The 72,089-nt window shown below is 39.3% G+C and overlaps 1 protein-coding gene across 7 annotated transcripts; it reads left to right on the forward strand.

Annotated features, from left to right (window-relative positions):
- Positions 1–7,375: 7,375 nt before the first annotated feature.
- Positions 7,376–42,608, forward strand: CREM (cAMP responsive element modulator). Of its 7 annotated transcripts, none has more exons than XM_029961867.1 (9): positions 7,376–7,416; positions 12,299–12,411; positions 13,068–13,185; positions 20,828–20,974; positions 24,781–24,872; positions 25,014–25,159; positions 31,209–31,352; positions 39,659–39,815; positions 41,491–42,608. In XM_029961867.1, the coding sequence occupies exons 2-9, from the start codon at positions 12,371–12,373 to the stop codon at positions 41,633–41,635; spliced, it is 990 nt and encodes a 329-aa protein (XP_029817727.1). In that variant the 5' UTR covers positions 7,376–7,416; positions 12,299–12,370; the 3' UTR covers positions 41,636–42,608. The 7 variants fall into 7 exon arrangements, with proteins under 7 accessions (XP_029817727.1, XP_029817728.1, XP_029817729.1 ...); XM_029961868.1 differs by having other exon boundaries at positions 41,892–42,608; XM_029961869.1 differs by having other exon boundaries at positions 25,014–25,102.
- Positions 42,609–72,089: the final 29,481 nt, after the last annotated feature.

Raw genomic sequence — 72,089 nt, forward strand, 5'->3', positions numbered from 1 at the left:
ATTATTGCTTTTTATGTAAGGTATTTAAAAATTGTTCTTGGGTTCAAATGTATTTAGGAAATAACAATTTCTAAGTCCAAAAACTTCATAAAATCTGAATGTTCTTTGTTTCAAGTTTCTTTGTCAAGCTTGGCCAGAGAATTACCAAGGGAAAATACAGAACAGGATATTGCAGGAGTCTGAGATGAGCAAGCTGTGAGCATTACTGTGTGTGCTGCCTAGGTCAGCCTGTCACTCCCACAGTGCTGCCTGCATTTCCAAAAGAACAGAGAGGTTCTCCTACAGTCCATTAAGAAATAATTCTAATCTATCTGCCAAGAGCAAGACTAAAACTTGGGTGTGTTCACCAATGCTTTACATGAGTGCATACATGATTTAGCAGCAGTGAGTTTAGTTGTGTTTGTTAGCTCTGTGGTGGGGCTGCTCCTACTTGCTGAAGCCCAGCTGCTGATGAGGGGAATTAACCCGCTGTGCCCAAGAATGCCAGTGAAGAAAGTTGCCATTTGACAAAGCTTAACCAATCAATGGAGTGCTCAGCTACCTTAGCCATGTCTTGATGCATTTCTTGATGACGGCAAACGTGAACACCTACTTTAAATCCTGCTTGACCAGAGCCCAGTGTTGTCTTTCAGTAGCTGTAGCTAGCAGTCATAGATGGGTGACAGATGGAAATTCTGGAAGTTTTTGTAGGATGATCCTATGGACAAGTCCATTTCTTCTCAGTAACTTTCTATCAGTTCTTTATCAATTGTTGATTACAGTAGCGAATAATACAGGATTGTCTGTACTACATGAATATGCCACCTTAAAACTTTGCCACCACATACGCAAATTTTATGTTTCTATAATTACATCTGCTATCAAGTCTGTTCACCAGTATTGCAGTATTTCCTGAGTTACCCCTCTTGTTTATATGCATTTGTTTTCTCTTGTCTGATACTTCTGTTTGTTTGCATTAACTTGTTTTCTCTTAAGTAATAAGTTCTTTTGGAGGGAGCTATCTACTTTATGTTTATGCTACATCTAATACTGTATTATGCTGGTACAGAATTAAAAACAAGATAAATGAAATCAGGATTGAACCTTTATTTCATTGCAGCTATTTTTAATCTAGATTATTATTGTGGGTGTTTGTCTTTCATGCGGTTCCACCTGGAGGAGATTGAGGGGAGACCTCATTGCAGTTACAACTTCCTCGTGAGGGGAAGAGGAGGGGCAGACACCGATCTCTTCTCTGCGGTGACCAGTGACAGGAGCTGAGTGAATGGCCTGGAGTTGTGTCAGGGGAGGTGTAGGTTGGATATCAGGAAAAGGTTTTTCACCCGGAGGGTGGTTGGGTGCTGGAACAGGCTCCCCAGGAAAGTGCTCACAGCACCAAGCTTGTCTGAGTTCAAGAAGCATTTGAACGATACTCTCAGGCACATGGTGTGACTTTTGGGGATGGTCCTGTGAAGGGGGAGTAGTTGGACTCGATGACCCTTGTGTGTCCTTTCCAACTTGGCAGATTCTGTGATTCTGTGAAAATACGAGTATAAACTGAGCGTACCTTTTGTGACTATGAAAATACAGAGTAATAAAGTACTATTCTTGTAGCTTTCATTTTTTTAAGTTTATGAAGAATTTTAAATGTGTGGCTATTTTATCTGCTTAAAGCCCTTTAATTCTTGGTAGGAAGCGGATGCTCACTGCAGTCCTGGCCACGAGATGGCAGTGCTGGATATATAAAAAACAGCAGTTTAGGAGTTTAAACTTGCACTACTTACAGTGACAAAATCCACATCTTTTTGTTCATGAAATAGGAAAGTAAACAAAAGTTGAGCTCTCCCAAACAATATTTATTAGTTAGCCATCAAGTGCTTAGTTCATCTTCCAAATTTATTCCGTCCTTCCCCAGAATCTGAGATTGCTTGAAAAAAATTTGCAAATGTCATTTTCCCCCATCCATTATTAAAAAGGGACACCAATTTATTCTCATGTCATTGTAGCTAAGCAGTTAAACTGTCTGTATGAGCAAACCTAGGTAATCTTTCTTTGTTATATTTTTTGCCAAAAAAAATAGTGCTAAAAATATTCTCTAACATTAGTGACAAGTAAAATTGTGTATTTAAAGATCAATTATCTGTACAACTTTTATAATGCTTTGGAGAAAACAGTCATGTAAATCCTGAGTGGTTCCACCCCTATACTAAAAAAGTGAACCCCAGTATGCAGCATTTCAACATCTGTGTGTGTGGTATATATACACACAAAAGAAAAACATTTGAACTCAGTGACTACACAGCTCTAAGTGATGATGAATTTTAGGCAACACAACTTAGCTTTGAGACAAGACTGAATGATTGAATTTGCAAAGCTGTTGTTTCCAGAAAAAAAAAAGGGAGGGGGGGAAAGAGCAAGTAGCATCCATCTTCACTAAAATATGATAAATAGGAAATGTCTAGTGCCCATTTCTAAAACATCATTTTCCAAATTAAACTAGACATCATTCCGCTGACAGTTTCCTTGGGTTTTCTGAGAAATTACTTTAAAAAATACATATATTTGTCTCTCAAATAATTCAGTAAAACACATTTTTCAAACTTAATGGAGATGAAAACCTTCTGTAACTTGCAAAAGTGCTAGATAAATAGAATAAGAAAAAACAGTTCATAAATAAGCCAGCTGGCAAAATAGCATCATCAAGGAGATAGATTAGTTGAGCATTTGATGAAAGATACATCCTCTTCAGAAAAATGTGTTGCTTTAGCCATTCATCTGTATCACTGGTAGATTAAGAACTAACAATTCTTGACATGAAAGAAATACAGAAGCTCTGTCAAATAAACACACTTCAAATAGCTTAATAATCTTCTGTTATACTCAATACTATTCCATTTAGTCATTTTTCACTTGTATCTCTTCCTTCTCTTTATAGTTCCCAGACATCTTTACTTTGTGTCTAGCAACCTTCATTTATTCAGCAGTTTTGCTTTTCATTTTATATTCTGTATTCTTGCTTACAACCCTCTACCGCCAACAAGAAAATCTGCTTCCCCGTTGAAAGCAACCTACAGCTGGCTAGAAAATCTAGTCTACAGCCACACTGTTAACCAAATGCAAATAATTCTTGGTATTTTTTCATATTTTCATTGAATATTTTTTAATAAATGTGAGCTCTTTAGATGTGTTTGTCTTTTATAGCATTATCTGAATGGTTGCTGTCATCCACCTTTGTGTAAGGCAGTTTCTCAGGGTGTTATTAGTGCCAGCCACATTGCTGCATTGGCTCACCTTGTTTTACAGGATACATCTTTTGCAAAGAACAAGCATATGCAAACAGTTTGTGGTATCGCATTCCTGTGGTACAGTGTATTCACATTAGGTTACAAACTGTGTTTTGTGTAGAATTTTTTAAACACAGCCTATTCAGAAGACTTTTAATAATGAAGTTTTATGTATTTAGATTTTAAATAGAACTCAAGCGGTTGTAAAGAACATCAGTTACTCATGCTATAATATTCATGCTATAAGTACAAAATAATGTTTTATACAAACCTTGTGCTTTTCACCTGAAAAGTTCGAAGATCTCTACAAACAGTAACAGATTGTAAAGGGTTATGAATACTGTTAAGTACATGTGAGGTTCATGTTATGAGCAAAGTATTATATAAGGAAAGTTCATTATTCAGCAGAGGAAATGAGAAAATTTCATGTAGTAGATCTTAGTCACCATTCTTTTTTTCTGCTGCAACAGAAATACCATCATGCATATATATGGAACTCACCAGCCATTAAAACATTTCATGCACCTCACACTGTCACCTAGTCAGAATATTATTTTTCCACTATAATAATTTCTCTTATGAAATGAATAAGCAACAAATGAGTACACAGTAATTTCTAGAATGTCAAGTTATTTGTCAAACTATAAATTTCTCCACTGTTTTCTTTGTCCTGGCTCCACTGTGTAGGGAGACAACAGCTCTGGAGTCCTGATCTAGGACCAGTAGATGAGGAATCATCTACTGATTCCTGTCAATTCCCTTCTCATACAGCTTTACTTACAGACACCACACCAAGTATCTAACTATACATTCACAAATCATTTTAGGTTTTTGTGTTGTTGTTCAAGCAGTGACTAATAATGTGATTAAAGTTTAACTGCCAGTGCACTCTGGTTTGCTTTGTTATGTTTTGGTGCACCAGTAAGTACCCCTTCTTTCAAATTGCAGGACATATCGGATAGTAGCATATCACTTGTGATACCTGTTTAGTATTTATAGAATTCAATTTGTTATTACAAATCCTAAAAAAGTAAAAAAACCCAAATCAAACACAAACAAACCACATTGAAATGTATTTCATCCTTTGGGTGTAAAATATTGCAGCATTACTGCAAATTTTTATCCAAAATTAAATAATTAAAAACTGAGAAAATCAAAGTAAAAATATTTTAAAGAATGGACTTAGTATAGTACTTGACACTCCCTTCACCAATAAAAACCTTCAAGCCTTCCAAGCAAAGAAATCCTGTTATTTACATGACACCAAGCAGAGCAGAGGTAGCTGAGGGGGTGCAAAGCCTCACAGCTCTTAGGCCAGACTTCTCCCTAAGCCAGACCTGGAATTCCTCAAGGCTGTTCCTTCCTGCGCTTCTGGCTTCTGCAACCCACAAAAGTCAAAGCGCTGCCTTAGCAGAGCAGTAATTTAGTAATTACTGATGTAATACGCATTGGTGAAATATTTATACTCTCTGCAAAGAGCACCAGGTTTCTTTTGGTGCCAAATGAAGTTGCTCCAACTCCCTGCTCATCTAATACCCCACCTCAGTTGATGGAGTACTTCTCTCTTCGTGATGGTGCAGCGGATCAGACTTCAAAATTGACCTAGGTTGAAAGGATATTTCTGGCTTTGCCCACCAGAGCCCAGAAAACTCAATTAAAAAGTAATTGCTACTGAATCATTGATACTTCCTTGAATTTGCAGGACATAACATCAGGTTGGACATTTTAGATTAGAGAGAAAAGATGATTCAGGTAGTCATTCTGACAACAGCAAAGAGCCTGGCTTTCAAACTTATGTTCAGAACCATCTTATGTAAATTATGACAACATAAAAGAATCCTGACCTGTGCAGCCTTCTTACAGATTGCTTCTGGTCTTAGCATTCAAAATTAAATGGGTTCATATCAGGGATTGATACCAATTTAAAGAGAACTGTTTTAGTTCAAGTGAGCGCTTTTGTGGTAAAGGCCATTCTGGCCTCAGGTAACAAACACAGTACCCCAAACACAAAGGCACTTCATTCCCTTCCTCTTGCAGCCCACCAAGTTCAGCAAGCTGTATTAAGAGCCAAAGCTGGTTAGTCATCTTTGTATAACCAAGATCTAAATCCCTCTGGCAGCTCATTCACTCCTCTAATACACTCCATTAAATTATCAGAAAGAAGAGGTATAAATAGTAGTAAATTCTTAGTTAAACATTTCAAAGCTGCTTATGATTTGAAAACTACTAAAAAACAACTGCTCCAAATTCATGCTTTAAGAGTTCATGGAAATTCTCAGCTTGTTTATAAGTAACTCACTCCAGTGGTTTCCGTTATTTAACACACTCATTCGAAATTTCTTCCTGTTTGCAATAAGACTTCTACCTTCAAAAACATTTTTGAGGTGCTATAAGTATCCCAAGCTACTTTTGGCTTTTTGATTATACTAGGCAAAGCTGGAATTTCTTCCAAAGGTTTCAGCAGAGTAATTCTCAGTAGTTTTACACTTGACTGTTCATTTGATTATCTTATCATTCTAACAAATATTTGCTAATTGACCAGAGATTTTCTAGTAAAGCATATCTTTTAATAAATGAGCATAACAATACTGTGTCTCTAATGGGTAAGCTGTAAAATCAGAAGGTTATTAATCATGGGAAGAGAAACTCCTATTTAAAACCCTGAATAGACACATAAAATACATGCAACAAACAAAGGGAGGGAAACAGAACTCAAAACAGGAAGGGGGTGTTGTTCAATATTGCAACAAAGGAAATGTAGGATGAAAACTGAAAACTTGCACAAGCAATAGCAACACTGAAGATCCTGTATTATTTCCACTACATTGTGATTTTGATACCTGTGCTAAATAACTTCTGTGAAGCAAATTAATGAAATAAATGCTTAAAGGCAAAAACCTTTGCAAGTAAATATGATTCATCTTTTATGAAGTCAGATATAAGAGTTATTTGGCTTTTTTTAAACACAGGAAATCAATACCCAGGTTCTCTTCATACCATCAATAAGACTGAGTGTTTGACCTGCACGGACATATCACCAATCCTGACACACACATCCTCCAATTCTTCAATCACAATGAGTTATGTCAAATTAACTTAGGTTTTCATGTTTATTTAGCACACTGCTGAATAGTTTCTCACAGTAAAAAAAAAAAGAAAAAAAGAAAAAAAGGGTAAATGGTAAATACATTATGTAACTTCACAATATAAGTGCAGTGATGCGTAGATATGTAATTTAAAATATACTGCAGTGTAATCCCTTCTTACACTACTTTGTAAAACACTGAGCAACACTAAGACATACGATGTTAAAACACCACTATTAACAAAGTTTATGGCTCACGCACTTATGGCATTTTAATATTATTAAACTTGAGCACACAGGCCCTGTGCACACGCCGTGCTCACACCTACGGCACCAGCCCGACATGACTCATGACATTCGCACGTATCCCATGGCAGCGAGCGGGGAAACGCGCACGTCCCTCCTCGTCGGCAATTTCTGATTTATTTATCCGAATAAATATAAAACACCGTGTCATACTACGAACGACTGATGTAAAGGACCAAGCTCAATTACAAAACAAGCCGCGGGCATCAGCGCGGTGGGGCGGCCCCCGGGCAGGTCCCCGCGTCCCTCAGCGCTCCAGCACCGCCCAGGGACAGCCGGGGGTTGCGCTGCGCCCCTTCCCTGGGTCAGGAGCGGCCCAGCCAACCGCCCTTATCGGCAGGGCCCGGCGGGCGGGCGGCACGCCCCCGCTATCACCGCGCCACCGCGACCGCCGGTGTGAGGGGAGCGCGGCGGCCACCGCGCCTGCCCAGGCCGTTACCGGCCGCCCCCGCCCCCGGCGCCGCGGGGCCGCCCCCCGCCCGCCTCCGCGGGCGCGTCCCGCCCGGCCGCATGGGCGGCGGCCGGCGGCGGCCCCGCGGCGCGGTTGGTCAAGCGCGGCGGCCGTTGCGCCCCGCGGCCACCGCCCGCGCGCAGCCCCGCCCTCTCGCCGCGGCCGCTGCGCTGGAGGCCCCCCGCAGACGCCATTTCCTCGCGGCCCCCCGCGGCGGCGCGGCTGCATCACCTCTGACGTGAGGCCGACGCGCGCCCGCCCGGTCCCCGTCCCCCCACCCCCTGTGACGGGCAGCACGTACAGGGCGGCGGGTGAGTTGCGGGAGGGGGCGGGGAACACGTGTGCGCGCAGCCCGACCCCCCGCGGCCGGCAGCGGGGCAGCGCGGAGGGCAGCGGGCGCGCCGGGCGGCGCGGAGGGCAGGGCGGGCGGCAGGCACGGCAGGGAAGGGCAAGGCAAGGCAGGGCAGCGGGGCGCTGTGCGCGCTCGGCTCAGCCCCGCCGCCGGGGAGCGCGCAGTGAGGCGGCCGAGCGCGGCCGCGCCGGCAGCCGGGAGCGCGCCGCGCTCCGGGCCGGGCGCCCCGAGGCCGCTCCGCGTCCTGGGAGTTCCAGAGGAAGGCTCGCGGAGCGCCGGCTCCGTTACCGGCCGGAGCCGCGTGTCGCCGGGCTCTGGCAGGGGCGGCTCCGGCCCTTGCTCTGGGGAGCGGCTCGGCTCGCTTGGCTCGGCTCGGCTGGCGAGCGGGAGGAGCGGGGGGCAGTGCTGGCCCGCTGCGGGCGCGGAGCGCCCCGACGGCCGGTCCCGGAGCTTCCGCGGGGCTGACCCGGCCGAGGCGGAGTGGGGATACCCGGTATCGTTTCCCCGTAGCCCGCTACACCCCATTACATCCTGGCCCACAGGGTTTTCCGAGCTGGGTCAGCAGAACAGCTGGGGGAGGATCACGGTGGGCACCGTGAGTCCGAGGTCTTAAGTTTGAGGGTTTTGTCTGCATTCCCCACTGCCGCGGCAACATCATACGTGGTGCTGAGTGCTGAGTGATTCCAGAGGGACTGATGCTTGAATGGTCCTCTGGCCTATCCAGGGGCTGGTTGGACCCTTCTGAAGGGGGACCGTGTGTCCTCTTCCCAGCGGGCTCGGCGCTGCCTGGTCCGGGTGGTTGAGGTGGCAGATGCAGAGTGGACAGGTAGCATTGCTTGTGCGCACAAGAAAGGCAGGTTGGGCTTTTAAATTTTCTTTTTAGGGTTTTGCTAGGGTTTTCAAGGAAGAACAGGATGGGGAAGAAAATGAGGAAACACTGAGAGTTTAGGAGACACAAGAAACTTAGTGACGAAGCTTCTGATGATAAAAAAACCTGAAAGTTTACACTTGCTAAATCTAGTCTGTTTTACCTGGCTGAACGCCGTGACCACCTTGCCAGCTGGTGTGCTTCACACCATAGGGTAGTAAAACAGGTTATTAGAGTTCGTACTTGAAAACATAATGCCCTTCTGAAACGAGTGCATTATGAGAGTTTCCACACTCACTGGAGTCATCAATAAATGCAAAAAAGGTGCTTGTAAATTCACAACCTTGCTTTCTAGTAACTCCCTTGTGAATAAAAGCCTTCAAAGTGATTTGGAGCAAGGGCTGAAACATATTTCTCAGCCCCTTATGAATTTCTTTGTAATAAGCCTCCTTTGTAAGAAGTCTCTCATGTATAAAGTATGGTTGAAATAAAAAAGTTGTTTTTTAAAATGTCTCTGGGTATTTAATTAGACAGTCACACATTTTCAGATATGCAAAATATTGTACCCATTTGTTTTTGCAGTTTAATTTCATCAACAGATGTTAAGTATTTGTATGAATATTCAGTGATGGAAAACAAGCAGCAATACTGGGGGAAGTGAAGGGATTTTTTGTGCCCTTTATTACAGAATAGGGTATCTTGATGCAGATGCCATCCTTCATCTTTTACCTGTGGACAAAAATATAAAATGTTCACACTTTTAGTTGTAAATTACTCCCAATTTTCTAGGAAACCTGGCAGTGTTTTCCTCCAGCTGATTCTGCCTGCCAGATTTGTCCTGCCAGGGATGCTTCAACTAATGGCAGTTGAAGAAGCTTATGATGTGCACTGTGTGCATCATCTTAGTCAGTGTTTATCTGCTACTGACCTGCTGTACATTCATCTCAGTGACTGTAGTAAACATGTGCTTATATATTGAAATGTTACAAGTTTTGGTAGCGGTTAAACTTTGTGCCAGATCCTGAAGATTTCTTTGCTAAGTTGTAGGAAGAAGCAGGTGTCTTTGCTTACATTATGGAAAACCATTTTTGCCCTGTTTTTATAGGAGTACAGAGATATAACTTGCTTATTAATTTAAAAATCCAGATGAATATTTAAAATTACTGTTCAGTGACTGTAAGCAACTAAGGTAGAAAACGTAAGAAAATAATGCATTAATACTGAGTATAAGACTAAAACTTGTATATAATTAATCTCACAGTGAAGAAAAACACATAATTTTAAACAGGACGTAAGACCACATATGTAAAAACTGTTTGTTTAGTTTTACTTTAAAATAGAAAGAAGGTAACGTGAACTTTAAAGCGTGGTAGATACTACTACTGATAGACTTTTATAAAGGATTTTTAGTGCTTGGCAGAAAATTCTTTTTTTCGTTCTTTGAAACTTAAAGCAATGCATATGTTAGAATTTACTTGCAGTGTAGACTGAGTGTGATACATGTGGAAACTGTTTATGTCAGTAGTTTCTGGACTGGATTTAAAACTGTTTTGTGACATAGTCTGTATTACTTAAGTTTTAGAAAAAGCATAATTATGATATCGCTCAGTATTTTTCTGTGTATTTCTTAAAAACAGTTTGGAGTATTCATGTTAAAATTATATACAGGATGCAAACCCTCTGCAATTCAGGTTATAGGAATCTGACAGTTTATGGGAGTGCTCCAAAGACGGTGACAATCCAGACTGGACTGTGCACTTCAGGATTTCCTTAGCATGCCTGGCCTTGAGCTGTGCACAAGCCCACATGAGGTGACACAGCTCTGTGTGACTGACCCTGTGGGTTCAAATGACTGCAGCTGACTGACCTGCGACTTTTGTGATCCCCTGTGCTTGTGTCTGTCTAACATTCCTAATCTTGTAACATGTCTGAATTATGATACTAATGTTCTTCATTTTATCTTTAGTCATCTTTCTCATTGAAGGTTTATGCCAAGATAACTAGTGTATCTTTTAAAATTACTTGTGTACTTCATTATTTTTGTTTTGGTTTTTTTTAGGCTATAGTTGGATCTTTATATTTGAATGCTGTTTCTAGTCAAGTCTCTGTTTACAAGCAGAAGTTGTCAAAAAGAGATGGGTTTGAGCTTATCTAGGAAGAGTATTTTGCTGTGTTCCAGGATAACAGCTGAATTTTATGGCAGTCATATTTGCAGACTTTACTCCACCTTGCTAAAGTTTTAAATTAAGCAATCATTTGTATTAAGAGTCAGCATATACACAATTATAAATGGAAAATCTATATGAATTCCAGTTTTTCATATATATCAAAAATCTTAGGTATATTTGTCATTTCACTGATGTGTATAGTACTTGCTGTTCTTTTTCTAATTAAACATAAATAATCTAAAAAATACGCCCTTTTGTCTGTATTGTATTTTGCAGAGTACGAGGAATAGCTTTGTTAGATTTTCTGCTGCACTGATGCTCTTTTCGTAGCTATTTACCAAATCAGTTACTGGAGCACTGCAGATGAAAAGACTTTGGGATAAAAATCCTAATAAATATTAAAAATAAATAAATTTTTATAGTGTTCTACAATCAGTGAGGAATTAAGCTAAAATTAGGAACTAAATTCTTTTTTTTTTTCCAAGATGAAAAATGGCTCTTTCTAGGTAAAATTTCTATGAAATGCGTTCAGTGGGAATAATAAGTTCTTTTTTTTTTTTCCCCCTCCAACAGTAGGTTTTCTGTGACAGATGGCTCTGGATACAAAAATACTTCACGGCCTTCATAAAGTGAATTAATTCTGACTTTATTCCCATCTTTAGGAAGAGATTACAATGAATATGTTGCCAGTACCTATGCATTATTTAATCTTCCTTGGTGTGTGAGCTGTTACGAAGCTTATGGAGGCATTCTTACCATGAACCAGATAGAGCTTTCATGTTTAAGACTCTATGGATGGCCCTAGTTTACGAAGAAAGAATTTTTTTTCCTACTTTATTTTTGTTGTTACATTGCATGTATATATAAAACCAGAATGATGTAATAAGATAATATTTTCTTATGGAAAAATATGGTGGGAAGCTTGGTGAAAATATTCTCCCCAGAACTGTTTGACTTTGGTGAATTTCAGTAGATCCTTAATTTGATTGGATCTAGAGAAAAAGGTAATTAGTGGTAACTAACAAGACAAAAATGTAGAAAGATTTTAGGTGTAAAATAACTTCTTATGGTTCTAATCTGAGTTGATACTGGATAGGATATGAAACTTATGTGGGCAAAAATATTAATGTTAACTTATAAAATGTTGAATTGTGTACAGCTTGGCTACCCCTAGCTGCTGTACTGTAAGTCTGGTCAGTAGAATACCATTGGAGGCATATGAGCTCAAACTCTGCTCTGCATCATTTGACTGGATATCTTTTCATATTTTCATGCCTTTATTCTGGGCGAAAAGGGTGACTTTCAAAGAAACCAATAAAATTTATCCTCGAAGATCCTGGAATGTTCTCTAAAATAGTGCCGCAAAAGGAGCTTGGTTTACATTTAATTTGATTCAGTGTAGTTACTTTTAACATGTGGGACTAAATTCCAGAGTCTCAGAGTCAGATGGGTAGCAGTTTTCCTTCCCCGCCTTTTCCATCTCTCAGTGTAAGACCTGAGAAGAAACCAAAGTAACTATCAGCCAGTTGAAATAGTTGAACTTTGAGTTCAGACAGGCTTGCCATCCCCTAATTACAGTAATAGAACCCAAGGAATTGAGATTTGCTGCCTCTTAATTTAAATCCCTCATCTCTACCATGTCTTCCTTTTGCGGCCTCAATTGGTTGTGTAAGTAGGGTGTAGGTGGGAGCATGCCTGAGGGCCTGCCTGCCTCTGCCTGACCCTATCCTGTCTCTGTTCTGTTTGTAAACTGACCTGTTGCCATGGCAATGTTTGACATCACCTGTTCAATGTTGCACCTTCAGTGCAGGGTTTGGTAGGAGAGAAAGGGAGACGAAGAGAACCGAGCTCTTGTTTTAAAATTCACACCTTCCGTTATGACTAAGTGTGCCAAGAGATATCGAAAAGGAACTGTCAGGTAATTGCATTTTTATATAGCAGATACATTTGGAAGCTTTCTGTATGGAGTTTAAACTCTTAGTTTGAATTGAGGGTCAGCAAGTTACTAATTTTCCTATGAAACTTACCCTACTTTTAATCCTGCAAAATTAGAAGAATCATTGTGGGTCTTGAGCCATGAGTAGTTTACAGACAGTTCAAGTGTAGATTCCAGCTGGGAATCAGCATCTTGGAAGGTTTGAGAGGAATGTAGCAGCACGTGGCTGCTGGGCAGCTTGAACCATGCCTATTGCAAGATGTGAGGTCCGGGGGACCTGCTGTGGGTGGTGCTGCTGGGCTGCTCTGGAGCACTGCGCTCCCAGCCCTGCTGGCAACAATGCATGGGACCCTGGGACTCTGTGCTTGTCCCTCCCTGACAGCCATTTCCAGAACTGCCTTTCCTTGCAGCTTTCCAAAATACTTGTTTTAGGGCTCCTACCTATATGAATTGATATTTTAATGCAGGGGAACAGAAAGAAATTATTCAGTTAATCTGATCGTTTTGACAGAAATTTGTTTATTTTCTGTTAGTTGTCTGCTCCAAATATAAAATAGTTTGGAATTGCACTCTTCCATGTACTGCATTATATACCTCCATGTACTGCATTATTTAAATGTGTATGTATTTACTTTTAGACAGATGACCATGGAAATGGTTGAACAGGATGACAATGCAGTGGATTCTATGACAGAGGGAAATGCTGGTCACCTTCAGAATCAGTCAGGCCGAAGTCAGATTTCCTCAGGATCTGAGGTAAGCTGAAATGTGGAAAGATGAGAAGAATCAATAAAGTGATATTCAGAGCTGCAGTGATTTTGAAATTATCGATTTGCATGGCATTCTCATGTTTTATAAGTGTTGCTATCAAATAGGAAAAATATAGCAAAGGTATACTGGAAACTATGCCTGCAGTAGTTAGCAAAGGACCAGTGTAACATCAGGTCTGTTAAAAGGTGACGCTTTCAGGAGCCAGCTTTTTCAGAGTAGAATGATTGGTGGACACGTTTTTTTTTTCCATTCGCTTTTACAAGATGATTGTTTGTTATAGAGATGGGAAGAGGGTCCTAAGGAATTGAGGTGGCTGGAAGATCAAACATCTAAAATGTGTATCTTGAAGATGTGATGAATAACAAAAATGAAAACATGAATAAAACCAACCATGATTTTCTCCTAGTTCCAGTTTTTGTACAGAACATATTTCATCTAATTGAAAGTACATTTTTAATGTATCCAATGACAGTGACTGGAGTTCTAAAAACATACTTCATATGTTCTCTATGGTTGCTCTACGTTAAAAATATATACATGTTAAAATATGAAACATTTGACACTTGAGAGAAATAAGGTTCTTGACCTTACTAAGATTTATAGCTCCAGAAAACTATGAACCACTTAAAAGGATCTTCAAACCCCGTTTGTGAAATAAAGGAAGCGATTTTAAAAAACATCTTACAGAATTTATTAATCTGTAAGGTTTGATGCCATGTATTTGGTATGTTAGATACTTGATTTACATTATAGGTATATTTTAAAAACTGAAGGCAGCTGCTCTTTTTCTCACATCTTCAGACACAAAGACTGCAAAATACTTATCAACATTTTTTTTTGATCTATGCAGCATTGCGAATATTGTTTGTTGGGTTTTTTCTTTTTTTTTTCTTTAAGAGTGGAGCATGAAATCAAGAACTTTGAGTTGTTCTGTTGATGTCATCCCCTCATTTCTTCTCTCTTTAGTAGTTCAGTTCAAATTTTGTGCTTTAACTTCATAGGATGAATTATGTGTAAAATCTATTGGCTTGTGCAATAGGGTCTGAAGAAGATACCTGTGAATTCTGTCACTTGGGATTTTTAATGTTGATCTAGAGACAAAGCTGTCACTAATGCTGTAGGAGAGCTTCTGCTGCGTCCCCAAGGAAAACACTTTTTATGTTTGTGTGCCTTTAATGCTTGAGTACTGTGTGTGAAGGTTCAACTGTATTGGGTATGGGCTTCATCTCTTTCAGTTAAAACTAATAACTCTGAAGTATTGATGAATCTCATTCAACTTGCACCAAACCAAAACATGTACTTGAGTTTGAAGGTTAAGATTAACAGTCCAGAGTTGACATCTGGAGTCCCTTTTTTTGGTCAGACGGCCCAGAGAGCTCTCCTGGACCTGTCAGAGCTGCTTGGTGCACAGAGCGGCAGCCATAGACATCCCTCTTGTGTGCTGTCCAGAAAAGTGGGTTGGTGCAGTTGTGCCACTCCAAAGAGGAGTGGAGCTGAGAGGGCTCCAGGGACAGACCTCTCTCCTCAGCCACCTGGTGCTGCCACTGGCTCCCAGGGCCTGCAGCCCTGACACCCCCTCAGTGCCCTGAGGCTGCACTGCCACAGCATTGATTTTGGTAAAGCGGGCCTGGGTGGAACACTTACCTTGTTATGACATTCCTTTGACTTAAGATGGGTAGGATTTTTTTAGTCTATGTTCCTATCTGGCTGGCTTGGAAGGTGAGGTGCTTTGTCGTGATGAGAGTCAGGGGTGTGTGTTGAGGGGTTTGTGTGGGACATCTGACTGGTTTTGCTGGTGGTACCAGATGGGAAACTTGGGGTGTTCCTGAGGAATTTGTGGCTGTGCCGCTGGTCCAGTGTCTGTGTATTTTGACTGTTACAGAGGGACACAGATCCTGTCTCCCTCTTTGGCCTCTGGACGAGTGCGGTGAAGAGAAGACAGCCACTAAAAGTGACTGAAATGTACCTTGTGCCAACTTCCAACCATCCCTCCTATTAATTTAGTTGCAAACATGCAGAGAAAAGAATGACTTGATTCTTACCAAGAGCTAAAATTCCTGATCACTGAAGCTGAGGGCTCCTTTTCAGATATCTTGGGGACGGGCACAGAGGACTGGGGCTGTTGTTTGTTTTTTTCAGCAAGATGTTTGTTTAACCTGGGTTCTTTTCAGTCAGAAGTAAAACATTTTAATATGCTATCTTTTAATACTCAATTTGAAGTTTTCTTGTATTACCAAAGAATTGTAGAAGGGCTGATGTTGGAAGGACCTTTTGGGATTATCTAGTCTGACCTCTCTGCACAACCAGGGTCAGTGAGAGCAAGTTGCGAAGGACTGTGTCTGCTTGGATTTTAAATATCTCTAAGGATGGAGTCTCTAGAATCTCTCTGGGCATCTGTACCAGCAGATGACTGCTCTTGCAGTAAAAGGGTGGGGTTTTTTATGTCCAGGTGGAATGTAATGGTTTTATTATGACTTTGTCCAGGGAATGACAAGCAAAATGCTGGGGATACAACTAGGTAGGAGGGGGGCTTTTTCGGTTTGTTTGTGGTTTTGTTTCTGGTTTTGGTTTTTTTTGGTGTGGAGATGATTTTGTTTGTTTGTTGTTTTTTGTTTTGTTTTGGAGGTTTTTTGTGTACATGTTTGTTTTTCCCTCCCCTGGAGTTCAGGCTTTTTAAAGAAATACCTGCCATTTAGTTTTAAAAAGGTGGACAGGTATTCCGTAAGATGATCATCTCTAGAGGGCAGAGATTGTTTTGTGCTGAAGCATTTTTAATGTGTCCCCTGTTGAGAGGCAGAGGAGACATTAAGAATGTCTGGGCTGGAGCACTATGATGTGATGGGATAACCTCTGATGCTAAGAAGGAGCTATTATACATTATTAGTAGGGAAAAGAGTGTGTGTGTGGTTTTCCTAACTTGTGTCATAGATACTGCTATATACTCCTGCAATTTTTTGGTGATGAAAGTAAAATGACTTTTTCTACAAAAGCAAAAATGAGTAAATTTGAAACTAGCAAAAATGAGGTACATTTTTCTGTCCATTAAAGGATTTTTTTTAAATAAAGTGACTTAATGTAGAATAAGATTGCATTTATAGTTTAATTTCTTGCATCCATCACTTTCAGCCAGTTAATGAATTGACATAGTCTTTTGTGATCCAACCACCAAAAGAAATAGGTAAGAAAATATTAATTGGTTAAAAACTTTGGTGGTTTTCTTTAGAAACTGTTGAAAGTGTACAGAACATCTGTACAAAAGGTTGATGCTTTTGAGGGATGCTTTCAGGGAAGAGCAAAAGGTGCAAGATGGAAAATTTCTCAACCTGTTTAGAGATGGGCTCCATGGGTTGTCTCACGTGCACAGATCTTCTGTTGATACATATAGATCTGTTCTTAAAAGGAAGTTAATTTTTTATTAGAATATTCTTATAGTGGTGATGATAGCCAAACATATTTTGGAACAGTTACATCTGCAATGGTATTCAAGGAGAAATTAGATGTTCCTTTTGCAGGATTTCTAGAAGCCATACTGCATTCTCTGTTGCCATGTGCTCACTACACTAAATATAATTATAAAAATGTAAGATCAATGTACTTAGACCATTTTCAGATTTGACAAAAATACTTTCAGTTCTGTCATGTTTGTTTTTTTTTTTTTAATCCTACATGTTGATGGTTTTTCTTTGATTCACTTTTTGTTAACTTTGTCGTGTTGTCTGTCAGTAGAGCTGTCTGCTGTCCTTGTCTGAGATACCATCTGTTGACCTCTTGGTGCTGACCCTAAGTTAGACATACATCAGGATTTACAATTCGAGAACTGCTGTCAGAGAGATCAGAGGGAGATTTTCAGAGCCTGGAGTGCATAGCCAGTGCAAGCTGGGACTGCTCAGGTTTAGCACTTCAGGGGTGTTGTCCTTGTGGGCTCTCAACATCAAACTGTGTTATATCTTGCCCCCAGTAGTTTGAGCCCTGTAAGAGTTTGCCAGACTTTAAAAAAATTGGTCCTAAAACCGGTCTGCCAAATGCAACTCTAGACCATTAGCAAAGCTGACGTTGGAGGATTATAAATGTGCAGCTTTGTCACCATTTTGTGCTTCCTCAAAGGGTATGCTGTCACTAAATGTCTGAAATCAGCCTAACGTTGTTTTCCTTAAAAGTATGTGCTTCTATTTTTGCATCAGCTTTGGAATTGATCAAAACTTCCCTGTCTCCAGCTTTTCCTTGTAGAGGGTACTCGGTGCCTGAGCGTGGCAAGTCCTTTGCTCTTCTGTTAGATGAATCCAGGATGGGTTTGCCTTGACTTTTCCTTTCCCAGAATTTTCACTTTACTTCTAGAGTCCTTGCAGTGTTTAGATTCAATAGCAGGGGCAGAAATCAGATGGACCTGTGTACTGCTTACTTTGTATTGGCAATGTTGAAGGTACAAGGGGTTGAAGGTAAATGTAACCTCTAATTCTCAGTAGGGAAAAGTTATCTGACCATGTGTGAGGGAGCGTGTACATCCACAGAATAACTGTTCAGATGGACAGTGCATCTTGAAGTCAGATAAATGATGAGGAACATCTTTCTCTGCAGGAGTTTGTGCCTTGATATGAAAGTAGTGTATGATCTTCTTTGTTGGCTGCTTTTCTCTCTGTGGAAGAGGGAGCACTTACATTTCCAAACACATGGAGTATAGTACCATACTGCTATTATGGATTGCAGGGCTGGTATTTGTTGAAGCTGTTAGACTTGACTGTTGCACGCCTAGGAGCATAGAATGCATAGAATGTGTTAAGCTTCCCCTCACCCACTGTGTTCCCGAGTTGCTTCTGCAGATTGTTTTCAGTCGCTGTGCCAGACAGCCCTTGAGGTAATGACGGTAGAGGTGGCATTGCTCATCACTGATGTCACAAAGGAATTTTTTTTTACCAAGTCTGTTTGAGTCAGCGTTTACGCATGATAGCACCAAAAGGTTCTAGTGTTTCAGTTAACACCAAAATATTCAGCTTGAAAACTGGAAAAGGAAATGTGAATTGAAATGGGTTTAATAATTTCTAATATTTAATAAAAGAGATGCAGAATATGACATATGAAAGTTTTATAATACTGCCATCTCAACCCTACCCCCCCTCATTTGATCTGTTATCTGAATTAATGGGAACAGAACAATTTCTCCTGTGGTATTGTAAACTTCAGTCCAGAAGAGATTAGCTGAGTGTGTTTTTTTTTTTTCTTTTTTTCTTGTGTGGTTATACTGATTAAGGAGCTTTTAAATTAGTGTAGTTTCTTAATCCTGAGTACTGGATTATTTCCTGATCATGTGTGCCTAACTCATTGTGTACAAATAGAAACTCTTAAACTGTTCACTTTGTACTGTTTTTTTATGTGTTGTACTCAGAAAGTTCTTTCTGATACACAGAATATTGTATCACATTAGAACTCTTACAAAGATATCAGTAAGTCAAAAGGTTTGGTGAAATTGCCTTTATAATGTTTTGGGAGTTGGCATGCTTTGTAAACATTTAGACTGCTCTGTGCTCTCTCCTTGAAGCTTGGGTTAAGGATGTCAACTTTGCCACAAAATAGATTATTCTCTTCAGATCTTTGAGACTTTCTAGAGCTCAATCTCAAATATGTGTTTCTGATAAATTTCTCTTAACATTAATATTTATTCTGCAGATTGGGAAAAAGGTTTGCACGTCCTATCTACATATAATTTCATGCCACTTAAGGAATGATTGTTTCCATTTCAGGGTTAGAAATGCCCTAAATTGTTCTATTTCTTGAAAAGCAGTTCAGGTTCCTCTAACGCTGAACAACTGCATGGGGACTGTTGACAAGATCCTGTCTCTGTTTCCTAGAAACAGTGTTTCTTCAAGATAATTTGAACCACCATCAAGTCTTTTTCAGAGCAGTGCATCTTAATAGTAGTTAACATTTTTCACTTGCTTCAAGAAAGGAATATTTCCCAGGCAAGCTATGGCTTATGGATCAGGAATGAAAACTTCTTTCATATTTGGAATTAAAAACCCCTTCATTGTGAATACAGAAAAAATACAAAACTTTCTTTAATTTTTTTTTGAATATTCAGCATTCATCATGATTGTCTTCTCACTGTCATCTCATCACACATCGGAGTCTACAACTTCCTCATGGGGGAAGAGGAGGGGCAGGCACCAATCTCTTCTTTGTGGTGGCCAGTGACAGGAGCTGAGGGAATGGCCTGAAGTTGTGTCAGGGGAGGTTTAGGTTGGATATTAGAAAAAGGTTCTTCATCCAGAGTGTGGTTGGTCACTGGAACAGCCTCCCCAGAGAAGTGGTCACAGCACCAAGCTTGTCTGAGTTCAAGAAGCGTTTGGACAATGCTCTCAGGCACATGGTGTGACTCTTGGGGCTGTCCTGTGCAGGGCCAGGAGTTAGACTCGATGATCCTTGTGTGTCCCTTTCAACTCAGTATATTCTGTGATTCTGTGATCTCAATTTTAGCTTTACTAATCCAGATACCTTTTGGGGCTGAGAACAAAGCTAGGAAGGGAATAACATCAGAATTTTATATATGAGTCTGGGTTTATTGTTGATTGTGTGGGATATAGAAATAAGACTTTTCAATGCAGTTTACTTTAAAAACCACAGTATTTCTTTTTATCATATAGTTTGTTTATAATTCTCTTCCTTTTCTGAGTTTAGAGATGTTTCATCACACAGCACTTGAGATCAATTGTAGTTGTTTTCCCTTTGCCATCAGCATTTGTTTCTGTTAATAGACTTAACACTAATAGCAAAAATATTGAGCTATTTCTTAGCCTGTAGTTGCTAAACTGTTTCTTAACCCATTCATCCTCAGCAGTGAGGGTTGAGAACCAAAGGCCGGGGAAAGCTGTGTCCTCTAAAATGTCAGCAGAAAAAGGGACCAGATTATTCCTAAACAGAACACTTCAACTGTGCTAGGCTTAAAGAAGATCCAGCTGTTCTTTATTTTTGTTGGTATTTTGAAGCCCTGGTACACTCCAACTCTGTTTTTCTTGATATATAAATATATATATAACAAGAGTCTGTTAAACTAAATCAATTTACAAATCCTTGATTGCTTTATTTAACAGGGTGGTTTTTTGCTATCTGAAAAATTCTCATCTCTTGAGACATCCATCTGAAAAGCATAACTTCTTACCTAACAAAGAAAGCAAAACTGAAGCAGTTCTGTTTTTTTTTCCTGACTAAGAACATTCTGCCCTTTATGTTGTTGCAGCAACATACCACTTCGGTGAATATGCATGTTTTTTGTTACATTTCTTGAAGTTCTTCCTAACCTTCATGGTAGCAACAGCAGATTTGGTGTGTGTTGGCCTAGGGTTGTTTTTTTTTTTTTTTTTCAATTGAAAAGAAAACAAGACGTCTATGGAGGAAAAAAAAAGAAGAAAGAGTTGCAATTTGTTAGGGAACAATTTTAAGCTTTCCATACCCTTTGAAAAGGTACATGCCAAACTTTGACTAGTAAAACTTGTTAATTTTTGTGGGTGATAACTATTACACATCTAAGCTATTTTAGATATGGCAACAAAATCAGTTTGTTTTAGTGTCACTTCTAAAAGCATTTGCTGAAGTCTTAAGACATGTTACTTAAACATGATGATTGTAATTTTTACAGGTTTCTGTAGCTGCTTCAAGTGCTGGAAGAGGATCTCCAGCTGTAACTCTAGTGCAGTTGCCTTCTGGTCAAACTGTTCATGTCCAGGGTGTCATTCAAGCCACACAGCCCTCAGTCATTCAGTCACCACACATGCAAGCTGTTCAGGTTAGCTCTTTTATTGTTACATTTTCATGAATATTTGGTACTTCATGACTCTTTTCCCAATCCATCTTCAGTTTCTCTTCATTCCTACCAGTGCTGCAAGATTTACTCATATGGCACAGGAAACAGCGGAGGGAAAGGTGGCAAACATCCAACCAGTAGCAGCTCTACAAGCATTGTGTAGCATTTCCTTAATGCTTCCTGTTTATCTTCTAAAAAATGGTGTCTTGGAACTCTGCACTTATGCAACAGCAAATTTGTGTGATAACGTGGCCTTACTCTAGTTGTATCTTGCAGTTTTTCTGTTTTATTAAATTCTGTGAACATCATGTTTCTAATGAGACTATGAAGTCATAAATTTTCAAATATCTCTTATTTTTGCAAAGGGTCTGGATGTATTGAAACTACATATACAGTTAAGTGGTTCCTTGTTTTCAGCAGGGCCTGTTGTAGCATCAGGTATTGCTTTTTGTGAATGTGGGTATGTAGAGACCAAAAATACAGGCACCTTCAAAATTAAACATTTATGTGGCAAATGTTCACATGTTTCAAGTTGCTGGTATTAGAAAACAGGAATCAATGCAAAATGTATAAGACTTTTCAGAGCTTTTAAATAGTGAAAAAGACTAGAGAGAGCATGAATTTACAGTGTTTTGAATGTGACTTGGTCTTCCATTGGTGTTTTTCTTGTAAGCTATGAAGGCCTTTGCTCTATTTTTGTTAAAATCTGATTGGGAAATGTCAACCAAAATGCATTTTGCAAATAGAATTGATACCTCTGGTAAGAGAGGCGGTACACCTGTTATGTGGGAACTGTTTTACCTGTGGTTATTGGCAACATGTGGCTTTTCTTTAACATGTTGCAGTCTTCTTGAGACGCTGTTTATAATGTTAGAGACTTCTTAGTAACTTTCAAATATAATAACTAAAAAAGCACATGTAAGTATGATGTATATTAGAGAAAAGGAATAAAACCTTGGCCAGATAACGAGTATTTTATTTTTGAGCAGTAGGTCTAGATGATGGAACCTTGTAAGGTTTTGGAATTCGAGATCACTATTGAAAGACATGCAGTAGATGTCAAGAGACTTGGTTTTGGTCAAACATGAAGTCAAATCAGAGTATTCAAAGTAATTACTTTTTTTTTTTTTAATTTGAATTCTTTCTAACTGTAATTTACCGGAGTAACCTTTATTTGATAAGCATATTAGTCATTCTCAGTATAGGCAGGATATACATGCAAAGGTAGAGGACTTTCTTCAAAGCTCAGAAGGAGCAATTTCTCAGGAATCTCTTGCCAGCTGCTGCTGTGTTGTCTTAGGGGAGTGAAAGTCAACTATTTGTTGTATTGAGTGAACTCTGGCTGTCTTTCCTTTCCCAAAGGAGTAGAAACAAGAAACTTTTGTCCCAATTAATACTGACTAGTTAGTTCCAGGTTTTTGCTTTGGTTTCATTTGAGCTGCTAATGGCAAATGAAATCACTCTGTGAGAAGGGCTTGAAGATGATGTAAAAGACTCCATTACTGAGGGTGTTCAGCCCTTTTGTGTTCCTGTTCAGTCCTTTATCCTGCCATCTGGCATTTCCTCCAGGTCATTTGGCTTTTACTTGATATCTTCTCTCTGCCAGACAATGGGGGACTTGGGAAATTATATCACTTTAATAAAAAAAAAAGTATACTGAAGTTTGATGCTGAAGCTTGCGTGACCTCTCCCTCAAACACCTGCAGCTCCCAACCGGAAAGTTCAAAATTTTTCTCGTAATGCTGCTGCTTTTTGAGTGAAAAAAAATGCTTATCTGTGTAATGTTCCTTATTGTATTGTTAATGTTTTTTTATTTGTAGGAAGATTTGCAGTTCAGATTGTTATTTGACTTGTAGTGTACTAGGTCTTGGCAGACTAACGCGACTTTGAAGTTAGATTTGTTCCCATGCAAAGAAAGTTGAAGTAGGTAAAGTTGTAATCTGAATGACATCCAGGAAAAATGACAGTGGTTTCTGTTTGTTAACATCGTGGCTATGGTTGCTTGCTGTTAGAATGATCTGAAATGTTAGTTTCTCTCTTTGTCATGATGAAAAGTAAAACTTCTGAGATTTCTTGCAGAAAATGTCCTCTTCCACATGAAAATTCTTAAATCATCTTGTGATTTCCTTACCTTCTTGCCAAAGTATGACTGTTCCCAGCTTCTGCAACCATCTTCAGAAACTAGGGGTGGCTATCAATAACCTTTAGTCTAATGTGAAGGTTGAAAGGCAACTAAGGTCTTGTTTTCCTACTGTTTGTGCTGGAGCAAATAGATGTTTATTACCCTCCACTCCCTAGCAGAATGAAAATTCTGTTTTGAGTAAGGATGCCCAAGCTCTTGGCTGTGCAATACTGTCTTAGTTTTGAAGGATCACTGAAGACACACTGGGAGGGAAATGCCTTTCAGGACCTCTCTCTGCCTCTCAGTATTGGTCCATCCTGCAAAAGGAGGAACACAGACTTCTTGAAGCGCCTGTATCTCTGCCATTGAGCTCTGATGTCGGTTTTGGAGCTGAACATCTGTACACATGCAGAAGTACCTCTCACCTTCTAGGTGGCAGAGAGGCAGACATGGAGTGATCTGATGATGTTTGCTGCATATTACCCAGCAAAATGAGGCTGCAACAAATACTTTTACACAGAAATGGCATTTAATAAAAATAACAAGTGAAGGAACAATTCTGCAATTTTATTCTGCAATAATCTGTAAATCCTTCAAGGTGTAGTTCTGCAGGTTTGAGTTGAGGTGACCCAGACCTATAAATTTTCCAGAACCTTCCAGACAGTCATTTTCTGTTGAGGTCAAGCAGGTTTTCTTTCAAGCATTGAGCACTGAAGCCTGGCAGATGCATTAATTCTAGAACTATTCCTTGACTTCCCTGAGCAGCCTCTGCTCCCAGGTCAAACACCTGAGCCTTCTGGTCACTTACATCATGTTTGTTCAGTGCTTAAGACAGTGCTTAGTCTGAAACTGCAGTCTAGTCTGTCTTTATGTGAAAAGATTTTTTATCACAGTGTTTCAGTTTGGAAATCTTAACACACTGGTAGTTCTGAGTGGTTAAATGAATCCAAGAAATTGGTGTGTTTTCCTTGTTCAATAATGACTTTCAATTCTGTGTAATAATATAGTTAGTGGCCAAGAATGTGATTTAGCCACAGGCCTTAATGTTGTCCTAGGTAATTTTAAGAGAAGAACATGATGTGATAATACTAATACTAAAAGTCTGAAAAAATGAGATATTGTGGACTTGTCAGGTGTTTCTAAAACTCACACAACATTGCTAAGCAATGTCTTTGTATTTATGCATATGTGTTAGTAAGTGTAATAAATGTGTACATTTAAATAAAGTTATTTTCTAAATAGCTTTGTTGTGTGGAGAGACTTTTATATTGTATATATATTCTTTAAGACACATTAGTGAAGTATTTTGTGTTTTACATGTTTAACTTCACTTTAAAAGCTAATCAAATTGTATAATATTGTTATATTTAAAGAAGTCTATCTTCAATACTTTTTGTAAGTGTCAATCACAAAAAAAGTAACCTGGATTACTCTGACTTTTTTCTTTTTCAAATGGAAAATGTCAACCAAGTGGCTATGTCTGTCTAACCTCATAATTTGTTCTTTGCTTTGGAAAAAAAGTCTGAAATCTCATGATTAGTGATAAATAAGTGCATAAATTTCCTGTATGCAAACATGGAAGGAATTTTTAAAAATAGTATTTTTTTTCTGTTGCTATCTTTTCTTTTTAATGAAGTTATGAATTTCAGGAACTTTGCTATTACAGGTAGCATCGATTGCAGATGAAGCTGCAGTATCAGAAGTGGTAATTGATTCCCAAAAACGTAGGGAAATACTTTCAAGAAGGCCTTCATACCGGTAAGGACTTTTTATTTTGGTTTTGCTGGTTTTAAAGGCAGCTTATATACTACAGCAAAACTGTCTGATAAAAGCCAGTTATTTAGTTTTCTTATGGGTATGGATTTTCAAATACATAAAATTACTTACATTCTTTTTTAGAAAAATTTTGAATGAACTCTCATCAGATGCTCCTGCAGTAGCAAAGATTGAAGAAGAAGAGAAGTCAGAAGATGAAGGAACTCCTTCTGGTATTTCTGCCATGGCCATGCCAACCAGCCTGTATCATACTAACACAGGGCAATACCGTATGTTTGCACATGTACTATGTGATGTTGCAGAACATACATAGCACACATTTCTTTGTAAGAGTTTCATAATAAATAGGGATGTTGGATTTTGATGAAAAAGAATAAGAGCTTCTGTATTTCTAAGTAATTTCAATTATTATATTTAATTTTTCCTCACATGGTCATTATAGACTTTCAGTCTGTTTCTTGTAATGTTTGTTAGTTACTAGATTTAGTTCTTCTAGAGTTTCTGGGCATTAAAATGTGGAGGTGAAACTCAGGTGAAATGAAAAACGTTGACACTTTTATATGAATGGTCAGTGTTTTAAATCATTGCAGTTTCAAACTCCTGTGATTTGCTATGTATTAGTGCTATTATATGAAATGACAATTAGACTTTTTTGAATTGTAAGGTTGGAGTATGAAATTACTTGTTAATTTTCAATTTTTGTTCTTAAATGAACTATGTCTCCAGTTGTCATGTATGAACACTTAAACTGCAGAACTAACCTAAACTGTGATTTCCAACATTTGATACTTCATCCAAATGCAAGTTAAAAGTTAGATTCACAGTTCTGTTCTATAGATTTGGTTTTGGATATTTTTATTCCTGTATTTATGGTAAAAGTGTTGTTTAACTTACTCTCTATGGCTTCTTTGGGCTTAATCAGACGTTGTCTAAGGGTTAACTTTATAATAACTCTTTTTCAGTTATGTGTTTGATAAAGCTTCACGCCTAGTGTTCGTAGGGTTTTTTCATGTCTTTTCATAAGTAGACACACTAAAGTGCAGGTATTTTTCCTTTGATATAATGACAGGAAGATTGCATAAGAAGTGGTGTGTTTTTTTCCTGAAATGAGAAAACAGAGGAAGTCTATTAAAACATTGCAGTGACATATAAAAGAGGATAGACTGGCTCTCCAATTGCATTTTACTCACCCTTAGAGTTCTTCAGTTATTTTTAATTTATGCAACTAATTATTAACTCTGAGAAGGCAAAATTTGCCTGTAATATTATTTATCCTTTCAGCATAAAAAGTAATTTTGCTTGTGCTCCTAGGGTGCTTTTCTTACCCTTTCTATAAACTATAGACATAGATAAATGTTTGCTGTGTGATGTCAAGCATCTGAAGTGTTCTTTTCTGTGATCTAATGGTCATGCTAAATTACAGTTATCTAGTACAGAATCTGGCAGGTATTTATGACCAAATGAAATTATTTTCTTAAATTTTTTAATATTATTTTTGGTTTTGCTTAGGTTTACTTTAAAAAATACATATATATTTGCCATTTCAAGGCTTAAAAAGAAGTGCTAGACTATCACTATGATCTAGGGAGCCTGAAAACCTTTGGGATTCTAAGAAATTTTAGAGTTTAGGTTTCTTAATCATAGTTTCCTCTAGGAAACCAGAGTTGTACTTTGACTAGCAATGTCTTGCAGCAGGTGATTCTTAGTAGGGTGTATTTTTGTTTGAACACAACCATAAACCATAGGGATAGGGAAGTGAATAACAAGATTCACAGTTTTTGCTTTCTTGTTCAATCAGACATTTACTTGTGAAAATTAAGCAACAGAGAAGCAATAGTAACAATGTGCTTGAACAACAGAATCCACAAAGATTTCATTAAATTTCATTTCTCTTAATTTAAACTTGCCTATAAGCTAAGCTTGGAAGATTTCTGGGTTTTTGCTACTTTTTCTTTGACTGAGCTATAGTTGTAGCCTAAAACATGTGCTGTATATTTAAGGTTCTCATCATAATGAGGCATTGCTTCAGGATGCAATGTCAGCCTTCATGGACTCTCTTGTTTCTGGCTCCAAAACTTCATTTTGAGAGCTTTGTCTTCCTGGGAGTGGTTTTTCTGACCCAATTTATTTGTTTATTTATTTGATTTTTTTTTAAGTTCAGCTTTGTAAGTTAAACTATCACCCATCTTTTGCTTCAGTGAAGTCTGTGTGTTCTAATTCTACTTAGAAAAAATTGGTACCAGGTGGTAGCAAGGATAATCATTTCCTTGTAGTAGAGCATGTCCAAATTTGGAATTTACCAAGGAGCTTAACTGTTGACTTCTAGTCCTTACATGTATAAAGCACAGATCTGGAGCATTTCTGAGCTCTCCTGTTGGCTGCCTGTGATTCTCAGGAACTGCTGTTAGCTAGAACCAGGAACACTGTGTGGGAATGCAGCAACTTGTGTGTTGATTTTTAAACTGGATATTATGCAGGTCACCACACATATCTACTTTATCTTTACATCTCCTGTCAATAGCTCTTTACTGCTGCCTATCATTATTATGCCTGAGCACTCCTCTCTTCCTGGCCAGCATTGTTTGCACAGGCTGTCCTGTGCAGGCACCCAGCAGTTTATGCATTAAGCTTGTACAGTGTCCATGGCAATGAAGAACTGGTCTTGCAGTGTCACTGTGGCCATCTGTGGTGTGCCCTGGTTGAAAAAGAGATGTCATATGTTACTGCATTTGCTGGTCCTTTTTTCTCTACTGTTCTCTCTATTCCTGTATTCAGGAAAGGCAGTTTAGTTGAAAAGATCATTTTGACTGTGTGTTGGTGTCTGGATGTCTGGGATAACTATTTTTGGAATAACTTGATAAGTAAATTTTTCTGGAAAACAAATGTATTTTTTTTCCATTAGCAACAGCGATGGCTGTTCTCCACTTTTTAGCAGCCAAAATGGTATGTTGCCATGGTTTCCAAATATCTTTTTCCTCAGAGCTTCTTGGCTTTGGCTTATGGAAGCAGACAAACTGACAGGCATGACCAGATAAAACATCTTTGCCAGTTACCTCTATCAACATATGTGTTATCTTTCTGTCAGAGGAATGAGTGGCTTTGCACAAGGCACTGCCTTGTGTAGGAGCCTTGTAGCCTTGTTTGACTATGAACCTACTCCGTTGGCTGTAGTTCTGTCATGTTGGTTATTTCATACTGAAAAAAAATAGTTTCTTCCTCACCTATGGTGATGGTCTAATGTGCAAGAATTGTTTGTTCAGTTGGAGTGTGTGAATCAACCTCCCCACCTCCCTGCCTACTTGTGCATATCATGATGATCTGCCTGAAGAGATGCAGGGGAAATGAAAATCATTAGTTCTTTTGCCATCTGTTTGGGTTGCTTGCTGTCTTAGGGCAGCATTTTAACAACTGGAGAATTAAGAAGTCTTTTGGGAAAGACCAACTTTAGTTCCGTTTCCTGTTTTGGGAGGGAGGGAAAAATCTGATTTTTTTTCTGGTTTAGAGCAGTTTATTGTAGTCAGACAGTGGTATTAGTATTGTCTTCAGTCTTGGCTAGAAGATGCTACTTATACCCATCAACCTTCAGGGACTGTCCAGGAAAGTCCCATGGTCTTGAGAGAAAGCCCAGTTTTCAGTAGAGCCCCAGCACAACGAAGTGTGTGCAGAGGTTGAGATCAGGACAGTGAATGGGGGGTGGGCAGTGTTTTGTTCTGGGAATATGGCAGGGATCAGTCCTGTAGGGGAGGCAGTTACTAGAGGTAATTCACTCTTGTTTAGAAAGTCCTGGATTGTGATCTGAATGAATAATTGCAGTACAGATGTGACATAATTGTTTAACCAGAATCACTGTGGAGCGAAGAGCTTTGAATCATTCTGTGCTGATGTTTTACTGCTCAGGAAGCCAAACTGACTGGGTTTTATGTAGTATGGTTCTGTGATGGTGTAGACATACCATTTTTGGGGCTAACTCTTGAGAGGCAGAATTTGGCTCTGTGTAACTTCTCTGGGAGGTAGAGTTGACAAATCCTGCTGCTCTTGTCCTGGACCTCTTGAAGAACAGAGAATACAACAATTTACTTCTCTTGCTTCTCTCTCTTTCACCCTGCCCCCAAATGGGGCACTTTCTGCTTTAGAGGCCAGACCAAAGCAACATCTTGCTCTCTTCACCCTGCCACCCCCTTCCACTACTCCTTAGTGCCTTACAGAGCCTGTGTGCAGTACATGTTAGGATGCTCCTACATTGCATGTTCCCCATTCCAAAGGCTGGACTGGAGGTCCATGCTGAACCCTGTTCCAGAATTACAGATATGGCTCTGAACTTCATTCAGCATGAGAGGAATTCCACCTTTAGCCCTAAAGAAGCTAATTTAGCTGCTGGGATTTGGCAATCTCAATGCTCTTTGAAGTGTTTATATCTGAAGTTGCACTTTCAAGGTACTCAATTCTTGTTAAAACAGAACATTTGAAATCAGCCATCTCCAAAATTCACATAAATCCGATAAGCAGAGCTCAACCTTCAAGAATGTAATCAAATACTGTGAATCTGACAGTGAATTCAGAGGAGTTGGCAAGCCCGAATCTGACTTTAATCTGTACTTACATCTGACTTTTGTAGCATCTCAGATCACAAATACAATCATGATGTTTGTAGTTTAGATATCTTTTAGAGGAGAAAGGAGTTTGTTACTACTTAGGAATTGGGTTCTCAGCTGAAAGTTTCAGGATTGTTTTAATTAGCATAAGAGACATGGATTTGGCTGGTGGACCACTTGGTGGATAAGGAATTCACTGGATGGTCACACTTTGACAAAGTAGAGAGGTGGACCCGTGCAAACCTCATGAAGTCCAACAAGGCCATGTGCAGGGTCCTGCATGTGGGTTGGGGCAATCCTAAACATGGATACAGGCTGGGCAAAGAGTGGATTGAGAGCAGCTTTGCCACAAAGGACTTGGATGTGCTGATGGCTGAAAAACTGGGTATGAGCCAGCCATGAGTGCTTGTGACCCAGAAAGCCAATCCTACCCTGGGTTGCATCAAAAGCAGCATGGCCAGCAGGTCAAGAGAGGTGATTCTGCCCCTCTGCTCTGGTAAGACCCCACCTGGAGTATTGCATCCAGCTCTGGGGGTACCCAGCACAAGACAGACGTGGTCCTGCTTGAGCAGATCCAGAGGAGAGGGCCATGGAGGTATTGGGAGCTGGAGGCCTTCCATATAAAGGCAGCCTGAGAGAGCTAGAGTTGTTTAGCCTAGAGAAGAAAAGGCTCTAGGGAGACCTTGCAGTGGCCTTCCAGTACTTAAAGAGGGCCTACAGGAAAGATGGGGAGGGACTCGTTGTCAGGGAAGGTAGTGATAGAATGAGAGGACAACAGTTTTAAACAGAGAAGATAGATTTAGATTAGATACTAGGATAAAATCTTCACTGTAGGGGTGGTGAGGCACTGGAACAGGTTACTCAGAGAAGCTGTGGATGCCCCACCCCTGTAAGTGTTCAAGGCCAGCTGGGATGGGGCTCTGAGCAACCCAGTCTAGTGGAAGGTGCTCCTGCCCATGGCAGGGGAGTTGGAACCAGATGATCTTGAAGGTCCCTTCTGACTCAAACCATTCTATGATATTTCTCTCTTTAAGAAAGGCAATACTAATTTCAAAAGGAATATACAGTTAATAATGTCTCTAGGGAGTTGCATTTTTTCTAAATATTTGATTATGGCAAGGAATACAATACGATCTTTTAATGAGGAAAGTATATTTGTATTTTTCATATTGCTGATTACATGGATGGAAAAATCCCACTTTGTTCTATTTCTCTTCTTATCTAAATGTTGGACTCTTTACAACGTTGTACAACTTGGATAAATATTGTTAGGCTAAACTTTGTCTTGCAGTAAGGAAAGGAGTGTCAGAAGACTTTCTCTTTCTTTGCCTAGATGTCCTGAGTTTTGTTTTGTGGGAGGCAATAAACATAGCTTTTAAAATAACTTTTACATTTGTGTTTAGAACAACAATGATTCTATATGGCTAGGAGCTACTATTTTTAAAAATTATATTAACACTATTCTAGGAGAGTTCTTATTTCTGGAAGTAGATAAAATATGTTGAACGTGGCTTTTTATCTGTTATACATATGGCATGTACTACAAAGCAGGCTTTATATTTGTGGAAATCAGTATTAACATTAAGTTTTATTGTACACTTGATCTTTAAGCAAGGAGAGGACCAGGAGTCCTATCAGACAATGTTTATTTCAAAAAGGGAATTTTGCTTTTTGGCATATGTTATCTCTTCCTATTGCCTAACTTACCTTTTTCTTTTCTGTTTAGTTACTATATCTCAAGGTGGTACAATCCAGACAGTGACAAATTCAGGAGCTCCTCAGCCGGGTGCTACCATTGTGCAATATGCAGGACAGACATCTGATGGCACACAACAGTTTTTTGTTCCTGGAAGCCAAGTTGTTGTTCAAGGTATGTTTTTTTAGTCCAATGCTTTATAATTTTTTTCATATTAAACAATTTTTCTTAAAAGGTTTTTTAGTGTGTTGACATTATTGCACTATTAAATACAATACTTATGGATAGCGAGATGAAAGATAGTCTTAGGAGGGGACTCAGGTTCTGTGCTCAGCAAGGCAGCGACTACTTTTGATTAAAAGAAGGAAATAACAATATAAAATCACTTTCTGCTTAGAATTCTCTTTGAATTCTCTTGTCCAGATTTTTGAGACATATATTTAATTGGAATATAGTTGCTGTTACAGATTGAAGTGAGATGCTGAAGGTGCACCTCACTTAGTATATTAAACTAACTTATTTTTTCAGCAGTTAATCTTATTAAAAAACAAATTCTGAAGTTCTTTGGATATGTTTAGTGCAGAATTTTCTTGCAACTTATGACTCTTGTCGTTATTAGAGTGCAGATCCTTAACTGAAGTTAGTTTTCTCACAGAAGAGCACTTTGAAGATCCTATAAAATGCACACATGAACTGAACTGTGAATAATGAATTCTTGAGACTTACTGTATTTTGTGCATGATGTTTTTCCTTCCACTATTCTCAGCGTTTTGGTAATGCTGAGGGAACAGGAGAACCAAAGGTGTCTTGGATTCTTATCATTATCAGGGAAATTGGGTAATGCTGATGAAAACCTTTGAAAATGGAGAAGAGATTTCTCTGTGGAGTCACTAAATTAGTAGCTGTGGAGGATATAGGGGATTTTAAAAAATTTTTATTTTATTGACACACAGAAGTAGGAAGAGAGGGCTGTATGAATGCTCTTATAAGCCAAAACAGCTATCTGAAATAAACTATGAGAAGAGCTAGAAAGGTGTTAAATATGTATTCATGGAGTGGATGAAAGTCATCAAATAAGTGTAGGCACGGATATCTGAGGTAGTTGGTGAAGTCCAGGTTGAGGTGCTTTATTTTACCTGCTGTAGATGTTTGAAATAAGTTCTGTCTTTAGGTGGCTGTTTCTCTTCCTTTGCTGTAAAGGTAGCCAAGAGTGTTAATAACAATAATAGCTTGTAGATATCTGAATTTGTTGAGACAATGCAAAATAGCAGCATGAAATTTGAGTTCTTCCATTGCCTCTGGTTAATTCTTTGCTGTAATACATCGTTGTCCCAGGACTTCTCAGAAGCATTTCAGGAAAGTTTTAAGACTATAATGTGAAAAACCCTTAGCCAAATGTTAGTTTTTATTGTGCAGAGAGTACTGTTATAACATCCCTAAATGTTATTATGAATACATTCTTAGCAGAGCCTTAAGACCCAAATTTGGCTGTCCCGCAACCAAATTTCTCACTCTGATAGTACATTTTTTCTGAGTATCTTCTATGCATGTGCCTATACATCCCTTAAATCAGAGGCTTCTCCATCTCTCCAGGTTGACTGTAGTGTTTTATAGGTATTGCTTTGATTCTTCAGAGCTTTGGGGTCAGGGCAGAGAGACTAACTCCTCACCTATTTCCAAAAACTTCCCAAGTCTGTGAAGAGACACAGAATTTAAGGATTCTATCTGGCAGCATTTCAGTCCTTGGGAATTTCATTTGACCAACCTTCCTTTACAGACTCTTGGTTACAGAGTAGTCCTTTGACGGGGCTACTCAGTCTCAGTGATGGGCTTGATGAGCTGGAATAGCTCATGAAGTGTCTTGCCTGGGATAGAAACCTTCAAAATGGATTGAGAGACAGCTACTGAATACCTGCCATATCATGTTTCTGGAAGCTTCTAGATACCTTTAATGACATTGATTTGTTCTCTGTCCATGGTCAGAGAAGTTGACTTCCTGGAATTCTCTGTTCCTTTGGCTCAAAGTCCAGTGCTTCAGTGAGGCTCGTAACTGTTGACACAGAAGAGAAGTGCTACACATATATACAGCGAAAAGTACAAACCAAACAATACGTGAGCATGACCTTGAATATGACGAGAAGATAAAAGACTTGAAGTTACTATACATGCTATTGATATTGGAAAATGTTAAAAATAATAAATCTTTAGTTAAAAAGGGGTATATAAAAAGAGTGTGAAAGCACCTGAGGATGTTAACAGTGATGCAGCTGTATATAGTCAACAAACCTGAGTTATTCAGGATGGGGTGAGACAATGGAATTAGGCGAATGTACAGGTGTCTGAAATGTCCTTAGTACAGGTCATCTTGCCTATGCTAAAAAGTCTGTAAGATTATAGTTATGAATATTTGTCATTTATGTACACTTTGTAGTTGAATGGTCACCTTATATTGTGATAGCACAGATTATAATAGGAAAAAACATTCTGCTTAGTATCTTCCCACTTATATATATGGTAATAATTTATAATTATTATGGATAGGTAGCACATAAATTTTTTTTGTAATAATCATAGAAGTAAAGGAATAAAAAATATAACAAATATCAGTCTCAGGGCAGAAAAGATCTGTTTCAGAATCTTTCAGATAACATATGTATTGATATTTTTTTCTAAAGTATTTGTTGATCAATCTCATGTAATAATGGATTACGTAAACCCTGTACTTGATATTTTCTGATAACCTGTGGTGGGAAAACATATTAGGAGAAAAGTGCCAAAGGTGTTGATCCAACTGAGTGACACTGCTTTTGCTACAAATTTACATTTGTAGGCAAAATAAGAGGCAGATCTAATGTCTGGACAGTTTCTTAATACAGGTTAAGGGTTTTTTTGCTAGCTGAAGAAAAAGAAAGTGTTTGATTATTAGTGGAAAATGAGCATAGAAAAGTTGTATAAAAAATCATTCTCTTAGGATCTATGTGTATTTTCATTATATGGTCAGTGATATTTGAGATCTGTGGCTTGAATTTCTTGTGTGCTTCAGTTCTGATCTTCTGTTCATATGATCCTGAAGTGGTCCTGTAATCACAGAATGTTCCTTTTTTACATTGATGCTTCCACTGTTGCCATCCAGCTTAGTTTCATAGTTGATGAATTACCAGTCTGAATTTATTTATTACAGACAAGGACCTTAGAAATTTGCCATGCCCTACATGCAGACCAGTTGGTCTGAAACTTATTTAAATTGATATAAGTAAGGAGGAACTCTGTTAGAGCTGATTTTTTTTTTAATTTATTTTTTAAAATTAAGTCTACCAGATCTCTTGGATATATTTTGAAAAGGCAGGGAAGGGGGAATAGATAGCCCTTACCCAGAGTCATTGTTCTGCCTGAAATCGCTAGCATTAGGTTGACTTACTTTGTTGGAACATTGTTTAATCTTTTCTGAAGCTTTTAACTGAAACTAAATGAGTGGCTTATTGGTAGCCTCACAAAGAAAGGAGCTCTAGCCTTTCATTTACCTATTTGTTATAGCTTATTAGCTTTCCTGTCTCTCATGTCTGACCAACAGAGTTCTCTGCCTTTTAGTGGAACTGCTCCAATGAAAACAGTTGCATGTCTGTTTAAAATTTCCTTATTTTCTATCCAGTCGTAGCTTTATCATTTTAATTCATTCATGAGTGCTAGAGCCACATTTTAATTTCTGTCAGACAGTGCTGTGAATTTTCAGGCTGTACTTTACAGCCAGTGTTGTGGTGAGTGCTTTCTGTAGCTTTATGAATAATTCAGGGAAAAAGAACAAAGCTAGGATTGTAAAAATATGGAAGAGGAAAAAAAACAAAACAAGTTTACTGGAAAAGGAATTCTTTGGGCTGCAGTTTCAGTGAGCTGTTCCAGTGAGAGAGCATATTAATGACAGTGGTAAGCAAGTGAGGTCACTGTGATGTCAGTGCTCTTGCTTGTAATCCTGCACATGCTTGCTAGTTTGGAACAGTTCATGCTGGGCTCTGGTAGAGGAGCAGGAGAATTCTGTGTGCAGGAGCTGATCATGGCTGTAACAGGAGATGAAACAGGTAATAATTTTGTTCACCTTTTACATTGTATTTTTCTATGTCTAAGCAGATGTAGTTAGTATTTGTGACCTTTTCTTTTGAACCTGTTGCTGTAACTCTTTCATTTCTCAAAACTCATATAAATAGCTTCTATCTAGTTAGCGTAGGACTTCAGGGCAATTTTAATAGTTTCAATTGGAAAAAAAAAGAAACCAAAAAATCACTGTTAGTGCATGAGTTCTTGAAGAGATCAGTTCAGATAAATAGTCTTTACTACTTGAGGCAGAATTTTGCTGAAAAAAAGCCACCAGTCTTCTTTTGCATTTTTCTGTATTGTGCAGATAGTCATATATGCTACTATGTTTATAGTTGCTTCTTGTTTTGTAAAATGACGCTGCTTTTTTTTTTCTGTTTAGCAATAAACACTACAGATTTGATAGCTGTGGGCTTAAGCCTAGCTGTAAAGAAAAGGTGTGCATTGCTTCAGCAGTGTAAATAAACCCTGTGCTCTCATCATTAAAAAAATCCTGAATGTAAATAAATTTGAGAGCAATAATTCTAAGCGTTGTAACGCCTGCTTGTTTTCTCCTCCACTGTTAAAATGGTCTGTTCCTCAGCTAATTGAGTTCAAAAGGCTGACGTCATTAGATTTCCTGGAATCGTGTTGCAGTAGGGAGCTGGAAAAGTTAAACTCCAAACAAGATACACATTGACGTCAGCTCCAAGTCATGCTGCGATTTAGTCAGTTCCTTTCTGCTCCGTCAATTGCCTCCGGCTGCTCGGCAGCTTTAACCCCTTCGCGGCCGGCACAGGCTCCTACGTGCTGCTGCTCGGGGCTGGCGCACATTGCTTGATTAACCCGAAGATGAGTATCTTCTCCGAGTCGGTGTTTTTAATGCTCAAAGGGGTAATGATTCATGCCCGGTGTAGCCAGTTTAGTGGTGAAGTTAAAACCCCTTTGATAATCAAGTCCCACCATTATGACTCACAGGAGGGGAGAATAGACATAAAAATACATCAGGCTTTTTTTCTCTTGGATAGTCACTGAAAGAACTCGAGTGTGGGGATGCTCTCTAATGTTCAGCAAGCTACTTTTTCCAAGAAGGTGTTGCTTTTTAATTTTTTTTTAATTGTCAGAGCTTAATTTACAAAGTTTGTTGTGCTCTTCTGGATGTGGTCTGGTTTTTTTTAGTAGTTGTTTTTTGTCTGTTTCTCTTCCTGTTAATAATTTTTCTTTTTGTAAGTCTCAACTGAAAGCTTCAGGTTTTCAGTGACTTTTTACTCCCTTGCAGTTTTAAGGAGTTGAAAAAAAACCCAACAAACTTGACCTGGGGCAGTGTGTTAGGGAACTGTGCCAGCTGAAAGTTTGTTGCTTTGTTAATAACCTCAGTCCTACCTCTGGTGCCTTAGGAATTACTTTAAACCTTTGTGAAGTTTATTAGAAATGGCCGCAGAGGTTTGTCAGTCTGGATTAAGGTGTGTGGGATATTTGTCTCAGATGCCAAAATGTGTGCTTCTCTATCATATAGACACATTACTAGATTTAAAATACCCTTGGTAAAATAGTTTATTCCCCCTCCTTGAAGCCCATTTCACCTTTTCCAAGGTATTTTTCTGGGGAACGCAGTGGCACTTTTTGAGATACTATACAAACCACTTTGCAGTCTTTGAAAGTACTGATTTGCAGTGATATATCATAAAGCACATATTACTGCTCAGCTAAAAGATATTCTGTCAATGCTATGCTTTTTGCTTTTTTTAAAAGACAGTGGTGTCTGGGCTTGCAAGGTCTGTACCACCAGAATGGCTGTTTATCTGTGTTATCATGCTGGCAGGTTTATAAGTGAGACAACTGTTAAGCAGGGACAGCCACTACCGGGACCTGCTGTTACTTACAGTGGTGTTTGCTGATCCCGGCTGAGATAGGGAATCACTTTTGTTAAGCCTTGCTGCACGTACATGATCACACTGAGTCCTCTTCACAACAGCAGCAGTAAGCCCTGTTCACTGCCATCTGAGTGCAAATCAAACAAAGACAACAAAGGAGTTGGTCTTGCCAGGCTGAGGTGACCTGGGTTATGGGGCTTTCCCCATGACTTGGTCGACAAAATGGCTTGCTTGGATTTCTAATTCATTATAGCTAATGCAAACTAAGACAACATCTCTTTTATGCCTAGTGATGAGGTAGAAAAAAGGTAGTTCTTAACATAGAGTCTATAAAATGTATGTAATGTGGCCAGCATAAAGGTGAGCCAGAGGAGTTGCTAACATTCCATTTTTATAAATAGTGAGCTGAAGTACCGTTCCATTGACGTGACTGTGGAGAACTTAAAGAAAGGCTTCAGTAATTCCCCTGTAGATGTACAAGACAACCAAGCCCTGTGTTCATGGCGGCTGCCTGTCAGCGCTCACAGGGCTGTTCTGAGCTGATTTCTCCCTCCCTCCCTCCGCCCCTCCATCCCCAGGGGATTATCCAGGTCAGTTCACTGGTCCAGTTCATCTTGTAATTCCACAAACACTTTTACCCGAAGGATGGAGAGCTGGGGGAGGTGCAAGGGGTTTAAGCTGATAATGATTTTAGGACATGGCTGTGGAATTGTAGTCTAAACACAACTTCATCCTGTTTTTTTTATTTAATTAGCGAAGCACCTGCACTAATATAATAAGAATAATAGTATCTTTTTATTAAGTTTAGTTTTTCCCCCTGTAGTTGACGTTTCTTTATTTCTGTAGCTGTCAACTTCCCCAAAATATTTGTGTCTACATTTTATTTTTCCAAGTTGTCGTAGTTTCAGCTGGGATAGAGTTAATTTTCTTCCTGGTAGCTGGTACTGTGCTGTGTTTTGTATTTAGGATGAGAATGATGTTGAGAGCACACCGATGTTTTAGTTGTTGCTGAGTAGTGCTTGTGCTAAGTTAAAGACTTTCCAGCTTCCCATGCTTTCCCAGCAAGTAGGCTGGGGGTGCACAAGAAGCTGGGAGAGATCACAGCCAGGACAGGTGACCCCAACTAGCCAAAGGGATATTCCATACCATAAGGCATCATGTTCAGCACATAAACTGTAGGAAAAGCTGGCCAGGGACTGCTGCTTGGCAACAGTCAGGGCATCGGTGGGTGGTGAGCAATTGCTTTTCATTTGCATCACTTGTTTTTCTTGGGTTTTATTTCTCTTTCTTTTAGTTATTCTCCTTTCTTTACATTTATTATTTTATTTCCATTATTAAATTGTTCCCATCTCAACTATGAGTTTTGTTACCCCATCCCATCAGAGGGGGGGTGGTGGGTGGGGTGAGTGAGTGGTTGTGTGGTGCTTAGTTGCAGGCTGGGATTAAACCATGACACACAAGTTTTTCCATTATTTGAATATTGCTTTGAAGAATTAAAGTATAAATTAAGTGTAACATAATAGCCTTTGAAATGTCATCTTTTATGTTCTGCTGTTTTAATGAGAAAATTTGAAGTTCTGTTCTGTAATAATATAAAATATTTATAAAGAGGAACAGATAAGTACTTGCTTAGAATTTGAAGAGGGATACATTTTTTGTTTGATTCTTTTTTTCTACGTCAGACGAGTCACAAGTGCTTAGGACTTTCACAGTGTTTTAAAGTTGAGGTACATCAAGTAGCAACAAAGTACATCAGAAATACAGAAATGAAGTGAGGCTATCAGAAAGGTATCAGTTTCAAGTAACGTGTCAGATCAGCATTTAGCTTGGGGAGAGCTCAAAACTGGTAGGCTCAGGAGATGAATCTGAACTTTTGCCCTCTGACTTACTGTACAGCTACACCCCTTCCTGTGCAACCACTGCCACCTCCTCTTGCTAATGCCACAGCATCCTATCGGTGGTCATCACACTCCTGTCCTCACGAACGCCTGTCTGTTCCTGTTCATTTTAGCAACTGCAGCTCTCACTGATTTTCCAAGGGTTGCCAAACTGCTGTTGTAAGAGAAGGAAGGAGTGTAAGGCTGGTACTGTGACTATCACAAGGAAGGAGGAGAAAGTTGTCTACTGAAGCAGGTTGACTCCTGAAACCTGTTAGAGAACAGGGTAGCATATAAACCTCAGTGGCTGCAACAGCAGGGCCATCTTTTTGTGGGATTGTGCAAACAGGAAATAAGTGTGGATGCTTAAACTGTTTCTCAAACAGCTTTCCCCGTGTTGTCTGAAGAGAGCCATGTGGAAGTTTTCACAGGCTTCAGTCTGGCTGGCTGGTGGGGACACAATGCTAGAGCAATTTAAATATTTTACAGTGTGGAAATAAGCATTATTAAGGTAAAAAATATATTTGTGACATTACAGACCTGGGAAATATTCTATGGATCAGGGATCCCAGATAACTCATTGACAGAAATCTGTTATTTTCAGAGAGAACATATGCATAGTTATTTTTTGCCATAAAGTTTAAAATATGTTTCTTTTATATAGCTGCCACTGGAGACATGCCAGCTTACCAGATTCGAACTCCCACTACCACCTTACCTCAGGGAGTGGTCATGGCAGCCTCACCAGGGACTTTGCATAGTCCTCAGCAAATGGCAGAAGAGGCAACACGCAAGAGAGAGCTGAGACTTTTGAAAAATAGGTAAGACTATACAACAATTCATAATCAGGTTCAAAAAAAACCCCAAAACGTTCTAATGAAATTTTCTTCTTAAGGTCATGAGCACTGCTTGTAATTGATGAAGGGAAGGCAGAAAATTCTTTGTCAGTCATCCCACGTCCTTACAGCATAGAGTACTGGCTGTTGACTCTGGAAAGCCAGAGTTGACTGTGTCCCCATGGATTTTTAGTTTGAAAATAGTATGGTAATGCAGAAATAAGTATCAGATAATTTTTGTGATGATCTGGAGTTATACTTTTTGTTGAATTTTAATTCCCGTCCTCCCTACTTCTGACAGTAAAGTGAACAGGATGGGCTTTTTCATTTTGAAACATCCCAGCAAAGAATTGGTTAGGAAAATATCTGAGGACCTCATTAGCAGCTGTCCATTAATGATGCTATGAAGAGGACTTATTCTAGGATGGAATGATAATTATAGACTTTCCTAAATACTTGACTACTGGGATAAGTTACTTTGCAGTGCCCCTGTCATTTTGTGAGGCATATTGTGTGAGCTGGCTGTATATTTTTTAATTAGTTGGCATGGACTTGACTGAATGTTGTAAATATCAGTCTTTCTCTGTGCATTCTTCTTTCTATTCTTAAGGGAGTCTGTCTTTTTTTAAATGTGTAGCCATCTCTATCATTGGCAGATTAGTAGAAGAAATATTCTGCTGTGCAGATCTCTAATACACTGACTAACCACTTGCCTTATGATTGAATTAATGGTATTGCTTTGCTCTCATGCCTGTCCTTTATTTTAAATTACTCATGAGAATCACTGCATTGCTGCGCTTCCTTTTGTTTCTCCTCTCTTCAGTTTTAAAACTAGTGCCTATGCTATAGCTCATAACTTGCTGAAACATTACTCTCATGGTTTGACAGTTTATTATGTTCCAAGGTGGTAAAGGAGTGGACTCCCAGTACTTCTGATATTTCTTCTGGAATTGAATGCTTGTTTAGTCACATGCTCTGAAAACACTATTTAAAGTGTTTAGCTTCAATATAACAGACTTCTGAGCAGAACTATGAGAATGGCTTCAGGCTATCATATGCCACTAACAAAAAATACAGACCCATGTGAATGTGCTCAGATGGCCAGTTCTAAAATGCTAATTGATTGTATTTGTTAAGGCTAAAATTTTACTGTATGTTCTTACCTTAAGGTAAAAACTTAGAGCACTTAGTGAGCTTGGCATCTAGCTTTTTATCTGAAGAGAGTAGTGTTATGCTTGTGTTTTCTGAAAGTAAATTCTTTGGGTTTGGTTTTAAGATTTTGATGGCAGAAGACAATGCTCCCGATAAACACACAAAATGGAATGTGACTGGAAGAAGAAATGCTGCTTTCCATCCTAATGTTTAGTACAATTCAAGTCAATACATTATCATTTACTCACTATTTTTCTCAGTTCTTCTGTGTATTAGTTCCATCTTCAGATTTGGTGATGCTGAATTAGTTTCAAGTTCTAGTTGTTTTGAATTGTATTTTAACTATGTTATTGCTTTTGGCTGTTACCTTATGTTCTGTTTGTGCAATCCAGCAGTTGGTTGTTGTTGTTGTTATTGTGAAACCACAGGGATTGCAGGTAATTGCATTTATCCAGTCTTTGCCATATTGTGGCTGTTCCTGTAGTCATTTGCCTTGTATTGGTTCCAGGGAAGCTGCCAGAGAATGTCGCAGAAAGAAGAAAGAATATGTCAAATGTCTTGAAAATCGTGTGGCTGTGCTTGAAAACCAAAACAAGACTCTCATTGAGGAACTCAAGGCCCTCAAAGATCTTTATTGTCATAAAGCAGAATAACTGTCTTTCATTTGGACCTCGTTTATTATGAACTTTAATCAAGGCATGAGAGGAAGCAATTCTACAGATTGCCATATGAACTTGAGAAAGAGACACTTGAGGCCCTTGTGGAACCCAGTTTTGCTTAGTGTTGTCAGACTGATTTGGGAGATATTCCAAAATTTGGAATTCTGTCATAGTCTCCATACTCTGCTGAGCTTTCTAATGGCATGCAAATGGCTTTTTTGTTTGCACTTTTTACTTCTGCTTTTTGCAGGGAAGCTGCTAAAGAATGTCGACGTCGGAAGAAAGAATACATAAAATGTCTGGAGAGTCGTGTTGCAGTGCTAGAAGTTCAGAACAAGAAACTTATACAGGAGCTTGAAACCCTAAAAGACATTTGCTCTTCCAAAACAGATTAGTAAAAATATTTATTATACTGTGAATTAAGATATGTCCAGTTGCTTTATAAGACAATACATAGCCAATGTGAATTATGGCTTTCTCTTTGTGTCATTTATATTATATTCCAACTCCTAACATTCCTGAATGCTTTCCTGCTTTTTGTCAATTCATAGCTCTAATTTCAGGTTTTTCATGCTCCTCCCTTCCGTCTCCCAAGGAGCCAAATGTTAAAAAATATATCAGAGTAAAAAAGCGCATAATTTCTAAGAGCTGTTTCTTTGCCATATATTTACATACTACTTTTTACATGTTACTGAGTGTCCTGCACATAGAAAATATTTCACAGTTGTTTTAGATGAATTATAAAGATGATGCATCCAGTAATATGAGAAAATCAAACCACCCAAGGTATCTCAGGAAAGAGTTTATAAAAGAATGTTATGATTATATGTATGTATACTAGCATACTAGTCTACAGATGATTTTATGGCATATTTTTATATTAGTTGCTTTGTGGAAAAAAAGTATTGTATTGCTGTCACTGAGTGCCATGGTTAAAGATAGTTTTTAATAGAACCATGTTGTTTAACCTGTGTAGTGTCTGATTTCCTTTAAACACCTGGTTGAGCTGCTTTAAAAGCCATGAGTATCTGGAAGAGGACAAAGGAAAAAACCACACCTAAGCTCATGACATGATGCTAAGCATATTGTAAATACTTGTAAGAAGCTCTCTTATATGGCTGCTATCTAAATTTTCTGTAGTCTGCAGAATATTTGATTTATTAGAGGTCTGTATATCAAAATTTAAATTTACATCCTGAATACTTCACAGTCTTGATTCTGTACACCTGTGGACAGTTGCCTATAGCGAAGACTGATGGTGCAGTTTTTTCACAATTTCAGCAAACTACTGAGTAATGATAAAGGTGTCCTAAAGAAGGAAGCTTTCCAATAAACAGGAGCTATTTGCTGATTCACTGGGTTTTGAAATAGCCCACAGGTGAAAGCTGAAGATCTTTAAAATAAACCCATGTTTAAAGTAGATTCATCATGGCTGGGCTTCGCGAACGAAGATTTGGGAAGGCTCTATCCACATTTGTTACAGGCACGCTGGTGGCTTATGAGGCCAATACGAGACAGACATATCTGACTGCAAAAGGCACAGCAGAAAGGCTCCTTAGATGGTGTATTCTGCAAGACACGATTCCTTCTGTGTTACCTTTTCTCCTCGAGAGTGATCCTGCGTGTTCTCAAAAGCAGATTACAGCTCTTGTAAATACAGAATGTGCCACTTTCCATTGTGCTTTGAAAGAAAATAGTGCTTATGCAAAGTAGCTTCTGGGTATTTCTTTAATTCAGGAGTGATCTAATTGTTTGTTGACCAGTACAGTCTGTGAGGAGAGTATTTGGGAGCTTTGCTGGAACTAATAGCACCATTGCCTTACTGATGTGGTAGGAAGAAAGGCTTGGTTCCTACTTAATTGGCTTTACTGAGGGGGGAGTGTGTGTATGTGGAGGAGGAATGGAATCATACTGAAGTCACTGAGACTTCCTTATTTAATTTAAACTGAATTTGCATTTAACCCACTTCACTCTGACCCTGTTGGGATGGATTGGTTTGTGTATATCTTTTTTTCTTGTTTCCCAAATTACTTGGAATACACAGGATAACTTTCTCGAATCTTTTGAAAGTCCTATTAGGTACGTAAGTGAGACTGTTTGTAAGAAGAAGTCTTCTCTCTCACTTCTCGCAGCCACACCAGTTGATTAAAGAGGAAACAAGCTGCCTTTTGGCCCCTAGGGCTCTGCTGCAGCTCTGGAACAAAAGTAAAGTAAACTTTGAAATATCTGCTTCACTGGAACACTTCCAGGTATGGGATATCCACAGCTTTGCTGGGCAACCTGTTCAGTGCCTCACCACCCTCTGAGTAAAGAATTTATTCCCGACATCTGATGTGAATCTTTCCTCTTCCGGTTTAAAAATCGTTCACCCTTGTCCTATCATTGTCTGCCTGTGTAAATAGTTGCTTTTCTTCTTTTATATATGCCCTCTTTAAGTACTGGAAGGCCCCAGTGAGGTCTCCCTGGAGCCTTCTTTTCTCCAGGATGAAGAAACCTGGCTATCTCAGCATATTTGCATAGAAGAGATTCTCCAACCATGTGATTATGTTCGTGGCTTCCCTCCAGACCTGCTCTAACAAGTCCATGCCTTTCTAGTGCTGAGGACCCCAGAGCTGGATGTAGGATCTCACAAAGGCAGAGGAGAGGGGCAAAATCTTCTCCCTCCTTGCTGACCATGCTGTTTTTGATGCATCCCAGGATGGAGTTGGCCTTCTGTGCAGCCATTGCAGAGCACATTGAGTCATGATCAGCTTTTCATTCATGTCCTCTGCAGCACCTCACACTTGGACTTCTTGAACATCATGAGGTTCTCATGGGCCCACTTCTCAAGCTTGTCCAGGCTCCCCATCCTTCTGTTGTGTCAACTGCACTGCTCAGCTTCGTGTCACCCACAACTGTGCTGAGGGAGCACTTGATCTCACTCTTTATGTCATTGATAAAGATACTGAAGAGCACTGGGCCCAAGGCAGAATCCTGAGGGACACCACTTGTCACAGGCCTTGACCTGGGCATAGAGCCATTGACCACAACTGTCTGGCTGCATCCATCCAGCCAATTCCTTATGCACGGAGTAGTCCGCCCTATTTTTAAAACATTTGATTAATGTTTATTTTTTATTTAAATGATTACTTGTTGGAGGGGGTGTTTTGTTAATAATGGAAGCTAAACGCAAATGCTCCCGGCGTATGGTCATTCTGGAAAATTCCATTTGATTTGTTTATCTGCACCAGGGAGAAATATCCTATTTCAGAGAACCAGCTGCAGAAAAGCTGGCTCATTTAGGCTATGACTAGGAAAAAAGGAAAAGTTTTTATGATGCATTATTCTTTCATTCTCAGTAATTCAGTTCTGTATAACAATTTTGAAAGAATTAGCAACACACATTTCTGTATTTTAAAGTAAGAATGAGCAAATTTGTTGAATAAGAACATTTAAAATCTACAGTTGGTAGAAGGAGAACCAAGATGTGATGAAGGAAATAACTTATGTCAAAATGGGCAAAGGCAGGTGTGCGCTAATGCCAAGAATCCGCTGTCAGATTACTACTTAAAGGAATAAACCCTGCAAAGTTCTGAATTGGATTGAGAGATGTACACTGAAAACTTTGAGATACTTACTTGAGATTAAATAAAGGTTTGAAGGAAAAGTCTGTGTACCACTGGGGTTTGTCAGAGAAATAATACCGAAAAACTTAGGTTCCAAAATACTTTGGTGAAATGGGAATGCTGTAGCTGTGGATCTCTGTTCAAGAGGTGTGTCACAGGATTAAAGCAATAGATAGGATATATGCTAGGATATACAAATCAGTTTAGATTGCAAAGGAAAATAAATCATAAAGTTTTCATTGAGTTTATTTTTTCTCTTTAAAGTGTCAATTTAGCCCCCTCATGTTTTAGATCAGTTGTGGGACTCAATTTGTTCTACATCAGTGTCCTGAATGTTCCTGAATGTGTGCCAGTACTGGAATCCACACGTGCTATGAACAGGAAGAGAATTTTTCTTTTGACTTACTGTTCATCAAGCTTGCATTTATGCATAAAGTCCTGTGCTTGCTAGTTTTCCTTTCAAAGGGCAGAATAAGTGGAAATGGTTGGAACTAATTCATTGTTACTTCTTACTCTTCATGGAAGAAATCTCAAAATTGAAACTTAACTGGGGTTTGAATTCAATTGAACTAGGCTTTTGGTTCAGTATTCTTTCCAAAGAACTTCCTGACCACAATATCAAAACCTGCCTTCTGTTTTGTAGTGTGTGTGTGTTGTTAGTTTTAATGCCTTTTACCACAATTTCATACTTTTTCTACATTCTTGGCAACCTCTGAGAGTAGAAACAGTAACTGAAGAGGTGTTCCCTCTTAATTGTCCTACTTGACAGTTGTGTCACCCTGTCACTTGACAAGACTGGAAAGTACCTATTTCCCTAATAAAAATATAGCTCTGATCTTTGGGTACCAATATAATTTCCAAAGGAACCTGATTCCAGTTCAGATTTGTGAAACAGAATGCTTGATGTGGTGCCGGGAAAAGACCTTTTCAACACATTATTGTTCTTAATAAAGAAACATTAAATGAATCCAAGTTGGTTTATTACAAGAGAATTTCAGCAGTGCCCAAGCTTGGATTTGTCAGAATCAGGAATTTGTTGTCTTCATTATCAGAAAAAAAAGGCCAAAATAACTGTGTTTTTTCTTTCTGTAAGAAAACTGCATTCCTGGGGTACGAAACTCTTCTCTCTTCCTGAAACCACACAACTGTTTGCACATTTCTTTACTACTGATAGCTAGAGGATTGACCTTTACAGGAAGTTGTACTCAAGACTACATGGATTTTTAATTTTTTTTAATTTCATATAGATTTTCATGTAGCTTAGCGAGAATAGTCTCTTGAAAAATGTCTTCAGTCTTCTAGAGTTGTGGGTGATGAGGAATGTAATAGTCAGCTTCCTCTTAAGGTACAGCTTTGAGTCACAGCTGTTTCTTAAGCAGACTTGCAAAGAGAAATTTCTAGACTGTCCAGGCAGATCTCTCGACTCCCTAAAACAGCCTCAGCTGTTGTGACTTGGGAAAAAGGGATTAAAATAAGCATATTGTGTGAATAGGTGCGGATTTAGTTTCTTTGAGGGGATTTTTTTTGATTGTTATTTCCCATAGATTTTGCTGTTTGCAAGAATAGTTATTGGATTTATTTTTTTGGCTGCATTGATACAGCCCAGTCCTAAGGAGTGCAAGTTGTCTCCCATTTGGTTTTCCTTCTGTTCTTATCAAACATAATTGCTAGTCTGTACTGTTATCCTGCAGACATCAGTGTAATAGCTAAATTTAGTGTGCTCTTTTTCTGAATGAAGTATCACTTCAGAGAAAACAAGGGGGTCTGCTCAGCTTCTGGTTTGGATTGACTCATTTTGCTCACATTCTTTTCTGTTTAGTGCATGGGTGTGTACATGGCAAGACTGCAGTGAATGCTGAGCTGTTAAGCAGCTGACACAAGTAACTGCCTTTTGGTTTTCAGCCTTCATGTATAAAATATTGTGTGGGGAGGGGGCTTAATTTGGTTGGGGATTTTTTTTAAGGCACTTTGAGGCTCTTCTGGATGAGCGATAACAATGATTTCATTATTCCGGCAAAAGCTGTGTTGGTTCTATTATTTGCTTACTTTCAAAACTGAAGAAAATGAGTTATTTAAGTTCTAGGGTAATTTGATAGCATCTTATTCAGGCAGGCAATGACAGGTAGCAAAAATCACTTTCTTCTGTGTCTAATGAGTTTTTCTAGTACTTTTTCCTCAGGTTTCTGTTTTTTCCTACTTTGGAGTTAGAACTTCCTTCTTGCAACTGGCTTGTTTGAAATAGTATGAAGCAGAAGCTGTGTATATGAACAAAGTCTCAAAAAGAGAGAATATGAGAGTTGAGTGCCTTACGTAGACTAAGGAAAAAAATAACTTCATTGTATTGTGTTTAACTTGAATGGAAAAAACAGTAAAGGAAGTGTATTTGTTATGGTTACTGCTGAGGTTTTTCCTCTCCTTTAATAGCCTATATCAGTGGAATTGGGTGTGATTAACACATCTCATGAATGGAATTATAGCTATAAAAATGTCACAATTCAGAAATCTGGTTACCTAGCCAAGCCATTGTTTTTGTTTTGTGGCTTCAAAAATATGATTTCCAAACATCCTTGAATGAGGCTTCTAATGTTCTCATTTTCATGGTTCTGCCCTCCCCCTCCCCAATGTGTTTGTACTCACACCGGGTAAAAGCTGCTGCAGAATTGTTTAACAAGCCATAGGATTTGCTTTTTCTGAAATAGCTCTCTTAAGATTTTTTTTTTCCTCTCAGCAAGATATTCATCACATTTCTAGCTTTCATTAGTTCTTACGGAAGTGAGAGAACTGCAAACATATTTTTAAGTTTAATGCATACTGAGGTATTTTGCGTGATGAAATTGATTTTGAAGAACTATGTTCTCCCAAGATCCTGCTTGTGTGAACTAAAAGCTTTCTGAAGTCTGTCAGCTGCCATACAAACAAGAAAATGCTTAAATCCTTACACCCCTGCATCTTTAGCTGTGAAGTTTTCAGTTACGTCAGAGATCCAGACATGGGCCTGCAACTGCAGCTTTCTTGACACAGGTGAGCAGCCCAGATCTGTTGAGATCTTTGACATAGACATTCTTCTGCTTCTCTCATTTGAGGCCTGACCTAATTAGCCTTTCTGAAGTGTGTCTACTAGAAATGGGCCTAACATGAAATACAGCTAGAGAGAAACAGGAAAAAAAGGCAGGATGGAGTGAACAAAGTGTTTGAAAGCTGTACTGTTACAGAGTAACAGAAGCAGGCAGGTATTTTGAGTTTGTTTGTGGGACTTTTTCTGTATTTTTTGTGCAAGAACCCTGTTAGTGTATGCAGGGATCAGAGCTCTGCAGTATTGAGCACAGGATGAAAAGCATTAACATTTCAAAATTGCTTCCAGTTCTATTGTGTCTCGTGTAAATTGTCACCCATAGCTATCTCCATGCTAACAGACGTGTTCCATACATTTTTTGTTCTTTTTCATAGATGATTTTCATTTTCTTGAAGTACTAATCTCGATTCCTGTGAGATGACAGTCGCTCATGTCTGTGTCTGATTTTTTCTGGTATGTTTTGAACCTGATGGTTGACGTCAGTTAAAGTGGATTTGTCAAAGATCTCTCAAAAGTTCATGAAAATAGGTAGTTAGCAATGAGGGCATGGACTTACTAAAGGAAAAGTTTGAAAGTAAGCTTTGTTAACTATAAGAAAACTTACTTGGAATTCTCTCCTATTAGATTCCAGAGAATTAATTCACTGATTGCACGTGAAGCATAGAAAGCGAGGTTTTGTTACTTTTATTGCTGACAACTATTTGTATTTTTGGAGGATGTTCAAATTTCTATGGAATATGCCATATTTGTTTAAAAGGACAATGTATTTATAAACAAAATGTATTTTATTAAAAAGCTTAAATACCTTGCAGACCTAAGCTGTTGGGTCTGATGTTGTTCTCTGCTTCTTCACCAAGCCAGCCGTAGCTGATTAAAGGATAATGGGATGTATCCTGATAATATACTTGCTGAATGCTCTCCCAGATTTAAAGTTACTGTCAATTTTGCACACTTCAGCTAGGTACATAAGTTAAAAATAGACTGGTTTTAAAATACAATATATAAAAGGAAAAATACCCACTGCCTTTACTGTTGCATTGTAGTAGCTTTGAGTAGAGTCTGGTAGTTCACTCTTAAATGTAAATGCTATTTATTTCTGACCTTTTGGGTGAAGTTTGAAGCAAAAAAGTGACTATTTTTTTACCAGCTGTTCTAGAGTGACACCTTGTGGAGTATAAATGTCTGCACTTTATTTCCAAACTGATGGAAAGCCAAAGGATGTTCTAGAAGTAGGAAATTTCTTGTATCCTGGGGGGGGAGATATGGGGGGTGAGGTGTTCTGTGGCTATTGAGGACACAAACTAATTTTTCCTGCGGTTCCTGTGTTCATATGTAGTTAGAAATAAGTGATTTATAATTTAATAGCCTTCTAAGTGGTAAAAAATTAATATTGATAAATTTTCAATTTATAGTCTTCCTGGCCAATAGTCCCACTTAGTGAAAGACAAAATGAGAATTATTTAATTGTAATTTATAGAAATAATAATAATAATAAAATGTTATCTAAATGCTATTACAAATGATATCTAAATGATATTACAAATACTGCTATTGAAGCTCAGTAGTTATTAGTTCTAGATCACAAACATTAAATATAATAAAAAATCTAAGTATCTTTTGAAATATAGTGGTGTGAAGGGAAAATGAAATAATGCAGTTTTAATTGAGGTATTTGGAAATATCATTCTGCAAATAGAAGAGGGAGGTAAAAACAGGGAATGCAGAACACAGGAAAAGATAAAGGCACAGTGATGAAGAAAATCATTCTTCAGGCTAGATGGATTTCACTCTTCTAATAAATTGCTCGCTTCTGCATTATGACCATGATTGTATTGTATCCTGTCCCCCCCAGTCATGTCTGCAAGTGGCTGTCTGTATGCATAGTTCTTATAGGACTGTGTCGTGTTTTTCCATAGCACCTGTGAGGTGTGAACTGAACACCTAAACATTCAAGAGAATTAGCCAAATACATGACATGTGATGTCAAGATCTAGAACAACAAATGAATTTCCATATGGTAAGTTTATGGGCCTATTCAGTGAAAAATTAAGAGACATGGTTTGGGAATTGTTGTTATTGAGTAAGAGATTAATTTAAATATTTATATAATTTGACATTTAGATCAATTACTATTGTCATGCAATTTCTAGTCATAAATGTAATGTTAACTTGGTCACAGTTTAAAGCAGTTCTTAAAAAGTTTGTGTTGCAATTGATACAGTCTGAAGAGGGTCGTATCCACTTTTACTTCAGTGTATGACTGCAAAGCTTATAAAGTTGATTTGCTGTCCCATTTGTTTTCAGCGTAGCTGGTTTGGCCAGTGGTAGATCTCTTTCCCAGACTGGAGCATTTCTGAGGTTAGAAATTTTATGCTCAAACAACAGCTAATATTAGCTCTTGCTCTTTGAGTAGATCAATTTTTCTGTTTCCAGTTCACCCCCCCCTTTCAATTATGAAATAAATAAGTGCTACATTTTTTAACTGATATTTTAGCCCTGGAAGTGCTTAAGTCTTCTGTTTGGTCTCCCACATTTGCCATTAACTCCCTGAGGATCAGAAAAGGATTTTCCCTCATAACACAGCAAAGCACTTTTACTAACAGCAGAGGTCTCACTGTCCAACTTGCAAATGGATGAGGGGAGAAGAGAAACAACTCATGCAAATATGCTCAGCAGTATCTACAGGCCTCAGCTCAGAGCCATCTCCAGTGACACGCTTGTAGCACATCCCCATAGTAAATTACTCACAAAAGAAACTTTGCTTTCTCCTGCACATTTGCCCAAAATCAGATATAAGAGAACTTGTTCAGGTTGTTCTTATTTCTGCAAGTATCACTTTCCATCAGCTCCTTTTAGTTTGTTTTTCAAAGTATATTCTCAGTGCCATGGCTCTTGCAGCAGAGTTTGACCTACTTGCCTCTAGGTAACAATGTTCAAGTCTGAATTTTTCACTAGCAAGGTGGTCAGCTTCCACCTTGGGCAATGGAACTTGTTACTCCTCTTTGTACACACTTCACACAAAGGGAATGCCTACAAAGATGTCCAAGAGCTTTTTCATGTGTACTAAGGTAAAGTAAAAGTATATGCTCAAATTTGAAGGTAGGGAAAGTTTTCTCCCAACAAGAAGAGGACACCCCCATAATAAAATTATCAAAGCTGTACTCTAAAGTTTCATAACAGATTTTAAATCTAACCCAAGTATTTCCTCACACACTTCTCTGCCCTCTGGAAAAGTTTTGAAAATACAAGATTTCAGATGTGCAGCCAATCTAAAGAGTCTGAAAGAATCAGTTTATAGGAGATTATGTAAAAAATCTGATTGCAATGCCTACCTCTGCTAAAATTCTAAGCAAATAAACCTAGTGCTTACATGGATTTACTATTCATTGCAGAAAGACTACATTTGGGACAGAGGAAAACATGGTTAACCATGTCTTATAAACTTAATTTTTGGTTCAGATATGGGGCAATTTTATCTGTCTGAATTAACTCTTTGAAAAGTCTTCATATATGGAAAAATTACTAATTTGTAATGATTTATGCAATTGCACAAGAGAAATTGTGTATAGATCAAACATAAAATATGAGCCAATTAGTGCTGCATATGAGCAGGACAATGGTTAAGTATGTAGGTCACTTTTTAGAGATTAGTTGTCTGGGATCTTGGGCTGATGCCCAGCAAAGTGAAACACACTTAATGGAATTGCTGATACAAAACCAGTCCTATTAAAATCAAATATGAACTTTGCAATAATGTAGAGATGTGGTGTAAAGACAGCAGCTTGGTTTTAAAATACATACTTGATAAGGAAATAAGCCTATCAAATGAATAAAATCACAAGGATAATGACTAAATGCATTTTAAATGTGATTAAAGATTATATTCCTGATTAAGTCATCTGCTTAGAATCTTTAGCAATGTAATGTAAGATTAAAGGTATTAAAAAATACAGGGAATGTAGCCGATACATGACCAGGTGATTTATGTGACATTTAGCCCAAATCAGCATGTTTTGTTTGTTCAAATCAGTCAATAATTGTAGCAGAAAGCTTAGTTGGACCTAGAAGCAGCATCTAAGCTAAAAAAAAAAAAAAAAGCCTGGCAAACCCAGTTGGTACCTGTGGCAAAATAAAGGAATATACTGCAACAAATGGGCTGGAAAAGGCAGTAGTGCCTACTGTCTTAGTTCAGTGTTCAGGAGTAGTACAAAATGAGTCTGGAGTGCTATGTCTGGTTCTCCTTCAGTGTTTGTGAAGCTATGTCCAATGGTGAGAGAAGCAGAACTGCCTGAAGAACAGAGTCCTTCAGAGCCAGAACCTGAGCTGCAGATGTACTTGTGCCTCATCACTGCAGAGGTGCCAGAGGGGGTGAAACCTTGAAGAACATCCTACACTGATGGTACCCAAGAGAACTACAATGGCATTTGTGAACCTGCTGTGGGAAATACTTTTATCTTAAGAACCAGACATTAGGCTGTACTGTAAATTGTTGCATGTCTAAACTCTAGATATCCAGTCCTGAGTGTGATAACTAGATCTCTGTGTGCACAGGCTGTCTACACAATACATGACTACTTACATTAAAATTCAGAAAAGTTCACAGGAGTAGGCGTGGAGAGTCCAAGACTTCTTTCTCCAGACTCCTGGACAAATTTGTTAATTGATAGAATTAATATTTGTCTTATCTAACAATGGGTATTCCTCTGAAGTCTAGGTTGTATTTCAGTGGGATAGCAGGCAGCATTTCCACAGTGTGGTCCCTAACTCTGAGGATGGAGTTATTTGCCCTTGATGAAGTCCCTTTCCTTCCACTGAACAAACAAGCACTTCAGAGAATAGGCAGGAAGACAGGGCTGATTTTTCAATAACTAAAGCTAATTAAAATACACCCAACACCAAGGTTATGAATTCCTGACCTTTCCTAAGAAAAAGTCCTGAGAGGAACAGCTATGGTAAGGAAGTAGAGATGGTGTACAGATGGCAGACCCTGACCAGTGTGGTAGCTAAAGACTTCTCAGGAGAGGTAAGATTTAATGTTCTTAGGCAGAGGAGGAATTGAATGTATCCTGCGCATTCAGGACAGCAGTCCTGATTCTGTGCCGCAGAAGGTGCTCCAAAAACATCCCAGGTGTGGATTATGTCATTTTAAAGGGTAATAATAGCTTTGTTGGCTTCATAGGTCAAGTTTGGTCTGAAAGTATGAGGTAGGTTTTACAACTTTGAAGCTAATTTAAACCCCTAATGGTATCAGGCCTGTGTTCTGGGTTTGGATTAGATTGAGTGTAAGTAGCATCACTATAAGCACTTAAAAAAATTGTAGCTGTTAACAGGAGCAAAACTGTAACCATGTCAAGAGCTCTTAAGACTGAGATATCCAAGTTCATTCACATCCCATTTTAGACAATAAAACTTTGTCTTTAGATCTGAGCCTGTTGCAGTATATTTAGTCAAATACCATGTTCTCATTAATATTTCTGCTTTGGTGAATGTGGATATAATTAAGCCTGAAGTACAAAGATATCCATGACTGTTAAATACTAGATAATGATTATTTTATTTCTCTTTTCTTTACTCTTCTTTATCAGCTAGCATATTCTACCTTATTTAGCATTAAGTAAAAAATTATTTCTGAGTAGTTCCTACCTTTCAAATGTACTCTAGAAATATTTTATGGATATTCACAGAGTTGAACAATTGCATAAGAATACAAACAGGCCTTAAACTAAAGTGTAATTCTGCAACTCTTGGAAATGAGTGAACTATTTGTTTGGAATTGAAAATACACAGTCCCAGAAGGATATTCTAGAGCGTTGTTAACTTGTTTGTTAAAGTGTGTTGTATTTTTGTCAATAATTAGTTGTCAGCAATGTTATGTAAAGGAAAATTCACTGCTACCTGTGAAACAGTCTCAGAATAAAACCCCAAAATTCTTCACTTTTTTTTAATTTGCTAGGGAGGAAGGTTTAAATTTGAATATTGTACAATGTACAAATTGCATATTGCAGTAAAGTTCCCAAACCCATATCTCTAGTCTAACCTAGATAGTTATTTAGTTTATGTGGATTCCCGATGTCAACTTCAAAAGTTATGTTATTCAGATGAACAACATAAATTAATAATCAGTGCAGATCTGAAAATGTTTGAAGATATTTTTGTCTTCATTTGCAGTACCACTTGCCACTGATGCTGACAGCTTTAGGACGTGTGTGATTACTTCTCTGTGGAGACAGAAACCTATTTGTTATCCTGTATTTATGCTTTCAGTCTTACCACTACCTCACAAAAAATCTTGACTTACTGAGCTGTTACGGATCTTGCTTCTCCTGTTCTTTGTGCCTGACCCAATCAAACCCATCTGAAAAACAGTAGTTATCTTATGCTCTTGCAGTCTCTGTGCACCTCACCATTCTGTTTATGGAAATTGGTTTGCATTAGCAGGTAGGATAGCAAATGCTTTTAACTGGTGATGCCCAGTACATATGGATACAGAAATACAGATCAGCTTGTTGAAATAAGACTGTCAGAATAGTTGTCCCTAAAAATGTGTGGGGTTTTTGGTCCATATAGTTACATCACATACATGTAGTAACTCTTGACTCAATGGTGAAAGTAGCAGTGGTATAAAGAGTTACAAAACTGAGATCCCTAGTTGCCAAAAAGAGAGGAGTACTTCTTCCTCAGAAAATCCCACAGATACTTAGTTAGTCTCTTCTGGCATCAGCACCTCAGTACTTTCTTCAGCAGTGTTTTTCCCTTTATTATATAAAGGAAATTGCTTAGTGACGAAGGCAGCTGCCCCCTGCTATGGCTGGCTAAAAATGCTTGGTTTGCAATGGAATAATTTCACCTCTTTTCTTATAGGAAAAGAAATCAAAACAAATTTAAAATGCCAGTGAAGGCTTCTGACTTGACAGCACAGGAGTATGAAACCCCAGAATGAATAGAACATTAAATTTCCCTGTGATACCTTCGATTGGTCTCTTTTGATCTGAAGAGACCAGTGGGTGTGGTGAAGATGCCATCTGGTTTATAGCTTTTCATAAATGAACTCCAGGAAGTATAAAATGAGGTGAGCAGGGTACCCTTTTGTTGGAAACTGTTTTGATACCACAAATGCTGTTTAATTTACATGATGTGACGCAGGAAGGGAAGGTGGTTACAGTCCCTGCTCATTATGACAATTCCTACGTTCCCCTTGGATATGTGATGAAAGACTAGGCCTAAGCAACTAAGATGCATTTCAAAATAAGAGAATGAGCAGAACAGAATATCTCTGTGCTACATGCATTAAATGCTGGGAATGGAGCTTACTGTAAATGTGTATTGAATAATGCTTAGTTAATGGCATAATGCATCTCTCATTGTGATGTTTACTTCTGTGACTTCAGAATCTCAAATCCGTGAACCTGTAAGTTAATTCCTCTTCCTACTGTAGCCAACAAGTTCTTGGATGGATAACTAACAAGGTCTAAATATTACATCAGAAGTCCTAATACCTTAGTCTGTGGCCTAAGCTTCCTGTCCAATGCTTGGGGGTGATAGTCTTGCAAAGGAAATTGTGTAAGAACATTAGAGTTCTGCTGAGTTGGGTGGTTAGTGAAGACAGCATGTCTTTATGTGAGCTGAAAACATTAGTCCCACATCTTATATATGGATATAATTTGAAAAATGCTAATCCTAGTTGTGCATAATTTCCCTGTTTCAGGCCTTATTAGAGAGCTGGGGTTTGTGTTTATTCGGGCCAAGTGTTTGAATTCACTCGTTCTACAGTCAGCTTAGGTCTTGTGCCACTGGAGTGAGGGTTTGCACTCTATCCATTATTTGTAAAAAATGCATTTTATTTTGTAGAAGTGACTCAGTTTTGCTTCCTTTGACTTTGTGCTGATAGAGTTAATTTTCTTCATAGTAACTGGTATGTGGCTGTGCTTTGGATTTGTGCTTAAAACAGTGCTGATAACACGGTGATGTTTTAGCTGTTGCTGAGCAGTACTGACACAGTGTCAAGGCCTTTTCTGCTTCTCACACTGCTCCACCTGCAAGGAGGCTGGGGGGGCACAAGAAGCTGACCCCAACTGATATCCCTCACCACATGGTGCCATTCTCCACATGTAAATCTGGGGGAAGAAAAGGAAGGGGTGAATGTTCAGAGCCATGATGTTTGTCATCCCAAGTGACTGTTGCAGGTGACGGAGCCCTGCTGTCCTGGAGGTGGCTGGATACCTGCCTGCAATGGGAAGTGGTGAACAAATTCCTTGTTTTGCTTTGCTTGTGTGCACAGCTTTTGCTTTACCTGTTGAACTGTCTATATCTCAACCCATGAGTTCTTTTACTCTTCCAATTTCTCTCCCATCCCAAAGTGGGGAGAGTGAGTGAGTGGCTGTGTGGGGCTGAACTGCCAGTTGAGGTTAAACCACAACAGACTTGTTAGCTAATTACACAGATTAGGCAAGGTTCACTTCAAATGTGTATTCTTCAGAGACCTGCCTTAAAAACGGGATGAAGACTGGAGGTAGTGGATTCCTGTGCCTTCGCAAGGATTAGGGTATGCCCAAATTGGGAATTCTGTCCCAGGGCTGTTGACCATCCTTATGCAGCTTCCAAGTTCTGCAGCAAAAACTTGACTGTGGAGGCAGGAATTGTTTCTCTATTAAGTTACATTTATGTATTCCAAAATTACACTGCAGATGGACAATTTTATTCACGTGTATACACGGTACAGTAACCAAGACAGCCACTGCTCAGCACTTTTGTACTGTGGGTGAGAGAAGCTTCACAGATGTAAATGATGCTAAGATGAGTAAAATAGAGGTACTAAAGAAGGCCTGTGTCCATCCTTCATAAAATTAAAAGAATCACTGCCTTAACAGAGAAAAGAAAGCAGGATTTCCCAGATCTTAGGAGCAAGAAAAAGCAAGTACATTTGGTATACACAGCTGTGAATATACAATGCTGTGAAACTTTTCTGGAAATGTGAAAAATCAATGCACGTAGAGTTAACGGGCAGATGACATGGACAGTGCATTAGTCCAATCTGGACATATCTGGGTCTAGAAATCGTGGAGAAAATCTGAAAAACTTTGACCTCTGCCCACAAAAATATTTCCCGGGGAAGTCCTGGATGTGTACAGGAGAAAGTAAAAAAATACATATGTAAGTAGAAGTATTAATGAGATACGCAGGACAATACACAAGTATCTTTATCTCAAAAATACTCAGAACTAAAACTGCCCACTCTTGACTTAGACTTCAAGAAATGAAGGAATAATTTTTCTCTTATTTCAGGAGGAATTCAGTTGACTGCAAGGAAGCTAAGATTTAATTCTTCCAGGCTACGCTTGTTCTATGAGTGTGTGAAAATTAGTTTTCTAGGACTCTCATGCCAACGCTTCTCATAAAAAATACAATATAATCTCAGAACTGTTAGAAGGAATTGAGAGAACTTTGCATTTGTAGGCCCTTCCTCAAAGGGTAAAATGCTGCAAATTTATTATAAACGGTTATTTCCTGATGTAACATATTTCTGTTGGTTTTGTGAAGGTAGCAGTCAGATAAAATACTTGGCAGTCTTCTCTATTGCATCAGCTTCCCTTATGCTCAAGTAGATTGATAGAAGTCAAGATAGCATGACATCACAACTTTGGAAGTAGAAACCAGTAGCTTGCAATTTCCTCATGTCTAACCAATAGTAAGTTGAAGTGGTTGGAAGTGGTAAGTTGAGTGATTGTGCAGTAGCTGTTAATATTTTTTTTCTCAGAAATGGCATAAAAGGAGATTGTTTTACTTGATTATATGGCCTCTCATTTCCCCACACTTTTTTTATTCTTTTGTCAGAAAATATGTAACTCCTCCTTTGACAGAACATTACAATTCTAATTATGCTTTGGCACAGCAAAAAACTTTGCATCTTTTACTTAAAAATACATTTCAAATATTGCACAAGCAGAGATCCAGTAACTGTGCTTGTGAAATGAATAATTTGGAATTATTATTTCCAGCATGATAGATAAACATAACAGGATTAATAAAAAGCTAGTGATTGTTTCAGCATCTGTATTATATATTTCTGATTCTTGGTCTGTGCTGAGCAATACTGTCTGATGTTCCAGATTCATGAAGTGGAAGCAAATGATATAACCAATACAGAAAGAACAGCATGGTGGAAGGTTTCAAATAAACTGCTGAAGCGACAGTTGTCTGCACCAGTCAAATTCACATGATTAAAAATACTGTCCTGCTTTTATTTCAGCATCTTACTTAGGAAAAACACTGAAATGTTGTACAAAAGGAAGTGGCTGTATAGGAATAGTAATAGAGAGGATTCATGAGAATACATTTGCTCTCAGACATGATTCCCAAATTTAGGCTGCTGTCTCAGTCACTTAAGCCCCTTGAGTGAGACCATGACCCAGAAAAACAGTCCTATCTTTCCCCAGTTGCATATTTCCACTGCTTCTCTTGAGCTAGAAATCATGTTAGCACAATTACATGGTGAGCTGGGTTAGAGACTGCCTGAAAACTCCTTTGGCTGACTTAGCTTCAAACAGAACAGGCTCCTGATGGAGCTTCCTGTGTAACCATACAAATGCTCACATCAGCAGAGGGGAACAGACATGATCATGCATGTGGGAGGTGAGGACAGCCAGTTTTGTAACACTGAACATGTGATTTAGAGTGAGTTTCAGGTAGTATATTTTGGCTTTTTCAGGAGACAAGTGCCAGAGTTGGGAAATGGTAGCATTGAGGGCAGGACAAGTTCCCAACTCATGTGCCTGCAGAAGGAATAGCACTCAAGGATTTTCCTTCCTCTCGTTGTGTACTTGTCCCAGGGAAAGGGAAGAGGGACAGGTTTGTGCCTTTCAGTGTTGGCCAGTGTTGTTCAGCATACCATTAGTAGGATCTAGAAGTTCCATGCACTGGATGCATCAGTTTAAGCTGAGATTTCCAATGGTGCCAATGAAATGTAGGCTGTTGGTTCTTGTTTACTTTCACTGGAAAGGAGATTTACCTCCAAAGCTCAGGATGGCAAATCTCCCCTCTGAAGTGACCCTCTTACATATGTGCAAGTATTGCTGTCATTGGACCCAAGGGATTTGATGCAGTGTCAGTGGAAAGACACTCTACAACATGACTGGCCCTCTATGGAAGAACAAAAAAACCAAAAAGGAATATTCTTATTAAATATGGACTTACTAAAATTGATTGGTAGAACAGGCTGAAGGAATGGTCAGGGCAGGTCTTGGAGTTGGGACTCTCCCTAAGACTGACCCTACCATGCAGCTTTTAGTGGTGCTGTATTCTGCAGAGGCCCCTGACACATTTACTGCTTTGATGGCATCTGCAGAATTGTACATTAAGTTTAAGCACATCTAAAAGCAGGGTATTTTGAAGTGCAAGGGCTTGCAATGAGACGGTTAACTCAGTGATTGTATTTCTGCTTCTTCCAGTGCTTGTTCTGGGGAGTTTTGGTCTGCAAAGCTGGTTTAGGTTTTCTGTTTTGGTTTTGGCTTTTTTAAACTCTTATCAATGGGATTGTGCATGATTAAAGGTATAAATCAAACTCAAGGAGTCTGTGAGCCCTAACACTCTCGATGAATTATGGAAAATTTATTTGCATTACATAATGTATAATTTTTATCCTTTTGTTGACTACACTGTGGCTAGCAGCATGATTTATCCTGAACCTAAACGCTTTGCCAACACATATTTGATGAGAGATATTAGCCATTATCAAGACACATATTTTAGCTATGTAAGCAATGCCAAAGCAGCTGTGAATTCTTAACATATCTCAGTCTGAGCAACTGGGAGAATTATGAAACTAGTTAACAGACTAAGAGAAAATACCATATTACCCTTATGGATAAACCACCTTATTAAACAGTGAGATGTATCCTTGGCAACTTAATTTTGGACAAAGACAATTAAGGTTGAGGTTAGAGACTTTGTAAAGCTTGAATACAGACTGGATTTCATTTGCCTTAAACCTTTAAGGGGCAGCTGCAAACATCTGACCTGAATTGCCTAAGCACTCCAAAGAAAGAAGTTTGTTTGTACTCTTGTACCAAATTTTACAATTCATGTAACTCACACAATATTAGAAATTATTTTAACTCAGAGATTGTAGAAACAAAAAAGTATTTTTTACTGGGCTTTTGCTATTTATTAGAAAGGGCTCGATGCTATTTTAGAAGTTTTACTACGAAATCTGAAAAAAAAATGCATATACTTATAGACAGATATCCTGTCCTATGTTATACAAGACAATTCTCTGTTTTTCAAAATGAATTTGAGGAGGCCTGTCTTTTCTGCTTGAAGCCAAACTTATCTAGGAGGGCTGCAATTTGTAGTCATATCTTGTAATATGTTTTAATGTTATTTTTTAGAACTTAATTGTCAAATTATGTGAGAGTTCAAAGTTCCTGGAATGTAAAAATCTGGTGTCTCTAAATCCTTTCCAGTGAAGTAGCTTTAAAATAAAGAGACACTCATCACTTAATTAGTCAGTGTTTTGAAAGTGTCACAATTGTGAGCACAACAAAAGTCTTGTGGAGTAAACCTGGTGATTCAGTGAGCTGGGCCTAAGAAAATACCTGTTTTAATGCATGTATTTTATTTCCTGTGGCACTCCCTAAGGGGTATTTTTTGAGTGACAGCAGAGGACACTTGGGTATAATGTTAGCTGAAGAGTTCCAGCAGTGAAGGGTAGCATTAACTTTGAAGGGAAAACAGCAAGCTAGTTCCTTACTTGAGATAAAAATGTCTTTATTAATTATATCCTCTTTAATTTGAAGTATAATTCAAGTTGACTAGATTCTTCCCAAGTTAGTCAGCAGTTTCCTACAGAAGTTGCTGTGCTGGGTTCCCTGTTTAACCACATGTTGTTAGATCATGGCATATCATGAGGCCTGCTGGCTGGTCAGCTGCTGAAATTCCAGAGCTGCCACAAGGACTGCAGGACACTGAAAATATATAATAATTTCCTCATTAAGAATTTTAAAACTATTCCCTTATTTTTATTTTTTATTAAATGGTAGATTTAAATGGCTCATTTTACCTTTTGATTATTTAGAATACTTCCACAGTAGTACAATTGTATTTTTATTAGTTGGAGTTGGTTTTATTTTCATGTTTGCTAGGACATCCTATTCTTTATTTTGCCATAAAGTCCTGCTTCTTTAGCTGCTTTAGTTCTTGTCACTCTTAACTGTGTGAAATGGATTCCCAGACATCCAGCAGGAAGTGTTTGTAGGTCAGTGACTAATTTTCCCAAGCCCATTTTGCAGACTCTGGTGATTTATACCAGCTCTATTTATAGAGAAAAGATGACTTTTTTAACCTATGAACTTGCTATCTTCCTGTTGGCATTTCTTCTATCAAGTGATGTATCTGCTTGTTGAGTGATGGTGACAGCAAAGCTAATAAACTACACAAGTGGCAAAAAGCATTACAACAGACAAGAATTTGTTTCACATTTAATTACCAGTACAGGCACTGCATTCAGCAGTGTTGGTGTGCATGTCAGAAATACCATGGCACATCCATTTTATTTACTTGGTCCCCTTTCCTGCAACACATGAACTATTTGCTGTTTTAAAGATTTTAGTCTTAAAAATCCCCTTTCATATGGTGAGATTCTATGATTCCCATTCACTGAAAGGGACCTGAGATACAGGGGTTAAGTGGTTTTCAAGAGTCTTAACACAGACTGCAATGGAGCAGATTTTTTTTCCCAAAATAATGGAAACTGATTCTAAGGATCATGCCAGCTTTTGCCATATTTGAGAGGAAATTTTTAAATGTTCACATGGAAGCCTCAATTTTAGTTTTGTAGGCTTGTTATGTCCTGGGTACTTTTTCACTGAGAGGGAAAGGACTCTGGAATACCAAGGGGTAATGTTTTCATTACTTTTATTCCTTTCTACTTTTGGCCCATTTTGGTGTATAGTTTTCAATCTTGCATTATTTTTCAAAGGAAAAAGTACTACCTAATACCATACAGGACCTGAGGAAATAGAACAAAATCTCTCAGAAATACACACTCAAAATTATATATCTGTTGTTCATTTGTTAAGTACATTAACTGATTTTTGGTTCTTTACCTCTAAGATCCATATTTCCATTTTCTGTGTTTTCCATGCATATACACAGGGGTTTTGTCTGGAGAAGGGTGATTTTTGGCTTCTCTACAATTCTGAGTTCCTACATATTTACAATTGTAGTACCATGCTAAAAATCAAAAAGACTCATGCCTGAATGCTTCTCTATTGAAAACTTGGATGCTTCAAGAGCTTTAATTTTCATATTGAGAATGTTCTTACTTTTTAATTTCACCTCTTGATTTGAAAGTTAACCGAGGAAAGTATTTTCACTCAATACAGATGTTAATACTTGGGAGAACTTTACTCAGTTTGATTCTGTTTCACAGAAAAGTTCTTGAGATGAGTCTGTACAGTTCACCATATTTATCTTGATTCCCTGTCTCTGAAACCTTTAACTTTTTTTCAAATCTATTCTTCAAACAAAGCCCTCTTTATTCTACTTAAAAAGGCTGGTCTTCTGGGGAGCTGTAGGATAAAGCAATAAACTTCCCTGATGCTCTTCTTCGTATAGACGGCTGAGCAAATGTATGTACAGACACGTGCTTTTCTGGTGAGCTGTGTTTCTAAAGACTTTAATCCTCTGCAAATTAACCTCTATTAGCTTATATTACAGGACTTGTAAGCTCAAAGTACACTTAAATGTTTCTAACTGTGAGCTGCCATGACTGATATTCAAAATTGCCAGGTATTGAGAGTTGAATAAAAGTGGGTGATTTTATTTTCTGAAGATGAATTTGAGAAAAAAAGTTTTGTCTGAACATGCTATCCCAAATTGCTGGGGCTGGTTCAGTTCTCATTCTTACTGTAAATTAGGACTAGCTTCATTGAAACTAAAGAAGTTTTATTTGCCTGGGCTTGTATGAAATCAGAACAGATTAACAGATACCTCTTTATAGAATGGGATCTTTAACAGGCAGAACGGAATAAAACACAGTGGGCTCTTATTCATACTCCATATAGACTCTCTGGCTGGCAAAGTGCTTTGTGGCAGCACTGCCTGGTTTTACACATTATTTTGTTTTGTTTAGTTAGGCTTTTCTTTACAAGGGGTTTTATTGTTCAAGAGGGGGCACTCCCACCCTTGCTCATAGTCATCGAGTCATACCATGGAGTAATTACTGCTCTTTCCACGCCAAGATCTCAGACCAAGAAAAGGCAGCCAATCCTGATACAGGAAGACACACACTGGCACAAAAAAACTAACTAGGGAGACAATGAAGAGAGAAAAACACAGAGCGAGACTGTATGGGATTGTGCTCTATCTGCCCGTGACAGCAGCATCAGGGGCAATGTTGTTTTTCCCCAGTAGCTTTCCAATATAGTTACTCCATTCACTGATGAATTGAGAGTATGTGAAACTGTGCCAAAGCTAATCAAATCAAATTCCACCCAGCTGGTTAAATCCAATTGCTTGTGCCTTTCTCCACAATGCAAGGGCATCCATGGTACTCTTGGCTGAACTGCCTCCTCCCCTCCCAAGGCTCATGGCAGATCTGTGCCGTGTGGGTGATCTTCCCTCATATGTGTAATGCGTGGCTTTCTGGCTACTTGCAAGTGCAGATCTTATCTTGTTCAATCCCTGAAGAAATAATAATAAAAAACCCCAAACAGTTACATATCTATTTTAATATTCCAGCATAGCTGTTCTTGAAGTGTTTCCCCTAAAACAATGAACAATCTTTCCCCAGTTGAGGGGAAACTGCCTCTTTCTCCAGTGATTTCAAGATGGTGAGTAACCTCACAATAATAAAAAAGGTAATAATATAATATGCACTTATCTGAGCTATGCATGTTTAGAGAACCATAGTAACACCTGCTCTCTGGTCTGTCACCTTCATTCTTGAAGCAACTATTTTCTCCTGTAGAGTAAATGGAAATAGGCAGGGTCCTCTGGTTGCCACACAATTCAGAGTACGAGTGTGACTTTGTTCTCTGCATTATTGCCTAGAATAGTATCTCATCATTGGCTAGCATGAGATAATATCCCAATTTACACACTAAAATTAAATACATGAACTAGGTAGCCCAAATTTTTCCCTTGATCTCCAAAAGAAGTCTTGATTTACTCTTTGCATGTTTCTCTCTGATTCAAGTAAGACACTTGATTTCTATGGAACAAGTGTGCCATTCACCAGAGGACTAATTTCACTGATACCATGAGTATTTTTAAGCCAGGTAACACTGGAGCAGTAGCTCCCATCTCTTACCTGCTTCTTGTTACGTCTGGATGTGTTTCCTGTGAACAGCAGCTGCAGCTCCCTGCAATGTACCACAGAAACCTCCAAATGTCTCTGATGACGGCACAATGGTTGGGGTTGGCATAGACAGAGCTTCAGACAACTTGTGTCAAGGCTGAAAGGATGTTTTCTGGCAAGCACTGGATTTGTACCTGCAAGAAAGAAAAGACTTCCTTAATCCTGGAAGAATCAACACCGTCAGCAAAGGGGAAATCTGCCCCAGGAGTAGTCAGTTCAAATCCATGGGGGTGGGAATCTAAGAGTTGATCCATGAATGCATTCTCTCGAGGAGCAGCACAGTGAAAGGCTTTGCTGTACAGGCCAGGGCAGAATCAACTGGGATGCACTCTGGTCTTTCCTTGAGAAAGAAAGTATTAATGCTACTGAACTTACACTTGTAACAATAAACATAAAATATTAACAATAAGAATTCCTCAGATGTGTTCATGACTGTGGTTTAGTTGATTTGGAATTTAATACTATAGTCAAGAGAAATGTAGCTATTACAATCAACAAAGTTTAGGGTGTGGTTCAGCTGACCAGCCAGACCACTGTGTACCTAGCAATGTTAATTTCAAGCTTTTGCTTAAACTCCCAACAATGATTATGTGTGATAAATTTGGCAAGATGGCATTAGAGTGGATGCCCAAACTGTGAGTAGGACTCTTACTAAACATCAGATGGCGGTGTGGGGAAGGTATTGTGTGACACAAATTTCTCAGACTGTATTTGAAAGACCAGCAGAATTAAAAGATCTAGTTGTCACCAGTCATTTATCTTAAGATTTTTTTTTAACTGTGCTTCCCAAATTGTTTGGTTTGCAGGAAGAAAGTTTTGGATTGAATAATTGTTACAATTTTTATCTACTCAAAACAGATAAAAGCTTATATTAAGCAAAAAACTGACCTACATCTGCTGGTTTGAAATACTCATATTTTTCAACAATGTTCCAGGAAGATTTCAAGCACAAAATTTAATGGGTCACATCATTAATTTTAGCTTATTAAAATCCATTATCTTTTGTATAGTGGAGTATCCTCTGTAGAGGGGAGATGCTACAGATTGAAAATATTTTTGTGGAAGAATAAGCCCTTTGTAAACATGGTATGTCAGCACTGACCAAGCTTGAAAATCTTGGCTGTGGTTTAAGGAGCTTTATGTGGTACTCAGCTGACACATGCAGTTGCTCAGGAGGGCAAACTTGTTAAAATACATAATGGTAAACATCAAGAATAGAATAGTCTCCCATCAAAGAAAGACATACACGATGTCTAAGTATGTCAGTAAGGTACAGTGAACTGTTCTTGCTTTACTGTACCAATATTTATCAAATAATGCAACTACATTTGCATCATACACTTGAGATAGCTGAAATAAAGTAATCAAAACTATGTTTTCCTGGTGTGTATTTCACCTGTGTACTCTTCTCAGCTCTTAGATACCAGCAGGAGACCATTACCCTGGAGCAGCATCCCTTTTCTTTGACTTTAAATATGTATTTTAGTGCCTTTGTCATTGTAATGTACTTCAGCAAGCTCTTAGAGTGAAAAGAGGAGGAATAAAGGTAGATGAAAAATTCAGAATGAAAGACTGCAAGTAAGAAAATAGGTAGCTACATAAAATGATAGAATGATGGATAGAATCATAGAATGGTTTGGGTTGGAAGAGATCTTAAAGATCATCCATCTACTGATCACATAGTGATTACATGGTCACAACTGGTGATCACAAGTTTTAAATAGTATTTAAAACATTTTAAATGTTTAGTTTTAGAATATTAGTTTTAAACATGAACTAAAGTTGAAATCATTCCTTTTTAATAAGGAAAATGTTGTTTAAAGCTCTACTTAGAGAAGCAGACTTTGTAATTAACCTATCTCCATCATGTGGTTGCCTGTTTTGTTTCAAAGCTTATGAAAATCGTGGAACAAGTTTAAGTTGCAAGTTTTGTCCAAGAGTTTGCTCCAATAGATTTATAGCTGTTAAAGTTTCTAAATAATTAGGGGTTATGAAATGCTTATGTAAAAATGTAGTGGGATTGATAGAGCAAGGCAAGGCAACACAATGGTTTCTCAGTTAGCATTACCCAAGCATGTACTTAAAAGACAATGGCACTGGTGCCCTGAGTGCCCATGTTGTGCTGGGAGACTACAGGTCAAAAAGGCCACAAATGAGTACATGTCCCTGTTTCCTACAAGAAGACAGAATTTAACAGGGCAGGTCAGGGAGCCATGGCAAGCAAGAGAACAGATAATAATAATACTTCCACAGAGATTTCTCTAATTCTGTTGAGGTCCTCTTGTGAGATGTGGTAAGCCAGGTGTTTCAATAACATCTTGCTGTTCTAATGTATATATACTAAGATTATTTGACTCGTAAAAAATCGTGTTTGAGATTTTCTGATTGTTGCCTATGCCCATGTGAGGTTTAACCAACCCTGCTACCAGGTTAAGCCCAGGCCTGGTCTGTGCAGACCAAGCTGGGCGCAGGCTCAGGCTCATCTGAAGAGCAAGGTGAGCTCCAAGGGAGGAGCTGAAGTGCCCTCAGCAAATGATGATATGGTGGTGGAAGGCACTAGTTAGCATGATATCCTACAAGACAACACTCCTAAATCAGAGCTCCAGCTAATATCTGATTTCTTTTGGTCTTGATGCAAACTACTGAAGACACTAATACACAAAATATACTAAACTTATCCTCATTTGAGTTACTCAAACACAAAGGGATGATGTAACTCAAAATCTGCTGCCAAGCCATGCTTGAGGAGGGGGTATCACAAAACTAATTAAACATCCTCAAAATAGTTTCATTTAAAAACTCCACGATTTTTCTTTCTTTTTGATTGTTTGTATCCCACTACAGTAGCTTTGCATCAAATAAACATTCAAAGGTAGTTGAAAATTAAAAATTAATTTTTCTTTGCAATTTGGATATGAGAAAAAAATGTAGGATGAAAACTTGCAAGTCTTTCATGTAATCATCTGACTTGAGCAGATCTTGTGAAAACATCAGATATCATGAGATGCCTGGTAGAATAACAAGTAACGGCTCCTCAGGCACAGGGCTGTAAGTCAAAGCATTTTTTTATAAACACAGAAAAGTGTGTTTCTATTATCAAATTATCAGTGTAACCATTCAACTACCATGACTCAGACCTCCAGCAGTCATGAGATGTGCTTAGATTACAGACATTTAAAGAAAAAAAACCCAAAACAATAAAGACTAATGAAAACCATGTGCAATCCCCATCTTCAGCATTACACCGATACAGCAAAAGTGGATTTTGCCTGGGAAAGCCCTGAACACAGGGAAGGTACTACGAAGGGAGTGCATTACACTCCTCTTTGGCCTGCTCTCTTTGGCACCGTCAGTCTACAGGAGACCTAACGAGTTCTCAGAGTTCGCAGCCCCTAAAAAGCTCTGGGACACCAGTGAATGTTTCCCTACAGGATGCGGGCCCCTCTCGGCGGGGCAGGTGCGGTGGCTCTGGCCTAGACCAGGGGCGGCCCCGCGGGGTCCCCGCCGCGGTCACGGGCACGGGGCTTTCCCGAGGACCCCCCGGGCCGGGAGGCACCGCTGCGGGGAAGGGAACGCCTGCACCCCCCGCTCCCTTCAGCGCCAGCGTGCTGAGCTCCGGGACTGTGGGAGAGCGTCCGTGTGCGGGCCGGCGGGGACGCTCGGGGCAGGAGGGCCGGGAGCCGGGGCGGCCCCTCCGCCGGCCCCCTGTGAGCGGCCGTGCGCCGTTCCCGCAGCGGCCGGCGGGAGGCGGCACCGCCCGGCTTGACCGGAACCGGTTCGCGGGGGCCCGCCCGGGGCGGCTGCTTCCTGCTCCCGCTCCCTCTTCTGCTCCCGCTGCCGTGGCTGAGCGGTGCCGGTGCCGCTGGCGCGGGGGCTGCGGCGCTTGCGCGCGGGTGCGAGCGCGGGGCGGGAGCGGCGGCTGCCGCGGGGGCGGGGAGGATGGGGCTGCTGCCCCGGGGGCCCCGCGCCGCCCGCCCGCCGCTGCAGGGCGGCTTAGCTGCCGCAGCCCACGCCGGAGGAGTCCGCGCTGCGGGGCCGCCTCGCGGATGAGCCGCCGGGGGGACCGGCCGGCGAGTGCATGCCGCAGGGCGCCGCAGCCGCCGCCGCCGCCTTTCCTCCTCCCCCGCCGCTCCCTTCTCGTCGCCGCTGCCGCCCATTGGCTTCCCGGCTGCCCCCGCTGACCGGCCGCCCCTCGCCTCCTCCCGAGCCGGGCGGGGCCGTGGCAGAGAAAGATGGGGAACACCACGTCCTGCTGGCGTCTCCTCCAGCCCAAGCTGCGCCGGGAATGCCCACCTCCGCGCTGGAGATCTACCGACCCGAGGCCGAGCTGAGGCCGGAGGACACGGGCTCAACCTGCAGCACATCCAGCGACCGGGAGAACATCGGACGGTGAGCGCGGGCGTGGCGCCCCGGGGAGCCCCGGGCATCCCTTCCCTTCCCCTCCCTGCGGCGGGCTCGGCTCTGCCCCCGCGGCTCCCCCGGGTGGGGCCAGGTCCGGCCGTCCCGGCTGCCCGGCACAGGTGTGACCCCCCGGGCCGCACGGACGGTGCTGGTCCCCGTGCCCGCCCCCGCGGGGCTCCCGGGGATGCCGCGGTCCATCTGCGCGGGATTCTCCCTCCAGAGCTGCTCCTTTCCCCCGGGAGGGGTGTGCGGGACCCTTCTAGCGAGGGCTGGGGAGCATCCTCCCGCCTGCATCCTTGAGCAGGGTGCAGGGTTTTGGCCCCAGATCTGCACTGCCGAGACCCTTCGCCCTTCAGAGTGTCGTGGGGTGGCATTATGGACAGACCCGGGGGGCTCGGACGCCCGGGTTCGGCTTGGCCCCCGAGGGAGGCGTCCCTCGCCCTTGGCAGGGCTGGCTGTGCCGAGCTCACGTCACCTGCCGGGATGTCACCTGCCAGGCCTCTGCAGGGGTGAGCCTTTAAAGGACAAACCCAGCCAGCAATAAAAGTGGGAGAAATGTTTCCCATGACAACCTTCTCTTCCAGTGACTTTTTCTTCCCTGTTACTGCCGTGATGAGGCGCAGCGCTCTGGAATCACGAATGCCACCTTTCCTTCTCTTTCTCTGCAGTGATATCGAAAAAGCTGTATTCTTGTTGGTTTAGTAGTGACTGAATGTGCTGCCGTTTTGGCTAGCCAGAATACAGCTTAATTTTAAAGATATGGGTTGAGTTAATGGATACATGTAATTTAGTTTTTGATTAGCTGAAGTATTTAGTCCTAAAACTTTACTTGGTAAAAGGTCAGCTATCTCATGGATTAGTTCACATGGACTGCTGTTGGTAGAAAGCCAGAAAGACGGACTTGGGTGCACTTCAATTTGCCTTCCACATTTTTCCATAGCTTATCTGATTGTGATTTTAGTACAGAATTTTATGTTAAGTCAGTACTTGAGACTAGTAAAGTTGTGAAGCCCATAGAAGCAGATAGGTACCCTCACTGGTTTCTTTCAGTGAGGTGCATTCTGGAAATATCAGTGTTTTTGAGATGTCTTTGCTACATGCAGCTGAAAAATTAGACTGTAACAGGATCAGTAGGTGGAAAAAAATACATAATGGTTTGGTCTGAGAAAGCCAGGGAGATGAAAGAACCAATTGTTGATCTATGAATGATTAATTCTTCCAACATCAGTGGTGTCCAGCGTAGCAGGATGCAACTTTCTCTGATGGTACGGATTTCTCCAGCTATACCAACACAGACTGCAGTAAAGTTTTTGGTCAGAGATGTATGGGTTTTGTGCCTTGTTCTTAATTTGTTTGGTTTTTTGTTTTTTGCTTTTGTTTTTTTTTTAATGGATGGAAAGAAAGACATTGGTGGAAATAGTAAGTGCATGTGTGCTTGCTAAAATGTGCATGTAATGCAGATAAGTTCCTGCATCTGAGTTATTTGCAAAAAAAAAAAATCCTTATTGATTGGTTGTTTAACTTATTGGGTCAACGCACATGTGTGTTCTCTCTCTCTTTTCCTTTATACTGTGGCACATTTAAAGTCTAAAGCTGTAACTTGTTGTTAGAAGACAGAAAATACCTCATGCATTATTTATTTTTAGGTTTTGTTGTTTTTGGTCTGGAACTACTGACAGTACAATGACACGTTTTCAGATGGTCAGAGTGTCTTTAAATCTGAAAAAGAGCAAACACTTTTGGGTTTCCTTTTTGTTCCTTACTCTAGTCTTGCCCCTTTTTATGGATAAAGTCTGAGAAGTAAGTTTCTACTGGGGAGACTGATAGATAATAAATGTCTGTTCACACGGAACAACTGGATGGACTTTGGGTAAAACTACTTTTTGAAGTGTGGTTAGTTGCAGGTCTTTTACCCTGGAGTGATACCCACTGATGGTCTTTTGGTTAGATGGTAGACTGGTTACTAAATGTCATAAGATGATTCTGTTTTTCTGAAATTTATTTCTTATTAGACTATCTATTACGTTTTTATTGTTAGATTGTTTGAAGTTGTATGGCATACAAATGTCTACAGATGAAACTCTGGGATGGGAAAAACCCTTCACAGTAGAGAACTAATGATTTTCTTACCATTTTATGACGAAAAAATGGTAGTGTGGTTATCTGTGTCATGAAGAGAGAATGCTCAGTGTTGATTCCTTAACGTTCCTGTCATGAAGTTTCTCAAATTGGCAGTGTTGCCAAATGTACTTTTTTTTTTTTAATTAAATAAGTGATGACAAAGGCTGGTGCAGTGAAAGGAAACATTTTTGACACTTCGAATTTATATTTCTCACTGTTCTTTGAGTGAGAGCCCTTGCATCCTACTCAAGTGTATGTGGCAGTGACAGGTCTTAAAGTGAAAATTCGTGTCTCTAACAAGTGTTTACCTTTTCAGTGGTACTTCTGGGAACTGTAAAAATCGTACCATGCAGTGTCTGAGTTAATATGTTTTATGTGGAAGTTGTTTTCATGCTCATATGGATAAAAATTCAGGAAACATTTTATTTATTTTGAGTGGATAAAGCTGCTTGAATAAATCAAGAACTTTTAGAGCCTTTAAATAAGCTGTGGGCTGTTTTAAGCTTTAAAGAGATGCGTGGTTTGCACTGTTGCAGGCCCTGTTTTTGGCAGTATAAGAAGGAGAAAGAAAAAGAGGGAGGGATGTCAAACCTTTAAGAGTGATTTAACTGGAAGTTTTAGTACTAGTGGAACTGTTTGACGTTTGCCTGTCTTCTATACTTCCTAAGGAAATACTCATCAAATCTGCCTTCAAAATCATGCCTTTGAATTGTCTCCTCTAATTCAACTCCATACCCAATCCATTAGCATTTTTTCAAAGAATGGCTGGAGCAATTCTATTTCAGTAAGAACTGGTTTTATGGCAAAATGTTACCTCTACATCACTGGTACCTTGTCAGAGCGATCTCAATTTCTCTAATATTTCACACCTGTTTCTGAAATGGTATCTGAAAG

The sequence above is a fragment of the Manacus vitellinus genome, unplaced genomic scaffold, assembly GCF_001715985.3.
Source record: "Manacus vitellinus isolate BGI_N305 unplaced genomic scaffold, ASM171598v3 scaffold_3_pilon, whole genome shotgun sequence".
Classification (NCBI taxonomy): Eukaryota; Metazoa; Chordata; class Aves; order Passeriformes; family Pipridae; genus Manacus; species Manacus vitellinus.

Bases quoted from the DNA above. Each gene is read 5' to 3' on its own strand.
- CREM (XM_029961867.1), top strand. From the start codon at position 12,371: ATGACTAAGTGTGCCAAGAGATATCGAAAAGGAACTGTCAG. The intron at 25,160-31,208 runs GTATGTTTGCAC...TTTTCTGTTTAG, and splicing joins TACTAACACAGGGCAATACC to TTACTATATCTCAAGGTGGT. The intron at 31,353-39,658 runs GTATGTTTTTTT...TCTTTTATATAG, and splicing joins AAGCCAAGTTGTTGTTCAAG to CTGCCACTGGAGACATGCCA.